The sequence below is a fragment of the Ascaphus truei genome, chromosome 23 (assembly GCF_040206685.1).
Source record: "Ascaphus truei isolate aAscTru1 chromosome 23, aAscTru1.hap1, whole genome shotgun sequence".
NCBI classification, from domain to species: domain Eukaryota; kingdom Metazoa; phylum Chordata; class Amphibia; order Anura; family Ascaphidae; genus Ascaphus; species Ascaphus truei.
In genome coordinates this window covers 6,729,989-6,791,770 of record NC_134505.1, presented here as the reverse complement: position 1 = coordinate 6,791,770, position 61,782 = coordinate 6,729,989, and the positions used below count along the sequence as shown (strand labels likewise).

The 61,782-nt window shown below is 51.6% G+C and overlaps 4 protein-coding genes across 20 annotated transcripts in view; 3 read left to right on the top strand and 1 right to left on the bottom strand.

Annotated features, from left to right (window-relative positions):
- Window positions 1-3,265: 3,265 nt before the first annotated feature.
- Window positions 3,266-19,889, top strand: HDAC5 (histone deacetylase 5). Its single transcript, XM_075580383.1, has 6 exons — window positions 3,266-3,402; window positions 4,888-5,006; window positions 6,424-6,557; window positions 6,642-6,726; window positions 17,918-18,065; window positions 19,641-19,889. The coding sequence occupies exons 2-6, from the start codon at window positions 4,898-4,900 to the stop codon at window positions 19,678-19,680; spliced, it is 516 nt and encodes a 171-aa protein (XP_075436498.1). The 5' UTR covers window positions 3,266-3,402; window positions 4,888-4,897; the 3' UTR covers window positions 19,681-19,889.
- A 7-nt stretch (window positions 19,890-19,896) lies between these two features.
- On the top strand, window positions 19,897-24,182 carry LOC142473182 (uncharacterized). Of its 16 annotated transcripts, none has more exons than XM_075580374.1 (4): window positions 19,897-20,037; window positions 20,098-20,403; window positions 20,460-23,184; window positions 23,216-24,182. In XM_075580374.1, the coding sequence occupies exons 1-4, from the start codon at window positions 19,961-19,963 to the stop codon at window positions 23,441-23,443; spliced, it is 3,336 nt and encodes a 1,111-aa protein (XP_075436489.1). In that variant the 5' UTR covers window positions 19,897-19,960; the 3' UTR covers window positions 23,444-24,182. The 16 variants fall into 16 exon arrangements, 15 of the variants coding, with proteins under 15 accessions (XP_075436489.1, XP_075436497.1, XP_075436487.1 ...); XR_012790001.1 differs by having other exon boundaries at window positions 19,945-20,403; window positions 23,216-23,246; window positions 23,309-23,395; XM_075580372.1 differs by having other exon boundaries at window positions 19,903-20,037; window positions 20,098-23,184.
- A 4,876-nt stretch (window positions 24,183-29,058) lies between these two features.
- Window positions 29,059-41,273, bottom strand: G6PC3 (glucose-6-phosphatase catalytic subunit 3). Its single transcript, XM_075580367.1, is given in 8 exon segments — window positions 29,059-29,746; window positions 30,786-30,819; window positions 30,822-30,926; window positions 31,083-31,201; window positions 32,003-32,084; window positions 32,758-32,858; window positions 33,413-33,630; window positions 41,119-41,273. Coding segments are annotated over 8 exon segments (1,017 nt in total). The 5' UTR covers window positions 41,128-41,273; the 3' UTR covers window positions 29,059-29,397.
- A 12,747-nt stretch (window positions 41,274-54,020) lies between these two features.
- Window positions 54,021-61,782, top strand: part of LSM12 (LSM12 homolog) — an 11,969-nt gene continuing 4,207 nt past the window's right edge. Inside the window, exon 1 of one of the 2 annotated variants that reach the window (XM_075580365.1) lies at window positions 54,021-54,211. In XM_075580365.1, coding sequence (XP_075436480.1) covers window positions 54,091-54,211 — 121 coding nt within the window. In that variant the 5' untranslated portion in view covers window positions 54,021-54,090. The remainder of the gene's footprint in view (window positions 54,212-61,782) is intronic. The other variant, XM_075580366.1, reaches the window with a different exon arrangement.

Sequence of the window (61,782 nt, the reverse complement as noted above, 5' to 3'; positions counted from 1 at the left end):
GGAGTATTAGTGACCGTGCCCCGTGTCACAGGGAGTATTAGTGACCGTGCCCCCGTGTCACAGGGAGTATTAGTGACCGTGCCCCCGTGTCACAGGGAGTATTAGTGACCGTGCCCCCGTGTCACAGGGAGTATTAGTGACCGTGCCCCCGTGTCACAGGGAGTATTAGTGACCGTGCCCCGTGTCACAGGGAGTATTAGTGACCGTGCCCCGTGTCACAGGGAGTATTAGTGACCGTGCCCCCGTGTCACAGGGAGTATTAGTGACCGTGCCCCGTGTCACAGGGAGTATTAGTGACCGTGCCCCGTGTCACAGGGAGTATTAGTGACCGTGCCCCCGTGTCACAGGGAGTATTAGTGACCGTGCCCCCGTGTCACAGGGAGTATTAGTGACCGTGCCCCCGTGTCACAGGGAGTATTAGTGACCGTGCCCCCGTGTCACAGGGAGTATTAGTGACCGTGCCCCCGTGTCACAGGGAGTATTAGTGACCGTGCCCCCGTGTCACAGGGAGTATTAGTGACCGTGCCCCCGTGTCACAGGGAGTATTAGTGACCGTGCCCCCGTGTCACAGGGAGTATTAGTGACCGTGCCCCCGTGTCACAGGGAGTATTAGTGACCGTGCCCCGTGTCACAGGGAGTATTAGTGACCGTGCCCCCGTGTCACAGGGAGTATTAGTGACCGTGCCCCGTGTCACAGGGAGTATTAGTGACCGTGCCCCCGTGTCACAGGGAGTATTAGTGACCGTGCCCCGTGTCACAGGGAGTATTAGTGACCGTGCCCCCGTGTCACAGGGAGTATTAGTGACCGTGCCCCCGTGTCACAGGGAGTATTAGTGACCGTGCCCCCGTGTCACAGGGAGTATTAGTGACCGTGCCCCCGTGTCACAGGAGTATTAGTGACCGTGCCCCGTGTCACAGGGAGTATTAGTGACCGTGCCCCCGTGTCACAGGGAGTATTAGTGACCGTGCCCCCGTGTCACAGGGAGTATTAGTGACCGTGCCCCTGTGTCACAGGGAGTATTAGTGACCGTGCCCCGTGTCACAGGGAGTATTAGTGACCGTGCCCCCGTGTCACAGGGAGTATTAGTGACCGTGCCCCTGTGTCACAGGGAGTATTAGTGACCGTGCCCCCGTGTCACAGGGAGTATTAGTGACCGTGCCCCCGTGTCACAGGGAGTATTAGTGACCGTGCCCCTGTGTCACAGGGAGTATTAGTGACCGTGCCCCCGTGTCACAGGGAGTATTAGTGACCGTGCCCCGTGTCACAGGGAGTATTAGTGACCGTGCCCCGTGTCACAGGGAGTATTAGTGACCGTGCCCCGTGTCACAGGGAGTATTAGTGACCGTGCCCCGTGTCACAGGGAGTATTAGTGACCGTGCCCCTGTGTCACAGGGAGTATTAGTGACCGTGCCCCGTGTCACAGGGAGTATTAGTGACCGTGCCCCGTGTCACAGGGAGTATTAGTGACGTGCCCCGTGTCACAGGGAGTATTAGTGACCGTGCCCCCGTGTCACAGGGAGTATTAGTGACCGTGCCCCGTGTCACAGGGAGTATTAGTGACCGTGCCCCGTGTCACAGGGAGTATTAGTGACCGTGCCCCCATGTCACAGGGAGTATTAGTGACCGTGCCCCGTGTCACAGGGAGTATTAGTGACCGTGCCCCGTGTCACAGGGAGTATTAGTGACCGTGCCCCTGTGTCACAGGGAGTATTAGTGACCGTGCCCCCGTGTCACAGGGAGTATTAGTGACCGTGCCCCTGTGTCACAGGGAGTATTAGTGACCGTGCCCCGTGTCACAGGGAGTATTAGTGACCGTGCCCCGTGTCACAGGGAGTATTAGTGACCGTGCCCCGTGTCACAGGGAGTATTAGTGACCGTGCCCCCGTGTCACAGGGAGTATTAGTGACCGTGCCCCGTGTCACAGGGAGTATTAGTGACCGTGCCCCGTGTCACAGGGAGTATTAGTGACCGTGCCCCCGTGTCACAGGGAGTATTAGTGACCGTGCCCCGTGTCACAGGGAGTATTAGTGACCGTGCCCCTGTGTCACAGGGAGTATTAGTGACCGTGCCCCGTGTCACAGGGAGTATTAGTGACCGTGCCCCCGTGTCACAGGGAGTATTAGTGACCGTGCCCCGTGTCACAGGGAGTATTAGTGACCGTGCCCCGTGTCACAGGGAGTATTAGTGACCGTGCCCCGTGTCACAGGGAGTATTAGTGACCGTGCCCCCGTGTCACAGGGAGTATTAGTGACCGTGCCCCGTGTCACAGGGAGTATTAGTGACCGTGCCCCGTGTCACAGGGAGTATTAGTGACCGTGCCCCTGTGTCACAGGGAGTATTAGTGACCGTGCCCCCATGTCACAGGGAGTATTAGTGACCGTGCCCCTGTGTCACAGGGAGTATTAGTGACCGTGCCCCGTGTCACAGGGAGTATTAGTGACCATGCCCCGTGTCACAGGGAGTATTAGTGACCGTGCCCCGTGTCACAGGGAGTATTAGTGACCGTGCCCCGTGTCACAGGGAGTATTAGTGACCGTGCCCCGTGTCACAGGGAGTATTAGTGACCGTGCCCCGTGTCACAGGGAGTATTAGTGACCGTGCCCCCGTGTCACAGGGAGTATTAGTGACCGTGCCCCGTGTCACAGGGAGTATTAGTGACCGTGCCCCTGTGTCACAGGGAGTATTAGTGACCGTGCCCCGTGTCACAGGGAGTATTAGTGACCGTGCCCCGTGTCACAGGGAGTATTAGTGACGTGCCCCGTGTCACAGGGAGTATTAGTGACCGTGCCCCGTGTCACAGGGAGTATTAGTGACCGTGCCCCCGTGTCACAGGGAGTATTAGTGACCGTGCCCCGTGTCACAGGGAGTATTAGTGACCGTGCCCCTGTGTCACAGGGAGTATTAGTGACCGTGCCCCGTGTCACAGGGAGTATTAGTGACATGCCCCGTGTCACAGGGAGTATTAGTGACCGTGCCCCCGTGTCACAGGGAGTATTAGTGACCGTGCCCCGTGTCACAGGGAGTATTAGTGACCGTGCCCCCGTGTCACAGGGAGTATTAGTGACCGTGCCCCCGTGTCACAGGGAGTATTAGTGACCGTGCCCCTGTGTCACAGGGAGTATTAGTGACCGTGCCCCGTGTCACAGGGAGTATTAGTGACATGCCCCGTGTCACAGGGAGTATTAGTGACCGTGCCCCCGTGTCACAGGGAGTATTAGTGACCGTGCCCCGTGTCACAGGGAGTATTAGTGACCGTGCCCCCGTGTCACAGGGAGTATTAGTGACCGTGCCCCCGTGTCACAGGTGGGCACTGACTGTGGCGTGGGATTCAACGTCAACATCGCATGGACGGGCGGCGTGGATCCCCCCGTGGGGGACGCGGAATACCTGGCGGCCTTTAGGTGAGACCCCTCGCATGTAATCCCCTTACTCACCCGCTCTGCTCTTCTCTCCCAACGACCGCCCTCCCTCCCTGTCCCCCCCCACCCGCCCTCCCTCCCTCCCTGTCCCCCAACGACCGCCCTCCCTCTCCCCCCCACCCACCCTCCCTCCCCACACCCGCCCTCCCTCCATCTCCCCCACACCCGCCCTCCCTCTCCCCCCCACCCGCCCTCCCTCTCCCCCACACCTGCCCTCCCTCCCTCTCCCCCACACCCGCCCTCCCTCCCTCTCCCCCACACCCGCCCTCCCTCTCCCCCCACCCGCCCTCCCTCTCCCCCCACCCGCCCTCCCTCCCTCTCCCCCCCACCCGCCCTCCCTCCCTCTCCCCCACACCCGCCCTCCCTCCCTCTCCCCCACACTCGCCCTCCCTCCCTCTCCCCCACACTCGCCCTCCCTCCCTCTCCCCCACACCCGCCCTCCCTCCCTCTCCCCCACACCCGCCCTCCCTCTCCCCCACACCTGCCCTCCCTCCCTCTCCCCCACACCCGCCCTCCCTCCCTCTCCCCCACACCCGCCCTCCCTCCCTCTCCCCCCCACCCGCCCTCCCTCTCCCCCACACCCGCCCTCCCTCTCCTCCACACCCGCCCGCCCTCTCCTCCACACCCGCCCGCCCTCCCTCCCCCACACCCGCCCTCCCTCTCCCCCACACCCGCCCTCCCTCTCCCCCACACCCGCCCTCCCTCTCCCCCCCACCTTCCCTCTCCTCCCTGCCCTCCTTCCCTCTCCCCCCCGCCCGCCCTCCCTCCCTCTCCCCCCCGCCCGCCCTCCCTCTACCCCCCAGCCGCCCTCCTTCTCCCCCCCACCCGCCCTCCCTCTCCACCACACCCGCCCGCCCTCCCTCTCCCCCACACCCGCCCGCCCTCCCTCTCCCCCACACCCCGCCCTCACTCCCTCTCCCGTCCCATCTCCACCCACCCGCCCTCCCTCTCCCACCCGCCCTCCCTCTCCCAAACTCCCACCGTCCCTCTATCTCTCTCCCCCCACCCACCCTCCCTCGCCCACCCGCCCTCCCTCCCTCTCCCACCCACATTCCCTCCCTCTCCCCCCCACCCACCCGCCTTCCCTCCCTCTCACCCACCCGCCTTACCTCCATCTCCCCCCACCCACCCGCCGCCTTCCCTCCCTCTCCCCCCGCCTTCCCTCCCTCTCCCCCCACTCGCCCTCTCCCTTGACCTCCCTGCCCCTCTACCTCCCCCCTGTCCTCCCTCCCCTTTCCCCCTCCCTCACTCACTATCTCCCCCACCCTACCCCTTGCCCATCCCTAACTTTCTCCCCACACTCTCGCCTCTCTCTCCCCCTCTGTCCCTCCCTCTCACCCCTCCGTCCCTCCCTCTCAGCCCTCCGTCTATTCCCCCTCTCCTCCCTTCCTCCCTCTCCCCACACCCTCCCTCCCATGCCCACTCTCCTCCTCACCCTCTGCCTCTCTCTCCCCTCCCCCCCCCCAGGACAGTGGTTATGCCAATAGCACAGGAGTTCTCTCCAGAACTAGTCCTGGTTTCGGCGGGGTTTGATGCAGTGGAAGGGCACCAGTCCCCCCTGGGGGGGTACTCTGTGACGGCCAAGTGTGAGTGTCACCTCCCGCCATCCCCCCTCCCATTACCTCCTCCTTTTCTCTCTCCTTTCCCTCACCCCTCTCCGCCCCCCCATCTCCCTCTCCGCCCCCCCATCTCCCTCTCCGCCCCCCCATCTCCCTCTCCGCCCCCCCATCTCCCTCTCCGCCCCCCCATCTCCCTCTCCGCCCCCCCATCTCCCTCTCCGCCCCCCATATCCCTCCTTGCCCCTCATCTCCCTCCTCGCCCCCCCATCTCCCTCTCCGCCCCCCCATCTCCCTCTCCGCCCCCCATCTCCCTCTCCGCCCCCCCATCTCCCTCTCCGCCCCCCCATCTCCCTCTCCTCCCCCCTCATCTCCCTCTCCTCCCCCCTCATCTCCCTCTCCTCCCCGCCAGTCTCCCTCTCCTCCCCGCCAGTCTCCCTCTCCTCCCCCGCCAGTCTCCCTCTCCTCCCCCGCCAGTCTCCCTCTCCTCCCCCGCCAGTCTCCCTCTCCTCCCCGCCAGTCTCCCTCTCCTCCCCGCCAGTCTCCCTCTCCTTCCCCCTCCATCTCCCTCTCCTTCCGCCCCATCTCCTTCCCCCTCATCTCCCTCTCCTCCCCGCCAGTCTCCCTCTCCTCCCCCGCCAGTCTCCCTCTCCTCCCCACCAGTCTCCCTCTCCTCCCCCGCCTGTCTCCCTTCTCCCCCACCAGTCTCCCTCTCCTCCCCCGCCAGTCTCCCTCTCCTCCCCCGCCAGTCTCCCTCTCCTCCCCCGCCAGTCTCCCTCTCCTCCTCCGCCAGTCTCCCTCTCCTCCCCCGCCAGTCTCCCTCTCCTCCCCCGCCAGTCTCCCTCTCCTCCCCCGCCAGTCTCCCTCTCCTTCCCCCCCATCTCCTTCCCCCTCATCTCTTTCTCCTTCCCCCCCATCTCCCTCTAATACCCGACATCTCCCTCTCCTCCCCCATCTCCCTCTCTCTCCCCCTTCTATCTATCTTCTCTCTCCCTCTCTCTCCCCTCCCCTTCTCTCTCTCTTTCCCCCTTTCTCCCCCTCTTTCCCCCTTTCTCCTCTCTTCCCCTCCCTTTCCCCTCTCTCTTCCCACCCCTTTCCCCTCTCTTCCCCCCGTCCCTCTCTCTCCCCCTCTCTCCTCTCTCCCCCTCTCTCCTCTCTCTCCTCTCACCCCCCCTCTCTCCTCTCACCCCCCCTCTCTCCTCTCACCCCCCCCTCTCCTCTCACCCCCCCTCTCCTCTCTGTCTCCTCTGACCCCCACCCCCTCTCCTCTCTGTCTCATCTAACCCCCCCTCTCCTCTCTGTCTCCTCTCACCCCCCCTCTCCTCTCTCTCTCACTCTCCCCCGCCCCCCTTCTCCTTTATCTCTATCCCCGCTCTCTCTCCCCCTGTCCTCTCACCCCCTCCCTCCTCCTCTCTCTCTCTCCCCTGACTCCCCCTCTCGCCCCCAGGTTTCGGGCACCTCACTAAGCAGTTAATGACCCTAGCCGGTGGCCGGGTGGTGATGGCGTTAGAGGGGGGTCACGACCTCACGGCTATCTGTGACGCCTCCGAAGCCTGCGTCTCTGCCCTGCTCGGCATCGAGGTGAGAGGAGGAGGGGGGAGGGGGGTCACCGCTGCACCCCCCTCCCCACCACTCTGACCCCCCCCCCCCTATTTCTGTATGTAGCCTGCACCCCTCGATACCGGCGTCCTGCAACAGAGACCCAGCGATAACGCAGTGTCAACGCTGGAGAAAGTGATCGCCATACAGAGTGAGCGTGGGAGCGGGTATAGGGGGCGTGGGAGCGGGTATAGGGGGCGTGGGAGCGGGTATAGGGGGCGTGGGAGCGGGTATAGGGGGCGTGGGAGCGGGTATAGGGAGTGGTTATAGGAGCAGTTAGGGGAGGAATTATAGGAGCAGTTAAGGGAGGAGTTATAGGGAGCAGTTAGGGGAGGAGTTATAGGAGCAGTTAGGGGAGGAGTTAGGGGAGGAGTTATAGGAGCAGTTAGGGGAGGAGTTATAGGAGCAGTTACATAGTGGATGAGGTTGAAAAAAGACGTACGTCCATCAAGTTCAACCTATGCTAAATTTAGACGACAGATACTTTATCCTATATCTGTACTTACTTATTGATCCAGAGGAAGGCAAACAAAAACCCCCAGTGTCAGATCATCCAATGATATCTCATAAGGGGGAGAATAAACTCCTTCCTGACTCCCAAGAATTGGCAATCGGATTAATCCCTGGATCACCGTCCTTCCCATGTTTACTTATTTGGTATATCCCTGTATACCGTTCCTTTCTAACAAGATGCTGTGACGGCAGGGCTAGCTGGCGTCACAAAATTGGGATGAAGCCCAGCCAGCTCCCCCATAATCCATGTAACTTGGCCACCTAATGTAAGGCTTATTTCGGCAAAATGTACTTTAATTTCTGGGGAAGAACAGGGAATGTGTAAATGTATTTCCATGTCTGTAAGAATGTATTTCAAAGCCTGTATTCTTTATTCCCTGCGACAATGCTTCCCCCCCCGTTTAGAAATCCGGCATTGTCTTATGGTGTGATTTGTGGTGTCTGTGTGTAAATCGCTGTAATGTGCTTTGGGTGTCAGCCCTGCAAGAAAGTAAATGAGATATTCCACTGTTACTGTCATTTCTATGGAGAAAGACTCAGCCATCCACTTAGTTGAAGCTTCCCATAGAAATGATAGGATTAAATCCAGGGTTTGGGACAGTTGGGTGTCAGGACTCCTGGGGAGAGGTGAAAGGCTGCTGATCAGATCTGGGAGTAAGAGCATTGTACTGCCCAGACTCTGAGGCTCCTACCCAGGGGGAGGTCTTGAGTGCCTTAGCACGCCCCTCCTCTGGCATTCTTGGCACCAACTCAATCCGTGCTCTGATTGGCCAGCAGCCCCTGTCCCATGTAAAGGATAGCCACTAGGGCTATATAAGGGGTGCTGCTGATCAGAGCATTAAGGACTATCTGAGAGACATTCTGTGAAGGAGTTTGGATCTTGACTGTGACCAGCTCCTTGTATTGTCCCCGAATATATTTGTATATAGTTATCATATCCCCTCGAAGCCTCTTTTCTAATGTAAATAAATCTAATTTAGCTGGCCTCGAAAGTTAGGTCAGGGGTGCGCAAACTTTGATGCTGTGCCCCCCTGCCTCTGCAACCACCCGTACCCCCCCCCCTGAAAAATCCCGGGCCCCTGGGAACACATCAACTGCATTACCCTGGTCTAAATTCCTACTTACGTCCTCAAAGAAACAAATAAGGTTAGTTCGACATGACCTATCCTTCATAAATCCATGCTGACTATTACTAATCATTTTGTTTCCCATTAGGTATTCCTGAATATTATCCCGTATTAAACCTTCAAGTAGTTTCCCCACTATTGTCAGGCTTACAGGTCTGTAATTCCCCGGTTGTGATCTAGCTCCCTTTTTTAAATATAGGCATCACATCTGCTTTACGCCAATCTTGTGGTACAGAGCCTGTGGAAATGGAGTCCTTGAATATTAAATATAATGGTTTTGCTATTACTGAACTTAACTCCTTGAGAACTCTTGGATGTATGCCATCGGGGCCAGGTGCCTTATTTACTTTAATTTTATCAAGCCGCTTATGAACTTCTTCCTCAGTTAACCAATTGTTCATTAATATGGAGGTTGTGGCTTCCTCCTGCAGCACTACTATTGAACTTGATTCTTCCCTGGTAAACACAGAGGCAAAGAATTTGTTTAATACGTCAGCTTTTTCCTTATCTCCAATAATCTGCCTGCCCATCTCACACTGAAAGGGTCCTATATTTTCTTTTCTACTTTTTTTTGTTATTAAGGTACTTAAAGAACTTTTTAGGGTTGACCTTACTTTCTATTGCAATCCTTTTTTCATTATCCATTTTTGCTAATTTGATTGCCCTTTTGCAATTTTTGTTACATTGCTTATGATTCTGATGCGATGTCTCCGTCCCTTCTGACTTAAAGAATCTAAACGCCTTCCTCTTCTTGTCCATTTCCTCCCCTACCTGTTTATTTAGCCACATTTGGTTTTGACTTATTTCTTTCTTTTTTTTTTCTTTCAACTTAATTTTATTTGCAGATTTCAATGGGATACAGAAAATACAAAGGGTACATTCATGACCACAACTAGCCGTTTTCGCTTACATTTAAACGTGAACAAATAAATAGACTGGACAAATACATAGGAGCGGAGTGTGTGGGGAAGATTGGAGCACCTTTATCTGCTTTTTAGGTTTTTAACGTGTCTATTTTCTTGTATCTACAGTATTACCTATAAGAATTATTCCTTGTTCCAGGCCTTGCCCGAACGACCTCGGGGGGGTGGGGGGGGAACGATTTTTTTCATCCTATATAAAGGCCCGTTCTCTGCTGTCTCTCTGCCCACCTTCGCCGGCGAACCAAGAGATCCCAGATCTGGGGGCACTTTTGGCAGTTCTCTCTCAGGAACGCAGTGAGCTTTTCCCATAACCGAGATATGCCATATCCTACGTTTAACCACGGCTAGAGAGGGAGTTTCCTGGTTTTTTTATTCCAGGACGCCACGATACAGCGTCTTGTGGCTGACATGATCAGCGATCAGCTTGGCTGAGGCGCGCGGCATATCTTCAATAGGTCTTCCTAGGAGGGCCACCCATGGTGGGGTCTCAATTTAACATGAAACAACCTATTGATAAGTTGGAAGACGAGCTTCCATAGGGGGGGCCAGTTTGGGCCATCTCCACCAAATATGTGACATTGATCCGTTTTTTCCACAGCCTCTAAAACAGGACGGGAGTGGAGGAAGGGGACACCCCGACCCTATAATATTGTGTGACAAAATGTTTTACCTGCAGGTAGCGTGATATATCAGAGGGTGGCAGGTTTCTATTTTATTTTTGTGTCATTCTGGGAACGGGATAAACCTACAGAAAGAGAACAGACCCCCTACATGTATGTATGTATGTATGTCTTTATTTGTATAGCGCCATAAAATGTACATAGCGCTTCACAGTAGTAATACATATCATATAAATAACAAATATAAATAACAGATCATGGGAATAAGTGCTTCAGACATACTGTAAAAGTAACATTAAGGAAGGAGTCCCTGCTCCGAGGAGCTTACAGTCTAATTGGTAGGTAGGGAGAACGTACAGAGACAGTAGGAGGGAATACTAGTAAGTGCGTCTGCAGGGGGCCAAGCTTTGTGTCATGTGTCCATGATTATCCAGTGCTACTCATATGCTTCTTTAAGCAGATGTGTCTTAAGGTGGGTCTTAAAGGTGGATAGCGAGGGGGCTAGTCGGGTATTGAGGGGAAGGGCATTCCAGAGGTGTGGGGCAGAAAGTGAGAAAGGTTTAAGGCGGGAGAGAGCTTTAGATACAAAGGGGGTAGAAAGAAGACATCCTTGAGAAGAACGCAAGAGTCGTGATGGTGCATAGCGAGAAATTAGGGCTGAGATGTAATGAGGGGCAGAAGAATGTAAAGCTTTAAAAGTGAGGAGAAGAATGGAGTGTGAGATGCGGGATTTAATCGGAAGCCAGGAGAGGGATTTCAGCAGGGGAGACGCTGAGACAGATTTAGGAAAGAGTAGAGTGATTCTGGCAGCAGTGTTTAGGATAGATTGTAGGGGAGACAGGTGAGAGGTAGGAAGGCCGGACAGCAGGAGGTTACAGTAATCAAGACGGGAGAGAATGAGGGCCTGAGTCAGAGTTTTGGCAGATGAGTAACAGAGGAAAGGGCGTATCTTTGTGATATTGCGGAGGAAAAAGCGACAAGTTTTAGAAACGTTTTGAATATGAGAGGAGAATGAGAGAGAGGAATCAAGTGTGACCCCTAGGCAGCGTGCTTGGGCTACTGGGTGAATGATCGTATTTCCAATAGCAATGTGGAAGGATGTAGTAGGGCCAGGTTTGGGAGGTAGTATAAGGAGCTCTGTTTTTGCCATGTTAAGTTTCAGTCGGCGGATGGCCATCCAGGATGATATTCCAGAGAGGCATTCAGAAACTTTGGTCTGTATAGCAGGTGTAAGGTCAGGGGTTGAAAGGTAAATTTGTGTGTCGTCAGCATAGAGGTGATATTTAAACCCAAAAGATGTGATTAGGTCACCTAGAGAGAGTGTGTAGAGAGAAAAGAGAAGGGGTCCCAGGACATCAACGATGTCGGCCGCCCTCCAGCCTTGGAATGCACCCGTCGCTCCACCTGGGTTGTCGAAGAGCGGGATCATAGGGGAACACTCTGTTGTGAGTTTAAATTTCAGGCAGTCCCGGAGTGTCAGCAAGTGTCTAATCACTGGGTGGGATAGAGTATTTGGCGGTCTTTTGGATATGGATAGCCATAAAAGGATGTTGATGTCCGCTGGTTTGGACTCGGCATTCTCTACATCTACCCATCCTCGGATCCGAGTTCCATTAAATGGAAAAAATGTAGGGCTCACTGGGTGGCCCAAACAGTCGGGGCTCATGCTTTGCCAACTTATTGGCATCAGTCAAACAATAACGCGGGTCAAACACCCGCAACGTAACACCTGCGGCCGCCCAACCGTAGCGCTATTATAATGGCCAACAATGGCAACTTCTTGTAGGACTACCCCAATAAGTCCATGTCTTAGACCCAACGAGGCCCAAGGTGCTTTCCACCAAGTCCGTATACTAAGTCCATGTATAGTTCCACTTTTCTTACGGGTTGTCTTTTTCCTTTTATTTTCTCCGTAGGGGGGGGGGGAGACCCTCGCTTGATAATCAAGTCTTGCGGGCAGACTTTATGGTTGGCCCCTCCGCGCGGGTGCTATGTGCCTTGCTGGGATCCCCACCCTGAACCACTTCAGCTGGCCTCTTTTTTTAGGGGCTGGTCCCTCTCTCCCTGCGTTTCCGAGGGCTTCACCTGGAGCCCCAATCCCGCCAGAAAGTCGGGAGCCTCCCTTGGATCTTTGATTGAGACTTGGGTGCGCCCTTTGAGCACCATGAGGCGAAAGGGGAAACCCCACCGGCGTCTGACTCCAGCGTTGCGAAGGATTTCTGTGACTTTCGTTACATTTCGGCGTTTCTGCCGTGTAATTGGCGCCCGGTCTGGGAACAGCTGTAGTTTTATGGAGTCAAATTCAATTACCTCACGGTTTCTAGCCGCCGTCATGGTTGTTTCCTTTGCGCGGTAATAATGGAGGTGCAGGATCACATCCCTTGGTTTGTCCTGATTGGGGGCCTTGGACCTTGGGCTGTGTTCTCTGTCCATTAGCGTTTGGAATTATGTTAACTCTGGGCATAGCATGGTAAATACTCGTTTCACAAAGTCATTGAGGTCATCTACCTCCTCCGGTGTACCTCGGACTCATGTTATTCCTCCGAGAGCGGTTGCCCTGGTCCTCCTGTAACTCGCCAAGTTCTGCCATCTGGTTCTTCACGGTGGCCGCGTCTGGCACCAAAGAGTCTTGACCTTCCCCAATCTCCGTGACCCTGGCCCCCGAATCAGTGGCATGCTCCTCCACCAGGGCTAGTTCTCCACGGAGCTCCTTAACTACCTTCTGGATTTCTGACTGAAATGCTGATTTTTAGTTTCTCATAGAGCACGTCCATATCTTGTTGGGGCTGCTCGAGACGGTCCGCGTTGTCGACGGAAGAAGTCGGATGCGCCGTGGCGGAGCAGGGTTTTCTTAACCCTAGAAGGCAAAACATCTTGGGCGCGGGATTGCGCTGCATTATTGCAGGTGGAGACTGATTACCGTAGGCAGGGTGGAGAGTTGCCGGTATAACGCCGAACGGCGGTGAAATGTGGCGTCCTGGGGGCGGAGCTACGGGATTAGGCGGCCATCCCACTGCCCGCCACGCATGCGCCTCCCATTTGGATTTTTGTTCCCGCTTTGGCTGATCGGTGCAGGTGAGATTTTTGCTCAGGTTGTGGGTGCCGCCTGGCGGGAGACGCAGGTTTAGCCAAGTCAGCAGCTCACCAGGCAGGATCTGGAGATTTATGGCGGGTGCTGAGATGGGGACTTCTCTGGTTTTTTAGATTTCGATGCCGGGGGTTTTGGTGGTGCCACTGGGCCTCCTAATTGCTTTTTATCTAGAAACCCAAAGTCTTCACTCTGCCTCTTAACTGTATTATCTGGTGCAAATGTGGTGAGGATCTCGCCTCTGCAGGCTTTTTATGGGGTTAAAGGTTTCTTGGTCTAGTGTCCGACCCCTTAGGCCTGTGTTGTTTCCGCAGCCTGCTCCGTGCCTCGGTTTTCCCCAACTCATAGGTCTATGGCCGCCATCTTGGGTGACACGGACAGCCCGCGCCATTTTACACCGCCGCTTCCCCGTCGGTGAGGGCTTTTTTCCTCAGGTGATGCCACTGCAGGGTCTCCCCGGGCCCCAAGGAGGCTGCGGTCAGTGGCCTAAGGATCGGGGTAGCCCGCGCGCTCCGTCGGCACTGCAGCCGAGTGCTGAAACAAAATGGCCGCCCTCCCCTATCTCCGGCTCCTCGATGCTGCTCCACCAGCGGTTCACTCACAGCAGCGCCGGGGCCTCCGTTAGGCGGCCTCTCGCCCCGCTGCTTACTAGTCTGCCTAGTACGCAGGTGGTATGCAGGTCTCAGTCGCAGTCAGGCAGACGCCAAGGTAAGATAACTGTCACGCCTCGCCGCCCGGTCACTTCGTCGCCTCTGTAGGCAAGTCAGTGGGGTTTTTTTGTATGGGCTTTTGTGGAGTCGGGGTGATATCAGCATCCGGGCCCCCCCCCCCCCCCCCCCCGCCGATGTGTTAGGGGATATTTTCCTACGGTATTATAGGGGGGAAGAAAGGTTTATGGTGACTCTGGGGCCCAGAGCTGCACGACTTCTCGGCTCAGCAGCTGGCCATGCGCCCCCCCCCCCCCCCCTCCGGCTTCTTTCTTTCATACTTATTACCCGAGGGTATACACTGATAAGTGTGCTTTTCTAACAATGTTTTTGGGGTTTTTTTAACAATCTTTTTTCCTTTATTGGAGACAGATAAGAGTTGGTACCTTCAGGGGTTACAATCAGTACAGTGTTTAACAATCGTATAGGAATAACTTGACTTGATTGTGTTCTATGGAGACAGTCTCAATAAAGCCTTTTCTCAGTTTTGTGTCAAAAAAAGAGATGGGTAGGGGGAGACTCAGGTTGGGGGGGGATAGATGGGAACGACATAAGATGGGTTGGGGGGGGGGTAGGTTTCGGGGAGGATGGGAGGGGGGGGGGAGGTGTTGGGGAGTTCCTCTCTTATTGTCCGTGTCGGGGGTGGGTGAGGGGAGATGGGTTATTTTTTTTATATTTGAGTCTAGTCTGGTGTCGAGATTCCTAGACTTATCCTTGGTTCTCAGGTGTTGTGGGATTGTGGCATTTTTTGCCTGAGCATTGCTGTTAGCCTTTCCATGCTCATGACTAGGTTTATTCTGTTTACTTCTGTCCTTCGTGAGGGTGCCTTTCTAACAATGTTTTAAAGACTGCCCATTTATCTTCTACTTTTTTCCCTGCAAAAGCATCATCCCAGTGTATTACTTGTAGATTAGTCGTCAGTTTATTCAAATCATTTATAGGGAGCGTTATGGGAGGGGTTATAGGGAGCGTTATGGGAGGGGTTATAGGGAGCGGTGTCACGATGGACACAACTATTATCAACACATTTATATTTTGGGTTTAGATTGAGCATCCAAGTTGATCAAAATAAATTGTCATTTATTTCCTTACTAGACAGACAGACGACAACCTTAGAATACACTTAATAAAAACACTTACTGAAGGAAGAAACGGGGGATAATGTCCAGAAAGGGGCAAAGCTCCAGAAGATTGTCCTTTAAAATGTCCTTTTGCAAGGGCACAAATTGCCAGCCCAATCCTTCTGTGAGAGTGTAAAGTCCTTTCTGGTCCGTTGGGGTCTGATAGATACCCCCCAGCAATAACGGAGTCCTGACGCAGAGTTCTGTTCTTGGTTCCGATGTGATAAGACTCTTTGCGTTCCAGGATTGTGCTGCTGCTCTTATCCGCTGTTAGAAGCGTGATGGAAATCCGCTCACATTGTAGAATGGAAAACGAAAGACAACGGCGATAGCCTGGGTGGCATGTGTATATATACCAACATACCCACTGTGACGGGAGCTTTGTGACAGGCTATAATAATACACCAAATAACTGGGTTGAACTGAACGAGGCTTAGATATAATAAAGTATATTTATTCCTTAAATAGGTGAACACACAATATAGTACAGTAACAGGCAAGAAGTAACACTTACTTGGGGGTGGGGAATGAGAAGTATCAGATAGCAATTCTCCAGCAATCAGGTCACAATCAAGATGGTATCAGAAGACAAAGGATATAGGGTTGACCACAGTTTATACAGTATATCTTTTGTAACCCTATCCTTAACATTAAGTACAGGCTATTAAGTAACAATTAACTGTATCCAATCTTTAACGTGGGAACACATTTTAATCCATGCCCCCCTGCTAGTTGGCTCATGCGCACTAGGACCCTGGGGTCTCATTTCTGTAGCCCCACATTTACATCGGGAATGCCAGCCAGTCTACCAAATGGAGTTTCTGGCAGGATACCCTTTGTTGGAAGGTGTAAAATATGGCACTCACAGACTGCTCTGGTTTGAGTCGTCTCCGCCCTCAGGTAAACAGTGAAGGTGGCAAAACCCTTTGAACAGTACGTCGGTCCTAGACATTGGGTCGCCTCTCTGACCATATGCTTCCTTGTATGCAAAGGATTTTCCTCTGGGTTTTATCCCTGCCTTGGGATATAGTATTACAGGTAAAATACAAACATATTAAAATATCTGGTTCCGTTAGGTCCAGCGGGTCCAAACTACCCAGATCTCAATGCTGGAACTGGGACACCATATGGTCCGAGTTTCAGCCCGCTACGACTGTCGGAACTGGAGTTACACAACTACCACTTAAACCGTTTCCTATCTTAATACAAAAAAACTCCGCTGTAAATTAAATCACGGTTTTTCACTAAATCCCCATTGAAAATAACGGGCTCCGCCGCCATAGACTTTCAATGCCAAACCGCCGCCGTTGGCGGCTATGGGAATCCACCGCCATAGACTTTCAATGGGGCATCGCCGCCGTTGAAGTCCATGGGGTTTCTCCGCCATAGCCGGTCAATGGAAATTGGCCGCCGTTGAAGTCTATGGGAGAATTCCCGAACTTTCAAGGGGGTCCATACTCCGTCGGGTTGGTCCAAGAGGGTCAAGGATGGTTCTGCAGCCATGCCGGAGCAGTGCCTACAGGTACCCCAAACCCTAGCCCTCGGGACCCTCCGGAACCGGAGGTATGGATTCATGGTTTGTAGCTTTTCGGACTTAGTCAAATTCCTGAGCTGTTTCTGCCGCCGCCATTGGAACCTATGGCGCGACCCGCTCTCTCGGCACGACCCTTCTCGGGGGTCCAGAATTCGGGGACCCGGTGATGGTCGAGTGGGGGGAGGTCTAGGAACTAGGGGCAAAAAGAATTTTATTTCTGGGTGCCCTAGAACGGTAGATTCCCACGCCACTTAACGTTGAACTTGACTAATGAGTGCTCAAAGCTCTTTTTCAGAAAAAGTATCCGCTTTGCAGTTTTGCGGTTTGGACGGCAGCTAACTCGTTCCTGGAAAGCGCCGTCGAGGAATCTCCATTGAAGTCAATGAGCCCATTGACTTACATTGGGAAACCGCCGCTCCTCCTCTCGGACGCCACCTACTGGTCTTCGAGGGAAACAGGTCCAAAACAGCAAGATCCGCCATTGAATGCATTGAGCTCTAATGGCGGCCTATGGGACTCTGCAAATGGTGCCTGAAAAGGCGGGAAAATTACACAAAGGGCTATAATCACTAAAGAACTTTTAACCCTTGCCCTCCCGGATGGATCTCAGTATGTGTGTGATGCAGACACTGATATAACAAGATATAACAATAAAGCATGGGGACAGGGGAATATACATTTTCATGCTATAACAAGGTTTAAACCACATTTCTGGACCGCAGCCCAGTTAACCCATTGTCTCCCTGGTGAGGTCAGGGGATGGCCAAATGGGGTGCAACCCCTTTAATACCGGGCCACCCCTTTCTCCCTCTACACCCACCCAATCCCCCTCGTGGGAATTTTCTCATTCCCCAGTCCCCTACTTGCCCACAGTTGGAGAGTGGGCACTCTAGGGATTTCCTGTTCACACAGAGTCTGTGCGAGAACGCCACCTTGACTACTTAGCATAGGTGCACTCCCCTCTTTACCTGGCCTCTCTCAGGCTGGAAGGGAAACTCGGGGTGTGAGCTAGCCCAGATGGTCAACAGGATTTCCTATTTAGCAACCATCCTGGCCAATTCACATATACTGACTCTGGGGCTTTCATATGCAACACTTCCCGAGACTCACCGGCGTTGGCCCAGCATGTGATCTTTGAAGCTTGCATAGGAAAGTGACCCAGTTCATAGGTGTCAAAACATTTGGTTCTTGTGTGCATTTTAATGACAGGAGGAAAAAAACTTCCTCCTGCTTGTCCCTGTTTAAAACCTGCAGCAAAAATACACTTTATTGAAAATACATGTTCCCCTTATCTCACAATTATATTTTTCATATGTGTGTGCTTGGGATGTACTCTACTGCAAGCTCATACAATCCTGCAAAATGGGGACAACAAGGGACAGAGGGAAAAATAAGACATGTACAGTGCATGAAAAATTAACCCCTTCATCCCCAATACGAAATAGGGGTAACCAGCCGAGCACACTGCCTTTATTAATGCGCTGATTTCCCCCTATTTTCGCCACAAGCGGTTATAGGGAGGGGTTATAGGGAAGAGTTACAGGGATGGGGTTATAGGAGGAGGTTATAGGGAGGGGGAGTTATAGGAGGAGGTTATAGGGAGAGGTTATAGGGAGGAGTTGTTATAGGGAGGAGGTGTAAGTTAGGGGAGGAGCTAGGCTGGATCTTCGACACGTTCGTCTCTGATCACCATCCTGTGTTTCTCGCAGGTAAACATTGGAGCTCGTTGAAAAGCCGCGGTCTGAGCCGCTCGCTGCAAGAAGCCCAGGCGGGAGAGACGGAGGAAGCGGAGGCGGTCACTGCGCTGGCACTACTGTCCGTGCACACGGAGCAAAGCCACACGGACTCCAACTGCAGGTAACATGGAGCACGCATCGTCTGTCATGCATTAAAGGGACAGTCCCACGTAGGGGCAAAGTGACCTAATGACAGGGACGTGTTTAATGGGTTAAAGGGTCAGTCCCACGTAGGGGCAAAGTGACCTAATGACAGGGACGTGTTTAATGGGTTAAAGGGTCAGTCCCACGTAGGGGCAAAGTGACCTAATGACAGGGACGTGTGTAATGGGTTAAAGGGTCAGTCCCACGTAGGGGCAAAGTGACCTAATGACAGGGACGTGTTTAATGGGTTCAAGGGACGGTCCCACGTAGGAGCAAAGTGACCTAATGACAGGGACGTGTTTAATGGGTTAAAGGGTCAGTCCCACGTAGGGGCAAAGTGACCTAATGACCGGGACGTGTTTAATGGGTTAAAGGGACAGTCCCACATAGGGGCAAAGTGATCTAATGACAGGGGCGTGTTTAATGGGTTAAAGGGTCAGTCCCACGTAGGGACAAAGTGACCTAATGACAGGGACGTGTTTAATGGGTTAAAGGGTCAGTCCCACGTAGGGGTAAGTGACCTAATGACAGGGACGTGTTTAATGGGTTAAAGGGTCAGTCCCACGTAGGGGCAAAGTGACCTAATGACAGGGACATGTTTAATGGGTTAAAGGATGAGTCCCACGTAGGGACAAAGTGACCTAATGACAGGGACGTGTTTAATGGGTTAAAGGGACAGTCCCACGTAGGGGCAAAGTGACCTTATGACAGGGACGTGTTTAATGGGTTAAAGGGACAGTCCCACATAGAGGCAAAGTGACCTAATGACAGGGACGTGTTTAATGGGTTAAAGGGACAGTCCCACGTAGGGGCAAAGTGACCTAATGACAGGGACGTGTTTAATGGGTTAAAGGGACAGTCCCACGTAGGGGCAAAGTGACCTAATGACAGGGACGTGTTTAATGGGTTAAAGGGACAGTCCCACATAGGGGCAAAGTGACCTAATGACAGGGACGTGTTTAATGGGTTAAAGGGACAGTCCCACGTAGGGGCAAAGTGACCTAATGACAGGGACGTGTTTAATGGGTTCAAGGGATGGTCCCACGTAGGAGCAAAGTGACCTAATGACAGGGACGTGTTTAGTGGGTTAAAGGGTCAGTCCCACGTAGGGGCAAAGTGACCTAATGACCGTTACGTGTTTAATGGGTTAAAGGGACAGTCCCACGTAGGGGCAAAGTGACCTAATGACAGGGACGTTTTTAATGGGTTAAAGGGTCAGTCCCACGTAGGGGCAAAGTGACCTAATGACCGTTACGTGTTTAATGGGTTAAAGGGACAGTCCCACGTAGGGGCAAAGTGACCTAATGACAGGGACGTGTTTAATGGGATAAAGGGTCAGTCCCACGTAAGAGCAAAGTGACCTAATGACAGGAACGTGTTTAATGGGTTAAAGGGTCAGTCCCACGTAGGGGCAAAGTGATCTAATGTCAGGGACGTGTGTAATGGGTTAAAGGGTCAGTCCCACATTAGCTCAGATGAGGTTTGTGTGCAGAGATGCTCTGTGCCACCATACATTGCTGCACACACTGACCCCGTGTGTGTCTCCTTGCAGACCCCCGGAGGAGCCCATGGAATCGGAGCCCGTGCAGTGAGGACCCCGTGCAGTGAGGACCCCGTGCAGTGAGGACCCTGTGCAGTGAGGACCCCGTGCAGCGAGGACCCCGTTATGTAATTTTTGTTATGGTGATTGGTTTATTTTTTCTATTAAAACCAAGAAACAGACAAAAAAAAAAAATATCAGCTGAAGACTAAATGTCTCTTTCCCACCGGAGCCCCCCAAACCCCCCAACTTCAGTGTGTACCTCCTCTCTGCTGCTCTCCCGGGAGCACCGACCGCCTCCCCCGATAGGAAGAGTATGAGTAACAGTACTAATGTCACTGTGTCATCGTGTCATCTGTCACCCGGTCCTACCTGCACCTCTGTATCTGTCGCCCAGCCCTACCTACACCTCTATCTGTCACCCGGTCGTACCTACACCTCTATATCTGTCGCCCGGCCCTACCTACACCACTGTCACCCGTTCCTACCTACCACCTCTATATCTGTCACCCGGTCCCACCTACACCTCTATATCTGTCACCCGTTCCTACCTACCACCTCTATATCTGTCACCCGTTCCTACCTACCACCTCTATATCTGTCACCCGTTCCTACCTACCACCTCTCTATCTGTCACCCGGTCCTACCTACACCTCTATCTGTCACCCGGCCCTACCTACCACCTCTATATCTGTCACCCGTTCCTACCTACCACCTCTCTATCTGTCACCCGGTCCTACCTACACCTCTATCTGTCACCCGGCCCTACCTACACCTCTGTCACCCGGCCCTACCTACACCTCTGTATCTGTCACCCGGCCCTACCTACACCTCTATCTGTCACCCGGCCCTACCTACACCTCTGTCACCCGGCCCTACCTACACCTCTATATCTGTCACCCGGTCCTACCTACACCTCTGTCACCCGGTCCTACCTACACCTCTGTATCTGTCACCCGGCCCTACCTACACCTCTATCTATCACCCGTTCCTACCTACCACCTCTATCTGTCACCCGGCCCTACCTACACCTCTGTATCTGTCACCCGGCCCTACCAACACCTCTATATCTGTCACCCGGCCCTACCAACACCTCTATATCTGTCACCCGGTCCTACCTACACCTCTATCTATCACCCGTTCCTACCTACCACCTCTATCTGTCACCCGGCCCTACCTACACCTCTGTATCTGTCACCCGGCCCTACCTACACCACTGTCACCGGGCCCTACCTACACCTCTGTCACCCGGCCCTACCTACACCTCTGTCACCCGGCCCAACCTACACCTCTATATCTGTCGCCCGGCCCTACCTACACCTCTGTCACCCGGTCCTACCTACACCTCTATATCTGTCACCCGGTCCCACCTACACCTCTATATCTGTCACCCGGTCCCACCTACACCTCTATATCTGTCACCCGTTCCTACCTACACCTCTGTATCTGTCACCCGTCCCTACCTACACCTCTGTCACCCGGCCCTACCTACACCTCTGTCACCCGGTCCTACCTACACCTCTGTATCTGTTACCCGGCCCTACCTACACCTCTATCTATCACCCGTTCCTACCTACCACCTCTATCTGTCACCCGGCCCTACCTACACCTCTGTATCTGTCACCCGGCCCTACCAACACCTCTATATCTGTCACCCGGCCCTACCAACACCTCTATAGCTGTCACCCGGCCCTACCTACCATCTCTATATCTGTCACCCGGCCCTACCTACCATCTCTATATCTGTCACCCGGCCCTACCTACACCTCTATATCTGTCACCCGGCCCTACCTACACCTCTATCTGTCACCCGGCCCTACCTACCATCTCTATATCTGTCACCCGGCCCTACCTACCATCTCTATATCTGTCACCCGGCCCTACCTACATCTCTATATCTATCACCCGGCCCAACCTACACCTCTATATCTGTCACCCGGCCCTACCTACACCTCTATCTGTCACCCGGCCCTACCTACACCTCTATCTGTCACCCGGCCCTACCTACACCTCTGTCACCCGACCCTACCTACATCTCTATATCTGTCACCCGGCCCTACCTACACCTCTGTATCTGTCACCCGGCCCTACCTACAACACTGTCACCCGGCCCTACCTACACCTCTGTCACCCGACCCTACCTACACCACTGTCACCCGGCCCTACCTACACCACTGTCACCCGGCCCTACCTACACCTCTATCTGTCACCCGGCCATACCTACACCTCTATCTGTCACCCGGCCCTACCTACACCTCTATCTGTCACCCGGCCCTACCTACACCTCTATCTGTCACCCGGCCCTACCTACACCTCTATCTGTCACCCGGCCCTACCTACACCTCTATCTGTCACCCGGCCCTACCTACACCTCTATCTGTCACCCGGCCCTACCTACACCACTGTCACCCGACCCTACCTACACCACTGTCACCCGGCCCTACCTACACCACTGTCACCCGGCCCTACCTACACCACTGTCACCCGGCCCTACCTACACCTCTATCTGTCACCCGGCCCTACCTACACCTCTATCTGTCACCCAGCCCTACCTACACCTCTATCTGTCACCCGGCCATACCTACACCTCTATCTGTCACCCGGCCCTACCTACACCTCTATCTGTCACGCAGCCCTACCTACACCTCTATCTGTCACCCGGCCCTACCTACACCTCTATCTGTCACCCGGCCCTACCTACACCTCTATCTGTCACCCGGTCCTACTTACACCTCTATCTGTCACCCGGTCCTACCTACACCTCTATCTGTCACCCGGCCCTACCTACACCTCTATATCTGTCACCCGGTCCTACCTACACCTTTATCCGTCACCCGGCCCTACCTACCACCTCTATATCTGTCACCCGGCCCTACCTACCACCTCTATATCTGTCACCCGGCCCTACCTACACCTCTATCTGTCACCCGGTCCTACCTACACCTCTATCTGTCACCCGGCCCTACCTACACCTCTATATCTGTCACCCGGTCCTACCTACACCTTTATCCGTCACCCGGCCCTACCTACCACCTCTATATCTGTCACCCGGCCCTACCTACCACCTCTATATCCGTCACCCGGCCCTACCTACCACCTCTATATCTGTCACCCGGTCCTACCTACACCTCTATCCGTCACCCGGCCCTACCTACCACCTCTATATCTGTCACCCGGCCCTACCTACACCTCTATATCTGTCACCCGGCCCAACCTACCATCTCTATATCTGTCACCCGGCCCTACCTACACCTCTATATATGTCACCCAGCCCTACCTACACCTCTATATCTGTCACCCGGCCCAACCTACACCTCTATCCGTCACCCGGCCCTACCTACCACCTCTATATCTGTCACCCGGCCCTACCTACATCTCTATATCTGTCACCCGGCCCAACCTACATCTCTATATCTGTCACCCAGCCCTACCTACCACCTCTATATCTGTCACCCGGCCCAACCTACATCTCTATATCTGTCACCCGACCAAACCTACCATCTCTATATCTGTCACCGGCCCTAACTACACCTCTATATCTGTCACCCGGCCCTACCTACATCTCTATATCTGTCACCCAGCCCTACCTACACCTCTATATCTGTCACCCGACCCAACCTACATCTCTATATCTGTCACCCGGCCCTACCTACATCTCTGTATCTGTCACCCAGCCCTACCTACCACCTCTATATCTGTCACCCCCTGCCCCCCAAACCTTTGTGCATTTATTCACATTCTGGCCTAGTGGATGTCCCAGAGATACAGCGCAGACGGCGACTCTCTCCAGCCTCAGAGGGGCATTAAATCTATGACTTGTAATTAATAATAATATCATTCATATGTAACATAGCACTATATATACACACGCCTGTATGTGCGTGTATATACCTATACACACACACACACCACACACAGATACATGTGTATGTGTGTTTCTTCTAGAAGTCTAGAAGAGTCCCACCAAAGACCAAATTGACCTAATAACGACCCCAAAATCCCTTAACTGGGGGCGCGTCAGAATTGCGGCGTTCCCGTTGCAAAGCGACGCCCCATTTTCTGCAGGCGAAGGAATTTTCGCAGCAAGCCTTCCCGTCTTGGCATTACCGGCTTCCACCTATCACGAGGGTCGCCGGTGCCGTTCCTTACCGAGGCTGGGAAGTTTCCAACCGGGTGCGGAGGGGGGGGGGGGAGGGCGGCGCGGGATGCGTTTACCCGTTTAAACTGACGTCTTAAGGCTTCTCCGTCACACCATCACGTGCTGTGGCATTGTACAACCGTCTTGTGATTTTTGTCGTGTAAATAAATATATATATTTTTTTCTAAAATGAATTTAACAAAGAACACAACACGCATGTGGTTTGGCAGTATTATGGGGCGTAAGCTGGGCAGGGCCTCCACCCACCCGGGCAGGGCTCCCACCCACCCACACACCCAGCAAATTGCCTTTGTGTCTCATGTGTCCCTCATGCCGTGGATATGACCTTTTCATCCGAGTATTTTGTAACATGTCTCCCGTTTGTCCTTGTATAAAATAAAACGTGCTCAAACTTGTGAGGAGGTGTGCGGGTTTCTGGGGACGGGGGCTGGATGTTTGGGGGGGGGGGTACGCCTGTAACTTGGGAGCTGGGGTCCTCTGGGTGTGTGTTTTGTAATACAACTATTGTAATCTCACCACTCGCCTAATGTAGAGCCAATAATAATAGACTGGTGCATACAGGAGACATATATGTATACAGCTCAACCCCCGTTATAGCGCGATCCGTTACAACGCAAATCTGCTTATAGCGCGATGCGAGGGGAGATGTACTAACAGGGGGGGGGGGGGCGGCGAGATGTGCCGGCAGCGAGGGGGGAGGGGACATGTTCCGGCAGCGGTAGTAGTGCTACATAATTGCAGCTCAATATATGTATAGCTCAAGCATGTAACAGCACACCATGGCGTAATATGCCTTTGATCCTAGTGGTACCTTAGCAGATGCACCTATGGGTGCCTGTATATAGTATAGTGTATGATCTATCACTTGATCCTTTATGCTGGACAAATTATATACTCATGTCACCACACCATGTAGTGCTAGAATATTACAGCACAATTCAGGTATGTAACATCACAAGTACAGCTCAACCCCGTTATAACGCGAATCCGCTTATATCGCGATGCACGTGTGGCTCCCAATTTATCGTATGTATGAACACTTTACAACACGGTTATTGGCGTCTTAAATACTTTATTGTACAACGCACACAATGGTACATTATTTCTAACGCGATCCGCTTATAGCGCGATGTGATTCTTTGGACCCCAAGCACCGCGTTATAAGGGGGTTGTGCTGTATATACATTGATTCTAGTATATGTCTGTCACGGTAACTTATGACAAGATATAATATACACCAAATAACTGGGTTGAACTGAACGAGGCTTAGATATAATAAAGTATATTTATTCCTTAGATAGGTGAACACAGCAAGATAGTACAATTAACAGACAAGAAGGTAACACTTACTTAGGGTGTTGGAATGAAGAAGTATCAAACAGCAATTCTCCAGCAATCAGGTATCAATCAAGATGTAATCAGAAGACAAAGGCTGTAGGGTTGACAACAGTTTATATATCTTTGTAACCCTATTCTTAACATTGAGTACAGGCTATTGGAGAACAATTACCTGTACCCAATCTCTACCATGGGAACACAGTTTAACCCATGCCCCCCAGCTAGTTGGCCCATGCGTACTGGGACTCTGAGGGTCTCATTTCTGTAGCCCCACATCTAAATCAGGGGCGCCGGGCAGACTACCAGATGGGATATCTTTGTTTGTAAGTGTGAGTTATAACACCCACAAACCACTTCAGCTTCACGCTTCTCCGCCCTCATGTAAATAGTTAGAGTGGCTGAGTCTTTTGATCAGGGCTGGGTTCCTAGACTTTGGGTCGCCCCCCTGACCATTTGCATTCCTTAGTGTGCAGGAATCTTCGCTGGCTTTTGTCCCCGCTTTGAAATATACTAGGGTTCTGAATATACACACATATTAAAATAACCGGTTCTGTTAGGTCCAGCGGGTCCAAACTCTCCAGACCTTAATGCCAGAAGTGGGACACTATAGTGTCCAAGTTTCAGCCCGCTGCGACCTTCAGAACCGGAGATATGCAAATACAACATAAACCGTTTCATAGTTTATTATATAATTCTCAGCTGAAAAAGAAATCTCAGTTTTTTCACTAAATCCCCATTGAAAACAACGGGCTCCGCCGCCATAGGCTTTCAACTGGGAATCTCCGCCATTGGCGTCTATGGGAGTCGGCCGCCATAGCCGGTCAATGGGGAGACGGCCACCATTGAAGTCTATGGGAAAAACCCACGAACCTTTATGGTGCTCCATACTCCGTCGGGTTGGTCGGAGAGGGTCGGGAATGAATCTGCGGTCATGCCGGAACCGTGACTGCAGGCACCCCAAATCCCGGCCCTCTGAACCCTCCAGAACCGGAGATATGGGCTTACCTTATTTCGGACTAAGCCGTTTTCTCGTGCTGCTTCTGCCGCCGCCATTGAAACCTATGGCGCGACCCGCTCAGCCAGCACGACCCTTTCTGGGGGTCCTGGATTCTTGGACCTGGTGGTGGTCAAGTGAGGGGAGGCCTAGGAGCTAGGGGCAAAAATAATTTTATTTCTGGGTGCCCTAGAACCTAAGATTCCCCGCTACTTGTCGTTGAACTTGAACTAACAGTGATGAAAGCTCTTTTTCAGATAATGTATCCGCTTTGCGGTTTGGACGGCTGCCAACTCGTTCCTGGAGAACGCCGTCGAGGAATCTCCATTGAAGTCAATGGGCCCATTGACTTACAATGGGAAACCGCCGCTCCTCCTCTCGGACGCCACCTGCTGGTCTTCGAGGGAAACAGGTCCAAAACAGCTAGATCCGCCATTGAAATGAATGGAGCTCCAATGGCGGCCTATGGGACTCTGCAAAATGGTGCCTGAAAAGGCGGGAAAATTAAACAAAGGGCTATAATCACCATTCAACTATTAACCCTTGCCCTCCCGGCTGGATCCCAATGTTTGTGTGGTGCAGACACTTACATGATGTTAATACATTGGAACGGGAACACACATTTTCATGTAATAGCAAGGTTAAAACCACATTCCTGGACTGCAGTCCAGTTAACCCCTTGCCTCCCTGGTGAGGTCAGGAGGTGGCCATATGGGATGCAACCCTTTTAATACCGGGCCAATCCCCCTCTCCCTCTACAATGTCCAAGTATAGTCAAGCTCAATCTTGTGTTGTATAGGCTGATACTAATAATGAGTACATCGATTAACGCAGAAGTAGTTAGGACCCAGTGGCATATAGCTCACGTATATAGCCTAAATGATAGTAATATAGCTTCAACCGAGTACTGGGATAAATTCTATACAGCTAGCCGTTAGAGAACCACGTGTATCCATAAATCTCACGTGGCTAACACAGCCACGAACACTGTATCTGGAAAGCGTAATAGGAAGAAAATGTGTTGGATCAAGGCTATCCTCATCCGCCCGTTGTTCATGCTTGTAAAGAGGACAAGCCGATCAGTCCTACTTCATCCCCGACGTCAACGCAGTGATGTCAAAACCCGACATACGTTTCGCGTGGCGGGTGAGTGCTTTCTCAAGGGTAGGAGGGTGTGTGTTTTGTAGCAAGATCACTGACTTGTAGGATATTTCTCGGGATCACCGTTTGTACGCGCACACACACACGAATTTAAATGGGACCAACTACTTCTAATATACCATCTTACACACACATTTGTTATCATATTAAACCCATTACACACCAGTGTTGGGTCACTTTGCCCCTACGTGGGACTGTCCCTTTAACCCATTAAACATGTGTGACGATAGGCTGTGTCGGCCTTCCTTAATAAAGGGGGAGCCCATATGGTATGGGCTGAGAGTGTCAGCTCTTGTGTCCAAATGTTGGTTCTCTGTGTTTTAAAACTCCAATGCATTGTGTTTGTCCTGTGATTTAAACCCAGGTTGGTGACAAAAGGCAGTGTGAATTAGCATGTGAATTACATGTGGATTAGCATTTCCATGCCCCAGTTCAGATAGGGATTCAAAGCCCAAATCTCCCCAATTTATTTCCCTTATAAGTATAAGGTTCCCCAGAGTATATTCTGTAAGGAAGTGTACTTTATATTGTGTTTTAATGTTTACTATAAGGTTCTATACAGAAAGCACAGGCATATGGTTAATATGCTGGCTAGTTTGCATAGATTCCATAGTTCAAAGAGGAGAGGAATGGCAGAGGGGGGAAACCATTTGGCGAGCAGGATATTCAGATTGGGATGTCTTTGTTTTACTAGACACCACGGAGCCAGGGAAAGAGAAAACGGCTCTGGATGTCAGAACTGATAAGCAAGGTTTCTATTGGCAAGTTTTGAATTTATCCCTCCTATCAGGGAATGCGTAATTTCAATCCCTGTGTTAATTGGCTATTACTCTCCTCAATGATTTAGATAGGATTTCAGCCTATATAAGAGCGTGCTGTAAAAGCATCTCTCTCTCTTTTTCCTGTTGGAGATCTGAAGACAAGCAGCCTCTGGCAGGCCTCTCTCCATGTGCTTCTGTGAAAGAGCTATTCACACCTGGAAGCATGGGGAGGCCTAGCCAGCAGGCTGGATTTCGGTCCAGGAGCCCAAGGTCCTATCAAGGTAAGCCTTTGCTGAACAGGCGCCTTGCAACTAGGAAAGGGTAGATCTCTTCCCCAGACCCCCGTAAGTGTGTATATTCTCTGTTTCTTGTATTTCTGTGTGTTTCCGAGGTCTTGTCCGAATAAACCGCAATTTATTTTACTGCCTGTTTTGCCTGGTGACTGATCCCTTAAATATAAATGTGTATTGGGCCTGGTCTCCCGTGACAACATGCCCCTGTCATTAGGTCACTTTGCCCCTACGTGGGACTGTCCCTTTAACCCATTAAACACGTCCCTGTCATTAGGTCACTTTGCCCCTATGTGGGACTGTCCCTTTAACCCATTAAACACGTCCCTGTCATTAGGTCACTTTGTCCCTATGTGGGACTGACCCTTTAACCCATTAAACACGTCCCTGTCATTAGGTCACTTTGTCCCTATGTGGGACTGACCCTTTAACCCATTAAACACGTCCCTGTCATTAGGTCACTTTGCCCCTACGTGGGACTTACCCTTTAACCCATTAACACGCCCCTGTCATTAGGTCACTTTGCCCTTATGTGGGACTGACCTTTAACTAATTAAACACGTCCCTGTCATTAGGTCACTTTGCCCTACGTGGGACTGACCCTTTAACCCATTAAACACGTCCTTGTCATTAGGTCACTTTGCCCCTACGTGGGACTGACCCTTTAACCCATTAAACACGTCCCTGTCATTAGGTCACAACAAACAAAAAAACACTCCAGTCAGTCTTCACTACATCCTGATACTTAAGACGGTATATATTTTTATTTTTTAGGTATTTTAACTAAAAAACTAAAATAAAATAAAACATTTGAGGGCGCCTTTGACTTGTGAGGTCATTGGTAACTTGGGAAGGCCGTTCGGTGCAGAGCTTCACCACTGAAATCGGTCTTGCTTCTGGAACAACGCTGAAACTGGTATAAGAAGCGGGACGTACGGTACAAGGCAGTGACATCCATGGCACCCCCCATCGAAGAGTGACGTCCTCCAACTCTTACTAACTAATGGATATCTCTTGGGGGGGGGGGCTTTCATGTCATGACGCGACACAAGGTCGGGTCGGGACGTCAGTCTCGCTTGGGTGTGGTCTCCTTGCTGAGGACCTGCGTGATGCAGGGGACCAGGACGATGACCGCCAGGGGACACAGGGAGTGGCGGAGGAAGTTCAAGGCGTAGGACAGCAGAGGAGAAGAGGCGGGCAGCGGGACGAGGACGAGGAGTCGAAGGAGGAGGAGAGAGAGGAGGACGCGGGCGCCCCTCTCCTTCCAGCCCGGGGTGTGGTCTCGACGCCTGCAGTGAAGGGCGATGCCCAATCCCAGGGCGCTCCCGGTGCTTCGGGTCACAGAAGAGAAGGGTCTCGTCTCCGGCCGTAGCCACTCTGGTCTGGAGCACCATTTGTTGGCAAGATGGATGGACCTTTGGGAAGGGAGGCGGGTGTCTGACATTAGCCAATCGGTGAGCTCTGTTCTGCAATCCCCACAACCCCCTTCACTCGTGAAACTTCCAGACGGAACACTGATTGGGTCAGGGTTACCATGACTACGGCGTAAGCCAATCTACCCCCCTCAGCTCCTGGAATGTTCCACATATTACCTCCCCAATTCACGGGGGGGGGGAGCACAGATTACAATTTAACGTAAAAAGTGTCATGTATAAAAAGGGTTAAAAATGGGCGAATGAAACCTAGAAGCAATATTCAATCCCTTCATGGGAGACGGAGACTTGGGAGGGTTTTGATTTCCTCTGGCTTCTTCCTTTTGTATATGAAACCTTCCCTCTTCTCTCTCTCTCTCCCCCCCCCACATCTCCTCTCTCTCCCCCCTTCACCTTCTCCCTCACCCCTGCAGAATCGGCGGCGCCTGAGCCGGTGTCAGAGGGGGTCAACCCAGGTAGCAAATTGCAGAAGTTGGGCCTAATTTCCATGTTAGAACCGCTGGAGCTAATCCCCAAATCCACCCTCCCCTCCCCCCCCCCCAACCCCTCATCCGGCAGGGCACAAACCTTACGCTACGGGTGGGGGAAGGGGAGGCAGAGTGGGCCCTGTTGGACTGGTGGAACATTGTTCCGGCGCCCAGGAGGCTGGGCCTCCAAGGTCCCCGATGGAGCCGAATCGGCTGAGCAGGTAGTCCTTCTGCCACGGTGCTGAAGAAGTGGCACCGGCCAAGCTCTCCTCTCCCTCCTTATATTTATTGGCTCTAGCAGGGACTACTCCAGGGGGCAGCCAACTCCGGTCCCCAAGGGCCACCAACAGGTCTTTGGGATATCCTGCTTGAGATGGCTCAATCAGTGGCATAGTCGTTGACTGCATCACCTGTGCTGAAGCAGGGATACCCTTAAAAACAACCTGTTGGTGGCCCTTGAAGGCTGGAAGTTGGCCACCCCCTAGACTAGAGATGGAGTCGACCACGAAGAGAGAAGGTGGAAAAGACGACGTTTCACTACACGTGTTACTCACCACGAGAGGTCCACCCCAACTGCGCTCATCCCCAGTATAGGATGGTCGCCCCGAAGAGGAGGAGGAACGAGGCCGTGGCGAAAAACCTAAAGCCGTGGTCTTGTGGGACTCTCTTCTGTAACACGTGACCCAAGCACACGCCTGGAGCGGAGAGAGAGAGAGCGTGGACAGGGTATACGTGGCTGACCTGGATTACTGGGGACAGGCTCACAGTCGTGGGTTTCTCTCTAGTGGAGGGCGCGGGCCACAGGCCCCGTTTCATAGGACTGTCTGTGGCACCCGCCCCGGCCCACTTACCGCAAAGGATGCCGGTCAGCACCTGGTGAGGAAAGTGTGCCAGGATAAAGACGCGGGACACGGCCACGCCCGCCATCAGCAGAGCGTAGAGAACCAGGGGGGCCGAGCGCAGGACACGTCTGGGGTAACACAAAAGAGGGGAGGGGGGAGAGAGACGGGAGATGGGGGGGTGAGAGAGGAGGAGGAGGGGGGAGAGAGAGAGAGGAGGAGGAGGGGGAGAGATAGAGAGGAGGAAGGGAGAGAGAGAGGAGGAGGAAGGGAGAGAGAGAGGAGGAGGAAGGGGGAGAGAGAGAAAGGGGGAGAGGAAGACGGGGAGATGGGGGGGTGAGAGAGGAGGAGGAGGGGGGAGAGAGAGAGAGGAGGGGGGAGAAAGGAGGAGGGGGGAGAAAGGAGGAGGGGGGAGAGATAGACAGGAGGAAGAGGGGGGGAGAGAGAGGTGGAGGAATGGAGAGAGAGAGAGGAGGAGGAAGGGAGAGAGAGGAGGAGGAAGGGAGAGAGAGAGAGAGAGGAGGAGGAAGGAAGAGAGAGCGAGGAGGAGGAAGGGAGAGAGAGAGGAGGAGGAAGGGGGAGAGAGAGAGAGAAAGAGGGGGGAGGAGAGAGAGAGGAGGAAGAGGGGGGGGAGAGAGAGGAGGAAGAGAGAGAGAGGTGGAGGAGGGGAGAGTGAGAGGTAGAGAGAGAGAGGTAGAGAAGAAGGGGGGAGAGAGAGAGAGAGAGGGAGAGAGGGGAGGGGGAGAGAGAGGGGAGGGGGAGAGAGAGGGGAGGGGGAGAGAGAGGGGAGGGGGAGAGAGAGGGGAGGGAGAGAGAGAGGGGAGGGGGGAGGTTGGGTCCTTTTAGCTGGTCTCTAATAAGATGGTTGGGAGACTCCTGCCTGTGGTACGGCCCCCTCTCTGCGGGAGGGAGGGGGGATGGGGGTCTCTTACCTCTGGGACAGCAGGGTGGTGAGTGTGGTCACAACAGGCCAAAGGGCGGCTCCTGTGATCATGCAGTGACCCGAGGGGCTTCCTGGGGAAACACAGCAGGAGGGAGAGGTTACCCCGCCCCAGCTTCTACATTGTCCCCCAGAGCGCAGTGTCATGTGAGACACAGGAAGAGGATTCCTTAGCCTCACAATTGGAGCTGACCCAGGAAGGACAAACGGAGAGTTGCCTAGCCCTGACCTGGGGAACAAACAGATGTCTTGAGCTGCAAAGAGACTGCAGGCTGACAGCAAGACAAAGGAGACCCGACCTGTATACCTGGACAGACATTGCCTTAGCACACAAGGGTGCGGACCCAAGATAGCAGAGCGGTCTTCCCCTACAGCTACAAGAAACAGATAAGACTTTCTTATGGGACTGTTATATATATATATATATTTGGGCTGGTAAATAGCTTAGCCAACCACCCAGTTAAAGAGGGCTGGACTACATGTGTAGATATTGTCCAAAGTGGAGTAGGTTTTTCTTTGGCTTATTTTGACTGTTTTGCTGTGTTAAAGGCACAGGCGCAATAAAGCCTAATTTTAGTTTCACTTTAAACGGTCTCCATTGCGTACCTCTGCACACGTCTCTTACATTGCCCCATTAAGAATTACTACAAGGGGATGAGAGTCGGAATACCCCTGCGGGGTTCTAGATTCCTCGCTGTAAAGGAGAACATCCTGATGTTTGGTGAGTGGTCGCTCTCTCACACTCACCCGGCCCTGACTCGCACGTAGAAGGGAACTGTCGGAGTTTGAGGTCGGTGATCCCTCCGGATTCATGAACCCACCAAAACGGACGCTCCCCAAACAGGAACCTGTGGGAAGAGAGGGGGTATACTAAGTAAGTCCTCAATCTCCCTGTAACGATCCCATTAAAAGCTCCCAAGTGAGGGACGTCACGGTTCCCCTCTGCGTGCCGCCATGTTCAGTGTCCTGCGTCTCTGCAGGCCGGCTGTCACCTCCTGTGATGTCACTTCTGTCTCTGCCGGTGACAGGGACCGTTTGGTGACAGGAGGGTGGGTGTATGGGAAGAGCGGGGTTTTAATAGGAAGTTCCCATATCAGAGGGAGTTTCTTGAGCAGGGACGGGTCCCCAGTGTTAGAAGTATCTGCTGGGTCACTTAGTGACATCGTATCTTCCTGTCCCCAGGGAAGAGCGAGACCCTCTGTGACATCACATCGACACCTGGAACTTCCGGTACCACAAGTGACATCATCAACGTGACATCACGGAGACTTCCTATACCATAAGTGACATCATCAACGTGACATCATGGAGACTTCCTGCTCTACTTTATTACACTGCGAGGTTAAGGCGAGAAGTGAATCCGAGGGTGGACTGGACCATGGAAGACCTTCTGGACTCTTACCATTTGAAGACGAGGTTCAACCACTCGGAAATGAGGGCGATCCACAGCACGGCCACCCCCAGCCGGCGCTGGAAGCAGTAAGCGAGGGGGAAGTACACAAGGAAGACACAGGAGGGGTCTCCGAGATATGTCACCCATAGCCAGAAGTTGTCGGACCCCGGGAGATGCTCCTGGATGAAAGAGGCCCACACAAGGCCCGCCCTGTGTACCTCATCCATCTGCAAGAGAGGGGGACCAAGTGACAGGGACGTGTTTAATGGGTTAAAGGGTCAGTCCCTCGTAGGGGCAAAGTGATCTAATGATAGGGACGTGTTTAATGGGTTAAAGGGACAGTCCCACGTAGAGGCAAAGTGACCTAATGACAGGGATGTGTTTAATGGTTTAAAGGTCAGTCCCACGTAGGGGCAAAGTGACCTAATGTCAGGGACTTGTTTCATGGTTTAAAGGTCAGTCCCACGTAGGGGCAAAGGGACCTAATGTCAGGGACTTGTTTCATGGGTTAAATGATCCTTTCATTAGGTCACTTTGTTCCTGTGTTGGGTTGTCTAAGCAAAGAGGGTGCCCTGCGGGTAACAGTTGAGTGGCCATAGACAAATGGTGATACGCTAAAGTAATCAAAACTGATGGAGGGTGGGTAGTTCCTCATCAGATATGAAATCAGTTTTAAACTGCGGGTCACATGTCGATACCATATCTGGTCATAGAATTAGGAGGAGAAAGCGCTGACTGGGTAATTTTGTCTGGAAAAATATCCGGCAATGTTTAGTTAGTTGGAAGAGAAAGATTACACCGAGGAGGAGAGACGGGATAACAACAGGAGAAGGGTTACACCGAGGAGGAGAGACGGGATAACACCGAGGAGGAGAGACAGGATAAGAACAGGAAAAGGGTTACACCGAGGAGGAGAGACAGGATAACAACAGGAGAAGGGTTAAACCGAGGAGGAGAGACGGGATACAACCAGGAGAAGGGTTACACCGAGGAGAGACGGGATAACACCAGGAGAAGGGTTACACCGAGGAGGAGAGACGGGATACCACCAGAAGGGTTACACTGAGGAGGAGAGACGGGATAACACCAGGAGAAGGTTTAAACCGAGGAGGAGAGACGGGATAACACCAGGAGAAGGATTACACCAAGGAGAGACGGGATAACACCAGGAGAAGGGTTACACCGAGGAGAGACGGGATAACACCAGGAGAAGGGTTACACTGAGGAGGAGAGACGGGATAACACCAGGAGAAGGATTACACCGAGAAGGAGAGACGGGATAACACCAGGAGAAGGATTACACCGAGGAGACACGGGATAACACCAGGAGAAGGATTACACCGAGGAGAGACGGGATAACACCAGGAGAAGGATTACACCGAGGAGGAGAGACAGGATAACAACAGGAGAAGGGTTACACTGAGGAGAGACGGGATAACACCAGGAGAAGGATTACACCGAGGAGGAGAGACGGGATAACACCAGGAGAAGGATTACACCGAGGAGGAGAGACGGGATACCACCAGAAGGGTTACACTGAGGAGGAGAGACGGGATAACACCAGGAGAAGGATTACACCGAGGAGGAGAGACGGGATAACACCAGGAGAAGGATTACACCGAGGAGAGACGGGATAACACCAGGAGAAGGATTACACCGAGGAGGAGAGACAGGATAACAACAGGAGAAGGGTTACACTGAGGAGAGACGGGATAACACCAGGAGAAGGATTACACCGAGGAGGAGAGACGGGATAACACCAGGAGAAGGATTACACCGAGGAGGAGAGACGGGATAACACCAGGAGAAGGATTACACCGAGGAGGAGAGACGGGATAACACCAGGAGAAGGGACGGGATAACACCGAGGAGGAGAGACGGGATAACACCGAGGAGGAGAGACGGGATAACACCAGGAGACGGATTACACCGAGGAGGAGAGACGGGATAACACCGAGGAGGAGAGACGGGATAACACTGAGGAGGAGAGACGGGATAACACCGAGGAGGAGAGACGGGATAACACAGAGGAGGAGAGACGGGATTACACCAGGAGAAGGATTACACCCGGAGAAGGATTACACCCAGAAGGAGAGACGGGATAACACCAGGAGAAGAATTACACCGAGGAGGAGAGACGGGATAACACCAGGAGAAGGATTACACCGAGGAGGAGAGACAGGATACCACCAGGAGAAGGGTTTCACCGGAGGAGAGATGTGATAACACCAGGAGGATTACACCGAGGAGGAGAGATGGGATAACACCAGGAGAAGGATTACACCGAGGAGGAGAGACAGGATAACACCGAGGAGGAGAGACGGGATTACACCAGGAGAAGGATTACACCGAGGAGGAGAGACGGGATAACACCAGGAGAAGGATTACACCGAGGAGAGACGGGATAACACAGAGGAGAGACGGGATTACACCAGGAGAAGGATTACACCGAGGAGGAGAGACGGGATAACACCAGGAGAAGGATTACACCGAGGAGGAGAGACGGGATAACACCAGGAGAAGGGTTACACCGGAGGGGAGACGGGATACAACCAGGAGAAGGATTACACCGAGGAGGAGAGACGGGATACCACCAGGAGAAGGATTACACCGAGGAGGAGAGACGGGATACCACCAGGAGAAGGATTACACCGAGGAGGAGAGACGGGATACCACCAGGAGAAGGATTACACCGAGGAGGAGAGACGGGATAACACCAGGAGAAGGATTACACCGAGGAGGAGAGACGGGATAACACCAGGAGAAGGATTACACCGAGGAGGAGAGACGGGATAACACCAGGAGAAGGATTACACCGAGGAGAGACGGGATAACACCAGGAGAAGGATTACACCGAGGAGGAGAGACGGGATAACACCAGGAGAAGGATTACACCGAGGAGAGACGGGATAACACCAGGAGAAGGGTTACACCGAGGAGGAGAGACGGATAACACCAGGAGAAGGGTTACACCGAGGAGAGACGGGATAACACCAGGAGAAGGATTACACCGAGAAGGAGAGACGGGATAACACCAGGAGAAGGATTACACCGAGGAGAGACGGGATAACACCAGGAGAAGGATTACACCGAGGAGGAGAGACGGGATAACACCAGGAGAAGGATTACACAGAGGAGGAGAGACGGGATACCACCAGGAGAAGGATTACACCGAGGAGGAGAGACGGGATACCACCAGGAGAAGGATTACACCGAGGAGGAGAGACGGGATACCACCAGGAGAAGGATTACACCGAGGAGGAGAGACGGGATACCACCAGGAGGATTACACCGAGGAGGAGAGACGGGATAACACCAGGAGAAGGATTACACCGAGGAGGAGAGATGGGATAACACCAGGAGAAGGATTACACCGAGGAGGAGAGACGGGATAACACCAGGAGAAGGATTACACCGAGGAGGAGAGACGGGATACCACCAGGAGAAGGATTACACCGAGGAGGAGAGACGGGATAACACCAGGAGAAGGATTACACTGGAAGAGAGACGGGATACCACCAGGAGAAGGATTACACCGAGGAGGAGAGACAGGATAACACCAGGAGAAGGATTACACCGAGGAGGAGAGACGGGATACCACCAGGAGAAGAATTACACCGAGGAGGAGAGACGGGATACCACCAGAGAAGGGTTACACCGAGGAGAGACGGGATAACACCAGGAGAAGGATTACACCGAGGAGAGACGGGATACCACCAGAAGAAGGATTACACCGAGGAGGAGAGACGGGATAACACCAGAAGAAGGATTACACAGAGGAGAGACGGATAACACCAGGAGAAGGATTACACCGAGGAGGAGAGACGGGATAACACCAGGAGAAGGATTACACCGAGGAGGAGAGACGGGATAACACCAGGAGAAGGATTACACCGAGGAGGAGAGACGGGATAACACCAGGAGAAGGATTACACCGAGGAAGAGAGACGGGATAACACCAGGAGAAGGATTACACCGAGGAGGAGAGACGGGATAACACCAGGAGAAGGATTACACCGAGGAGGAGAGACGGGATAACACCAGGAGAAGGATTACACCGAGGAGAGACGGGATAACACCAGGAGAAGGGTTACACCGAGGAGGAGAGACGGATAACACCAGGAGAAGGGTTACACCGAGGAGAGACTGGATAACACCAGGAGAAGGATTACACCGAGAAGGAGAGACGGGATAACACCAGGAGAAGGATTACACCGAGGAGAGACGGGATAACACCAGGAGAAGGATTACACCGAGGAGGAGAGACGGGATAACACCAGGAGAAGGATTACACAGAGGAGGAGAGACGGGATACCACCAGGAGAAGGATTACACCGAGGAGGAGAGACGGGATACCACCAGGAGAAGGATTACACCGAGGAGGAGAGACGGGATACCACCAGGAGAAGGATTACACCGAGGAGAGACGGGATACCACCAGGAGAAGGATTACACCGAGGAGGAGAGACGGGATACCACCAGGAGAAGGATTACACCGAGGAGGAGAGATGGGATAACACCAGGAGAAGGATTACACCGAGGAGGAGAGACGGGATAACACCAGGAGAAGGATTACACAGAGGAGGAGAGACGGGATACCACCAGGAGAAGGATTAAACCGAGGAGGAGAGACGGGATAACACCAGGAGAAGGATTACACTGGAAGAGAGACGGGATACCACCAGGAGAAGGATTACACCGAGGAGGAGAGACAGGATAACACCAGGAGAAGGATTACACCGAGGAGGAGAGACGGGATACCACCAGGAGAAGAATTACACCGAGGAGGAGAGACGGGATACCACCAGAGAAGGGTTACACCGAGGAGAGACGGGATAACACCAGGAGAAGGATTACACCGAGGAGAGACGGGATACCACCAGAAGAAGGATTACACCGAGGAGGAGAGACGGGATAACACCAGAAGAAGGATTACACAGAGGAGAGACGGATAACACCAGGAGAAGGATTACACCGAGGAGGAGAGACGGGATAACACCAGGAGAAGGATTACACCGAGGAGGAGAGACGGGATAACACCAGGAGAAGGATTACACCGAGGAGGAGAGACGGGATAACACCAGGAGAAGGATTACACCGAGGAAGAGAGACGGGATAACACCAGGAGAAGGATTACACCGAGGAGGAGAGACGGGATAACACCAGGAGAAGGATTACACCGAGGAGGAGAGACGGGATAACACCAGGAGAAGGATTACACCGAGGAGAGACGGGATAACACCAGGAGAAGGGTTACACCGAGGAGGAGAGACGGATAACACCAGGAGAAGGGTTACACCGAGGAGAGACGGGATAACACCAGGAGAAGGATTACACCGAGAAGGAGAGACGGGATAACACCAGGAGAAGGATTACACCGAGGAGAGACGGGATAACACCAGGAGAAGGATTACACCGAGGAGGAGAGACGGGATAACACCAGGAGAAGGATTACACAGAGGAGGAGAGACGGGATACCACCAGGAGAAGGATTACACCGAGGAGGAGAGACGGGATACCACCAGGAGAAGGATTACACCGAGGAGGAGAGACGGGATACCACCAGGAGAAGGATTACACCGAGGAGAGACGGGATACCACCAGGAGAAGGATTACACCGAGGAGGAGAGACGGGATACCACCAGGAGAAGGATTACACCGAGGAGGAGAGATGGGATAACACCAGGAGAAGGATTACACCGAGGAGGAGAGACGGGATAACACCAGGAGAAGGATTACACAGAGGAGGAGAGACGGGATACCACCAGGAGAAGGATTAAACCGAGGAGGAGAGACGGGATAACACCAGGAGAAGGATTACACTGGAAGAGAGACGGGATACCACCAGGAGAAGGATTACACCGAGGAGGAGAGACAGGATAACACCAGGAGAAGGATTACACCGAGGAGGAGAGACGGGATACCACCAGGAGAAGAATTACACCGAGGAGGAGAGACGGGATACCACCAGAGAAGGGTTACACCGAGGAGAGACGGGATAACACCAGGAGAAGGATTACACCGAGGAGAGACGGGATACCACCAGAAGAAGGATTACACCGAGGAGAGACGGGATAACACAGAGGAGAAGGATTACACAGAGGAGAGACGGATAACACCAGGAGAAGGATTACACCGAGGAGGAGAGACGGGATAACACCAGGAGAAGGATTACACCGAGGAGGAGAGACGGGATAACACCAGGAGAAGGATTACACCGAGGAGGAGAGACGGGATACCACCAGGAGAAGGATTACACCGAGGAGGAGAGACGGGATAACACCAGGAGAAGGATTACACCGAGGAGGAGAGACGGGATAACACCAGGAGAAGGATTACACCGAGGAGGAGAGACGGGATAACACCAGGAGAAGGATTACACCGAGGAAGAGAGACGGGATAACACCAGGAGAAGGATTACACCGAGGAGGAGAGACGGGATACCACCAGGAGAAGGATTACACCGAGGAGGAGAGACGGGATAACACCAGGAGAAGGATTACACCGAGGAGGAGAGACGGGATACCACCAGGAGAAGGATTACACCAAGGAGGGATAACACCAGAAGGAACCAGGTTTAACATCACGATACCAAGTTCAGACAGGATTCCACCCCAGAAAAGAACGATTACACAACCAAGAGATTGTAACTTGTTTGACGTCACCGCCATTTTGTACCAATTCTGTACGCGAGTGTTTATCTTCAGCATAAACGTTTCTTTTTATATGATAAAAGCAGAAAGCCGAGTACCGATATGCGTAATATGAGTAATTATGAAAGAGACATAAAGCCCATACTCTTCCCCGCTCCGCACCTGGTATTATATATGGATTTATTAAAACCATTAATTTCTGCCACATATTACGCCACACGTCCCCTCTCTGAGTGTTTATTACATGTGCTATCTTGATATAACACCCACTCATCACCACAAAGTCACTCATTGCTACACATCACCATGCCGCCGCCCATCAATCAATCACCACATATCCCCACACCGCCACCCATCACCACATATCACACCATCACCACATGCCACCACACCGCCACTCCACCACATATCGTCACACCATCACACCGCCACTATATCATCACACCATCACTCACCACCACGCCGCCACTCACCACCACGCCGCCACTCATCACCACATACCACACCGCCACCAGGGTTGCCACCACTCCGGTTTGACCCGGAGACTACGGGTTTTGGCCACACATCTCCGGGCTATGGGTTTACCTTATAAATCTCCGGGTGACGGTGTTCGGCGTCATCCCGGCATCTCCCCCCCCCTCCAACTCCCGCCAGAATGGCTGCGCGGGGCGTCAAATGGCGCCGCGTTTGCCACGACAACGGGAACGCCGTGCGATGTCACGGCATCACACGACAACGGGATGCCTCGATGCCATAATGGCGCCCCGTTGTCGTGGCAGCTTGATGCCACATAACGTCACGTAGCACTCCCGTCGTCATGGCAAACGTGGCGCCATTTGTCTCCACGCAGCCATATTGACGGGAGTCGCGCGGGGAAGATGTCGGAAGCATGCCGGGAGACGCCGGAGACGCCGCCACAGGTAAGCGAAATGTTATCTCCGGGTGAGCCTTCAGTAGAAGGTGGCAACCCTAACCACCACTCCACCACCACTCACACTCACGTCACTCACACCACTCCACCGTCACTCACGTCACTCACGTCACTCACACCACATCACCCACCAGTGACATTTATCTGACGCAGAAACTGCCCTTCCCACGGTCTCTTAGCAACAGCAGCGGCCGTCACGTGACCCCCCTGTGCCGGTGTCCCCGCCCCTTTACCTCCCTTTGCTCCCGGCTCCGTTGGTTGGTGCTGGGGGGGGGGGGGGCGGGAGGGGGTTAATGGGGGAAGGTAATGATGGGGAGCCGGGGACACGTCACTGGGCCCCGCCCCCACTGCCTAACCTGAACGTGTCACACCCGTCCTCGCGACTACGTGGCCCCGCCCCTTTTCATCCCTGTGGGCGCGTCGATTGGCCCCACCCACCACCCCCTCAACGTTGTCTTGCGCGTCGGGTGGCCCCGCCCCCTCACCAATCGCTGTCAGGCGCGTCAAGTGGCCCCGCCCACTCTCTCGCAACGCGAGACTTCGCGTGGCCCCGCCCCCTCTTCCTTTCACCCGCGAGGCCGCCTCACTAGAGGTGGCTCTCTCCGGTCACGTGGGTGTGCGCGGGGAGAGGGCGGGGCCTGGGGGTTTAACTCCTGAGAGACCAGAGCGCTGCAGAGCATCGCGCAGTATTATTATTATTACTCCCGCAGAGCATCGCGCAGTATTATTATTATTACTCTCGCAGAGCATCGCGCAGGATTATTATTATTACTCCCGCAGAGCATCGCGCAGTATTATTATTACTCCCGCAGAGCATCGCGCAGGATTATTATTACTCCCGCAGAGCATCGCGCAGGATTATTATTATTACTGCCGCAGAGCATCCCGCAGTATTATTATTACTCCCGCAGATCATCGCGCAGTATTATTATTATTACTCCCGCAGAGCATCGCGCAGTATTATTTTTATTACTCCCGCAGAGCATCGCGCAGTATTATTATTATTACTCCCACAGAGCATCGCGCAGTATTATTATTACTCCCGCAGAGCATCGCACAGTATTATTGTTATTATTCCCGCAGAGCATCGCACAGTATTATTATTACTTCCGCAGAGCATCGCACAGTATTATTATTACTTCCGCAGAGCATCGCGCAGTATTATTATTATTACTCCCGCAGAGCATCGCGCAGTATTATTATTATTACTCCCGCAGAGCATCGCGCAGTATTATTATTATTATTACTCCCGCAGAGCATCGCGCAGTATTATTATTATTACTCCCGCAGAGCATCGCGCAGTATTATTATTATTACTCCCGCAGAGCATCGCGCAGTATTATTATTACTCCCGCAGAGCATCGCACAGTATTATTGTTATTATTCCCGCAGAGCATCGCGCAGTATTATTATTACTCCCGCAGAGCATCGCGCAGTATTATTATTATTACTCCCGCAGAGCATCGCGCAGAATTATTATTGTTACTCCCGCAGAGCATCGCGCAGTATTATTATTATTACTCCCGCAGAGCATCGCGCAGTATTATTATTATTACTCCCGCAGAGCATCGCGCAGTATTATTATTATTACTCCCGCAGAGCATCGCGCAGTATTATTATTATTACTCCCGCAGAGCATCGCGCAGTATTATTATTATTATTACTCCCGCAGAGCATCGCGCAGTATTATTATTATTACTCCCGCAGAGCATCGCGCAGTATTATTATTATTACTCCCGCAGAGCATCGCGCAGTATTATTATTACTCCCGCAGAGCATCGCACAGTATTATTGTTATTATTCCCGCAGAGCATCGCGCAGTATTATTATTATTACTCCCGCAGAGCATCGCGCAGTATTATTATTATTACTCCCGCAGAGCATCGCGCAGAATTATTATTGTTACTCCCGCAGAGCATCGCGCAGTATTATTATTATTACTCCCGCAGAGCATCGCGCAGTATTATTATTATTACTCCCGCAGAGCATCGCGCAGTATTATTATTATTACTCCCGCAGAGCATCGCGCAGTATTATTATTATTACTCCCGCAGAGCATCGCGCAGTATTATTATTATTATTACCAGTGGTCGACAAACCTATACATTTGCTCGCCCCGGGCGAGTGGATTTAACCCCCGGGCGAGTAAATATTGGCCCAAGCAGCACACGTTTGGTACTAGGTGGCGAGTAGATTTTTTTGTGTGGCGAGTAGATTTTTTGGTGATTTGTCAACCACTGATTATTACTCCCGCAGAGCATCGCGCAGTATTATTACTCCCGCAGAGCATCGCACAGTATTATTATTATTATTACTCCCGCAGAGCATCGCGCAGTATTATTATTATTACTCCAGCAGAGCATCGCGCAGTATTATTATTATTATTACCAGTGGTCGACAAACCTATACATTTGCTTGCCCCGGGCGAGTGGATTTAACCCCCGGGCGAGTAAATATTGGCCCAAGCAGCACACGTTTGGTACTAGGTGGCGAGTAGATTTTTTTGTGTGGCGAGTAGATTTTTTGGTGATTTGTCAACCACTGATTATTACTCCCGCAGAGCATCGCGCAGTATTATTACTCCCGCAGAGCATCGCACAGTATTATTATTATTATTACTCCCGCAGAGCATCGCGCAGTATTATTATTATTATTACTCCCGCAGAGCATCGCGCAGTACTATTATTATTACTCCCGCAGAGCATCGCACAGTATTATTATTATTACTCCCGCAGAGCATCGCGCAGTATTATTATTATTACTCCCGCAGAGCATCGCACAGTATTATTATTATTACTCCCGCAGAGCATCGCGCAGTATTATTATTATTATTACTCCCGCAGAGCATCGCGCAGTATTATCATTATTATTACTCCCGCAGAGCATCGCGCAGTATTATTATTATTACTCCCGCAGAGCATCGCGCAGTATTATTATTACTCCCGCAGAGCATCGCACAGTATTATTGTTATTATTCCCGCAGAGCATCGCGCAGTATTATTATTATTACTCCCGCAGAGCATCGCGCAGTATTATTATTATTACTCCCGCAGAGCATCGCGCAGAATTATTATTGTTACTCCCGCAGAGCATCGCGCAGTATTATTATTATTACTCCCGCAGAGCATCGCGCAGTATTATTATTATTACTCCCGCAGAGCATCGCGCAGTATTATTATTATTACTCCCGCAGAGCATCGCGCAGTATTATTATTATTACTCCCGCAGAGCATCGCGCAGTATTATTATTATTATTACCAGTGGTCGACAAACCTATACATTTGCTTGCCCCGGGCGAGTGGATTTAACCCCCGGGCGAGTAAATATTGGCCCAAGCAGCACACGTTTGGTACTAGGTGGCGAGTAGATTTTTTGGTGATTTGTCAACCACTGATTATTACTCCCGCAGAGCATCGCGCAGTATTATTACTCCCGCAGAGCATCGCACAGTATTATTATTATTATTACTCCCGCAGAGCATCGCGCAGTATTATTATTATTACTCCCGCAGAGCATCGCGCAGTATTATTATTATTATTACCAGTGGTCGACAAACCTATACATTTGCTTGCCCCGGGCGAGTGGATTTAACCCCCGGGCGAGTAAATATTGGCCAAAGCAGCACACGTTTGGTACTAGGTGGCGAGTAGATTTTTTTGTGTGGCGAGTAGATTTTTTGGTGATTTGTCAACCACTGATTATTACTCCCGCAGAGCATCGCACAGTATTATTACTCCCGCAGAGCATCGCACAGTATTATTATTATTATTAATCCCGCAGAGCATCGCGCAGTATTATTATTATTATTACTCCCGCAGAGCATCGCGCAGTATTATTATTATTACTCCCGCAGAGCATCGCACAGTATTATTATTATTACTCCCGCAGAGCATCGTGCAGTATTATTATTATTACTCCCGCAGAGCATCGCACAGTATTATTATTATTACTCCCGCAGAGCATCGCGCAGTATTATTATTATTATTACTCCCGCAGAGCATCGCGCAGTATTATCATTATTATTACTCCCGCAGAGCATCGCGCAGTATTATTATTATTACTCCCGCAGAGCATCACGCAGTATTATTATTATTATTATTACTCCCGTAGAGCATCGCGCAGTATTATTCTTATTATTACTCCCGCAGAGCATCGCGCAGTATTATTATTTTTACTCCCGCAGAGCATCGCGCAGTATTATTATTATTACTCTCGCAGAGCATCGCGCAGTATTATTATTATTACTTCTGCAGAGCATTACGCAGTATTATTATTATTACTCCCGCAGAGCATCAAGCAGTATTATTATTATTATTACTCCCGCAGAGCATTACACAGTATTATTATTATCATTACTCCCGCAGAGCATCGCGCAGTATTATTATTATTATTACTCCCGCAGAGCATCACGCAGTATTATTATTATTATTACTCCCGCAGAGCATCGCGCAGTATTATTATTATTATTACTCCCGCAGAGCATCGCGCAGTATTATTATTACTCCCGCAGAGCATCGCACAGTATTATTGTTATTATTCCCGCAGAGCATCGCGCAGTATTATTATTATTACTCCCGCAGAGCATCGCGCAGTATTATTATTACTCCCGCAGAGCATCGCGCAGAATTATTATTGTTACTCCCGCAGAGCATCGCGCAGTATTATTATTATTACTCCCGCAGAGCATCGCGCAGTATTATTATTATTACTCCCGCAGAGCATCGCGCAGTATTATTATTATTACTCCCGCAGAGCATCGCGCAGTATTATTATTATTACTCCCGCAGAGCATCGCGCAGTATTATTATTATTATTACCAGTGGTCGACAAACCTATACATTTGCTTGCCCCGGGCGAGTGGATATAACCCCCGGGCGAGTAAATATTGGCCCAAGCAGCACACGTTTGGTACTAGGTGGCGAGTAGATTTTTTTGTGTGGCGAGTAGATTTTTTGGTGATTTGTCAACCACTGATTATTACTCCCGCAGAGCATCGCGCAGTATTATTACTCCCGCAGAGCATCGCACAGTATTATTATTATTATTACTCCCGCAGAGCATCGCGCAGTATTATTATTATTACTCCCGCAGAGCATCGCGCAGTATTATTATTATTATTACCAGTGGTCGACAAACCTATACATTTGCTTGCCCCGGGCGAGTGGATTTAACCCCCGGGCGAGTAAATATTGGCCCAAGCAGCACACGTTTGGTACTAGGTGGCGAGTAGATTTTTTTGTGTGGCGAGTAGATTTTTTGGTGATTTGTCAACCACTGATTATTACTCCCGCAGAGCATCGCGCAGTATTATTACTCCCGCAGAGCATCGCACAGTATTATTATTATTATTAATCCCGCAGAGCATCGCGCAGTATTATTATTATTATTACTCCCGCAGAGCATCGCGCAGTATTATTATTATTACTCCCGCAGAGCATCGCACAGTATTATTATTATTACTCCCGCAGAGCATCGCGCAGTATTATTATTATTACTCCCGCAGAGCATCGCACAGTATTATTATTATTACTCCCGCAGAGCATCGCGCAGTATTATTATTATTATTATTATTATTACTCCCGCAGAGCATCGCGCAGTATTATCATTATTATTACTCCCGCAGAGCATCGCGCAGTATTATTATTATTACTCCCGCAGAGCATCACGCAGTATTATTATTATTATTATTACTCCCGTAGAGCATCGCGCAGTATTATTCTTATTATTACTCCCGCAGAGCATCGCGCAGTATTATTATTATTACTCCCGCAGAGCATCGCGCAGTATTATTATTACTCTCGCAGAGCATCGCGCAGTATTATTATTATTACTTCCGCAGAGCATTACGCAGTATTATTATTATTACTCCCGCAGAGCATCAAGCAGTATTATTATTATTATTACTCCCGCAGAGCATTACACAGTATTATTATTATCATTACTCCCGCAGAGCATCGCGCAGTATTATTATTATTATTACTCCCGCAGAGCATCACGCAGTATTATTATTATTATTACTCCCGCAGAGCATCGCGCAGTATTATTATTATTACTCCCGCAGACCATCGCGCAGTATTATTATTATTACTCCCGCAGAGCATCGCGCAGAATTATTATTATTACTCCCGCAGAGCATCGCACAGTATTATTATTATTACTCCCGCAGAGCATCGCGCAGTATTATTATTATTACTCCCGCAGAGCATCGCGCAGTATTATTATTATTATTACTTCCGCAGAGCATCGCGCAGTATTATTATTTTTATTATTCATCTCACTGAACATCGCATAGTATTATTATTATTACCACCGCAGAGCATCGCACATTATTATTATTATTACTCAGGCAGAGCATCGCACATTATTATTCTGCAGAGCATCACACAGTATTATTACTCCTGCATAGCATTGCACAGTATTATTGTTATACTCCTGCAGAGCATCACGCAGTATTATTATTATTGTTATCACTCCCGCAGAGCATCACACAGTATTATTACTACTGCATAGCATTGCACAGTATTATTATTATTACTCCTGCAGAGCATCGCGCAGTATTATTATTACTCCCGCAGAGCATCACACAGTATTATTATTACATTCGCAGAGCATCGCACAGTATTATTATTGTTATTACTCCCGCAGAGCACCACACAATATTATTATTACTACTCCCGCATAGCCTTGCGCAGTATTATTATAACTCCCGCAGAGCATCACACAGTATTATTATTATTATTACTCCCACTGAACATCACACAGTATTATTATTATTACTCCCGCAGAGCATCACACAGTATTATTACTCCTGCATAGCATTGCACAGTATTATTATTATTACTCCTGCAGAGCATCACGCAGTATTATTATTATTACTCTCGCAGAGCATTGCGCAATATTATTATTATTACTCCCATAGAGCATCACACCGTATTATAATTATTTCTCCTGCAGTGCATCACGCAGTATTATTATAACTCCCGCAGAGAATGGCACAGTATTATCACTCCCGCAGAGCATCACACAGCACTATTATTATTACTCCCGCAGAGCATCGCACAGTACTATTATTACTCCCGCAGAGCATCGCATAGTATTACTATTACTACTCCCGCAGAGCATCGCGCAGCACTATTATTATTACTCTCGCAGAGCATCGCACAGTACTATTATTACTCCCGCAGAGCATCGCGTAATATTATTATTACTACTCCCGCAGAGCATCTCACAGTATTATTATTACTCCCAGAGCATTGCACATTATTATCATTATTATTACTCCCGCAGAGCGTGGCACGGTATTATTATTATTACTCCCTGTAAGAGACGTGTGCAGGGGGTACATTTAATGGAGACCGATTTGGGTGATTATATCTTGGCTTTATTGAGCCTGTTCCTTTATCCGGGCAAAACTTACAAAAACAACAAAATAACAAACCCCTGTCCCTGTGTAAGGGCTAACTTACTTCCCCAGCCCCTATCTGCAGGGCTGGAGCGATAGTCCCATTACCAGCCTATCACCCTGTGACGATAGCCTGTCACAGGTATTAAGGTTACACAAATCACTGGGTTGAACTGAACGAGGCTTAGATATAATAAAGTATATTTGTCCCCTCCCCCTGTCCACTGTCCCCTGTCCACTGTCTCCCCCCCTCCTCCTGTCCACTGTCCCCCCTCCTCCTGTCCACTGCCCCCCCCTCCTCCTGTCCACTGTCCCCCCCCCTCCTCCTGTCCACTGTCCCTCCCCCTCCTCCTGTCCACTGTCCCCCCCTCCTCCTGTCCACTGTCCCCCCCCTCCTCCTGTCCACTGTCCCCCCCCTGTCCACTGTCCCCCCCTCCTGTCCACTGTCCCCCCCTCCTGTCCACTGTCCCCCCTCCTGTCCACCCCCTCCCCTCCTGTCCACCCCCCTCCCCTCCTCCTGTCCACTGTCCCCTTTCCTCCCCCCTCCCCCCCTTCTCCCCCTCCCCTCCCTCCCCCCCTCCCCTCCGTCCCCCTCCCCCCCTCCCTCCCTCTGTCGCCCTCCCCCCTCTCCCCCCCTGCCTCCCCCCCTCTCCCTCCCACCCCCTTTCTCCCTCCCCCCTCCCCCACCCTCCCCCCCGCCCCCCCTCCCCTCCGTCCCCCTCCCCCCCTCTCCCCCCTCCCTCCCCCCGTCCCCCTCTCCCCCCCTCCCTCCCCCCCTCTCCCTCCCCCCCCTCTCTCCCTCCCCCCCCCCTCTCCCACCCCCTCCCTCTCCTCTCCCACCCCCTCTCCCACCCTCTCTCCCCCCCTCTCCCACCCCCTCCCCCCCCTCTCCCCCCCTCCCCCCCCCCCTTTTCCTAGCGGGAAATTTAACTCACGGGCAACGCCGGGTCTCTCAGCTAGTAAAGTATATTTATTCCTTTGGATAGGTGAACACACAAATAATACAGTAACAGACAAGAAGTACACTTACTTTGGGGATGGGGAATGAGAAGTATGTTGCATAGCAATTCGCAATCAGGTAACAATCAGATGATATCAGAAGACAAAGGATAAAGGGTGGACAACAGTTTATAAACCTTTTGTGCCCTATCCTTAACATTGAGTACATGTGATTGGTCTTCAATTACCTCTAGCCACTCATTGACGTGGGAACACAATTTGACACATGCCCCCCTGCTTGTTGGTACATGCGCAGTAGAGCTCTGGGGTCTCATTTCTGTAACCCCTCCTCTGCATCAGGAATGCCAGCTAGTCTACCAGATTGGATTCCTGGCAGGATATGCTTTGTTGTGAGGTGTGAAATGGAACACTTGAAGACTGCTCTGGTTTGAGTAATCTCTGCCCTCATGCAAACAGTGGAGGTGACAAAATCCTTAGAACCATACTTAAGTCCTAGACATTGGGTCGCCTTTCTGGCCATATGCTACCCTGGTATGCAAAGGAATTTCCTCTGGGTTTTACCCATACCTTGGAACACAGTATGAAAGATTAAACATAAACATATTAAAATATCCGGTTCCGTTGGGTCCAGCAGGTCCAAACTCCCCAGTTCTCAATGCCGGAACTGGGACACCCTATGGTCCAATTTGCGACTTGCTACGACCTTCGGAACCGGAGATACACAAATACACTTAAAACCGTTTCACATTTTAATACAAAAATCTCTGCTGTAAATTAAATCACGGTTTTTCACTAAATCCCCATTGAAAACAACGGGCTCCGCCGCCATAGATTTTCAATGGCAAACCGCCGCCGTTGGCGGCTATGGGAATCCGCCGCCATAGACTTTCAACGGGGCGACGCCGCCGTTGAAGTCAATGGGGGTTTTCCGCCGTAGCCGGTCAACGGAGATTGGCCGCCATTGGAGTCTATGGGAAAAGTCCCGAACTTTCAAGGGGGTCCATACTCCGTCGGGTTGGTCCAAGAGGGTCAAGGATGGTTCTGCAGCGATGCCGGAGCAGTGGCTACAGATACCCCAAACCCTGATCCTCTGGGCCCTCCGGAACCGGAGCTATGGATTTCAGCTTTTGACACTTAGCCGTTTTCCTGAGCCGTTTCTGCCGCCGCCATTGGAACCTATGGCGCGACCCGCTCTTCTCGGTTCGACCCTTATCGGGGGTCCAGGATACGGGGACCCGGTTGTGGTCGAGTGGGGGGAGGTCTAGGAACTAGGGGCAGAAAGAATTTTATTTCTTGGTGCTCTAGAACTGTTTATTCCCACGCCACTTGTCGTTGAACTTGACTTGTTAAGTGATCAAAGCTCTCCTATTGAAAATGTATCCGCTTTGCGGTTAAGCGGTTTGGACAGCAGCCAACTCGTTCCTGGAAAGCTCTTTCGAGGATTCTCCATTGAAGTCAATGGGCCCATTGACTTACAATGGGAAACCGCCGCTCTTCCTCTCGGACGCCATCTGCTGGTCTTCTCAGGAAACAGGACTCAACAGCAAGATTCGCCATTGAAACACATGGAGCCTCATTGGCGGCCTATGGGAGCCTGCAAAATGGTGCCTGAAAAGGCGGGAAAATTACACAAAGGGCTATAATCACTAAACAACTATTAACCCTTGTGCTCCCGGATGGATCCTAGTGTGTGTGTGATGCAGACACTGATTAAACCAGATGTTACAATAAAATCGGGGAACAGGGGAATACACATTTACATGTCATAACGGGTTAAATCACATTTCTGGACCTCAGCCCACTTAACCCCTTGTCTCCCTGGTGAGGTCAGGGGATGGCCAGATGGGGTGTAACCCCTTTAATACCGGGCCACCCCCTCTCTCCCTCTACACACCCCAAAGTCTCAGGGGGTAACTTAAGCAGGTGGCCCTCCATGTCAGTCTCTGGCAGGTTCCTGGGTCCTCCGTGTCCAGGAAATATAGGTGTTTGGGTGTCTGCATCTCAGCACAGCCTTTGTGCTCAAGACAGTGTCTGTGTGCAGGCTTCTCTGCTCTCCTTCTGTCAGCACAAATGTGAGCTAAGGAAAAATCTCTCTCCTGTGTCTCACATCAGGCTTTTCTCAGAGTCCTAATCAGCCAGGTGGAGTCTGGTTCATTGCCTGTGTGCAATTAACCAGCTCGCTGCTGGATTTAGAGGCAGTTTCTCTCAAACAGCGATATGTCCCTGTTACACTCCCGCAGAGCATCGCACAGTATTATTATTACTTCCGCAGAGCATCGCACAGTATTATTATTACTCCCGCATAACATTGTGCAGTATTATTAGAATTACTTCAGAGCATGGCACAGTATTATTATTGCTGCCGACCATGGCACAGTATTATTATTACTACAGACCATGGCACAGTATTATTATTACTACAGACCATGGCACAGTATTATTATTACTACAGACCATGGTACAGTATTATTATTACTACAGACCATGGCACAGTATTATTATTACTGCCGACCATGGCACAGTATTATTATTACTACAGACCATGGCACAGTATTATTATTACTGCCGAACATGGCACAGTATTATTATTACTGCAGAGCAGTGCACAGTATTATTATTACTGCAGAGCAGTGCACAGTATTATTATTACTACCGACCATGGCACAATATTATTATTACTGCCGACCATGGCACAGTATTATTATTACTGCAGAGCAGTGCACAGTATTATTATTACTGCCGACCATGGCACAGTATTATTATTACTGCAGAGCAGTGCACAGTATTATTATTACTGCCGACCATGACACAGTATTATTATTACTGCCGACCATGGCACAGTATTATTATTACTGCAGAGCAGTGCACAGTATTATTATTAATCCCGACCATGACACAGTATTATTATTACTGCCGACCATGGCACAGTATTATTATTACTGCAGAGCAGTGCACAGTATTATTCTTACTGCCGACCATGGCACAGTATTATTATTACTGCCGACCATGGCACAGTATTATTACTCCCACAGAGCATGGCGTATTATTATTATTGCATTTGCAGATCATGGCACAGTATTAGTAGTATTACTCCCACAGAGCATGGCACAGTATTATTATTATTGCATTTGCAGATCATGGCACAGTATTAGTAGTATTACTCCCACAGAGCATGGCACAGTATTATTATTATTATTATTATTGCAGATCATGGCACAGTATTAGTAGTATTACTCCCACAGAGCATGGCACAGTATTATTATTATTATTATTATTATTGCATTTGCAGAGCATTTCACAGTAGTATAATTACTTCAGAGCATTGCACAGTAGTATTATTATTACTGCAGAGCATCGCACAGTAGTATTATTATTACTGCAGAGCACCGCACAGTAGTATTATTATTACTGCAGAGCATTGCACAGTATTATTATTACTGCAGAGCATTGCACAGTATTATTATTACTGCAGAGAATTGCACAGTAGCATTATTATTACTGCAGAGCATTGCACAGTATTATTATTACTACAGAGCATTGCACAGTATTATTATTATTACCGCAGAGCATTGCACAGTAGTATTATTATTACTGCAGAGCATTGCACAGTAGTATTATTATTACTGCAGAGCATTGCACAGTATTATTATTACTACAGAGCATTGCACAGTATTATTATTACTACAGAGCATTGCACAGTATTATTATTACTGCAGAGCATTGCACAGTAGTAGTATTATTACTGCAGAGCATTGCACAGTAGTATTATTATTACTGCAGAGCATTGCACAGTAGTATTATTATTACTGCAGAGCATTGCACAGTAGTATTATTACTGCAGAGCATTGCACAGTATTATTATTACTGCAGAGCATTGCACAGTATTATTATTACTGCAGAGCATTGCACAGTATTATTATTATTACCGCAGAGCATTGCACAGTAGTAGTATTATTACTGCAGAGCATTGCACAGTAGTATTATTATTACTGCAGAGCATTGCACAGTATTATTATTACTACAGAGCATTGCACAGTATTATTATTACTACAGAGCATTGCACAGTATTATTATTACTGCAGAGCATTGCACAGTATTATTATTACTGCAGAGCATTGCACAGTATTATTATTATTACCGCAGAGCATTGCACAGTAGTAGTATTATTACTGCAGAGCATTGCACAGTAGTAATATTACTGCAGAGTCAGGGCTTCTTGTCACTAAAGCTGCTACATGGCTATTTGTGTAGGAAGGGGTTAAATTCCAGCGAATCCCCAAGGGCCTGGCGACCCCTTTAAGGACATGGAGCGCCAACCACAAGATGGCGGACCCCCCCCCTCTCTCCAAACACTATAATATAATGCTCTCCACAACATGTCGGATCCAACCACAAGATGGCGGACACCTTCATCAATCCCCTCTCTTCCTAAACACTGAGGCGATATCCCCATCAGACCTCGGAGGATCCAGCCACAAGATGGCCGCCCTAACGTCTATCCTGCTGCCCTCCACAACATGGCGGCGGCCCAGCATCCACCATGGTGGCTACACCTCGTCCAACGAAAGGAATGCCCTCTACAAGATGGCGGATCCAGATGCCGGGCCGTGCCCCTCCCAAGATGGCGTCGCAGAGCGGACACGTCGCGCCGTGGGACGGCGCGCGGCGGCGGACGTCATCGCGCGCCGGAACGGGCACGTTACGCACGCTAGTGGCCGGCTGCTGGCGCGGTGCGGGGAAGATGGCGGCTCCGGGGGAATACTTTAGTGTCGGGAGCCAGGTGTCCTGCAGGACCTGCCAGGAGCAGCGGCTGCACGGGGAGGTGCTGGCCTTCGACTACCAGAGCAAGATGCTGGCGCTCAGTATCCTGACAGAGGGGAGGTGTGGGGCGAGGGGTGGGATGGGGACAGGTGAGGCGAGGGGGACAGGTATGGGGAGAGGCGAGGGGACAGATGAGGCGAGGGGGACAGGTATGGCGAGAGGCGAGGGGACAGGTATGGCGAGAGGCGAGGGGACAGGTATGGGGAGAGGCGAGGGGGACAGGTATGGGGAGAGGCGAGGGGGACAGGTATGGCGAGAGGCGAGGGGACAGGTATGGGGAGAGGCGAGGGGGACAGGTATGGGGAGAGGCGAGGGGGACAGGTATGGCGAGAGGCGAGGGGACAGATGAGGCGAGGGGGACAGGTATGGGGAGAGGCGAGGGGGACAGGTATGGGGAGAGGCGAGGGGGACAGGTATGGGGAGAGGCGACGGGGGAGGTGGGGGGGGACAGGTATGCGGAGATGGGGAGAGGGAGGTACGGAAGTGGGGGTGAGGAGAGAGGGATGGGGACTGGGGAGGGACAGGCAAAGGGGGAGAGGACGGGAGAGGCGAGGTGTGGGTTTGGATGGGGATAGGTGTTTGGGGGACAGGTTTGGGGAAAGGCGAGGGGTTGTATGGGGAGAGGGGAGGAGGGGAGGGGAGAGGTATGGGGAAAGGCAAGGAGTGGTATGGGGGAGGGGAGAGGTATGGGGAAAGGCGAGGGATTGTATGGGGAGAGGAGGTGTGAGGAGGGGAGAGGTATGGGGAAAGGCAAGGAGTGGTATGGGAGAGGGGAGGTGTGGGGGGACAGGTATGGGTCGAAGGGTGGTACAGAAGTGGGGGTTGAGGGGTGGGATGGGGACAGGGGAGGGAGAGAGGAGAGGTGTGTGGGCAGACGAGAGGTATGGTGAGAGAGGTGGGATGGGGAGAGGAGGTGTAAGGGGAAAGGTATGGGGAGGTGCGAGGGGGAGAGGTATGGGGAAAGGCGATGGGTTGTATGGGAAGGGGGGAGGTAGGTGGGATGGGGACAGGTATGCGGAGTGGGGGGGGGGTAGGGGTGGTACGGAAGTGGGGGGAGAGGCGATGGGTGGTTTGGGGATAGGGGAGGGAAAGGGAGTGGCGATGTATGGGGAAAGGTGAGGGGTTGGATGGGGACAGTTATGGGGTGGACAGGTATGGTTTGACAGGGGGGACAGGTGAAGGGAGAGGGATGGAATGTGGGCAGGTATGGGGAGAGTGCTGGTGTGGGGGGACAGGTATGGGTTGAGGGGAGTGGGGGGACAGGGCAGGTGTGGGGTGAAAGAAATGGGGAGAGGGGAGGTGTGTGGGGAGAGTAGAGGTATGGTGAGAGGGGTAGGATGGGGAAAGGGGAGGTGTGGGGGGACAGGCAAATGGTGGGTGTGAGAGGAGAGGGGTGGGATGGAGAGAAGGGAGGCGTGGGGGGGACAGGCAAAGGGAGTGGGTGGGATGGGGACAGATAGGGGAGGTGTGGGGGGGACAGGTATTGGTATAGGGGTGGTACGGAAGTGGGGGGACAGGTTAGAGGGGAGGTGTGTGGGGAGAGGGGTGGGATGGGGACCGGGGAGGTGGGGATGGACAGGCAAAGGGGAAGAGGTGAGGTATGGGGAAAGGTGAAGGGTTGGATGGGGACAGGTATGTGTCATGGGGAGGACAGGTGAGGGGAGAGGAAGTGGAGGGTCAACAGGTGAGAGGAGTGGGAGTTGTAGTGGAGGGGGGAGTTGGGGAGGAGGAAGTGGAGAAGGGGGAGTTGTGGGGGGACGGGAGAGGAAGTGGCGCTGTGGGGGGGACATTACATGGGAGGTTTGCGAGTGGGGAGAGGTGTAGGACGGGGGAATTGGCAAGGAGGTGGTATAGGAGGGATTGAGTGGGGGTAACATGGGAGAAATGGGGAGAGATTGTGAGCAAGGGGTGGAGGATATTAGAGGTGTGAGACCCTATGGACTTGGGGCATAAGGGTTTTAGGTGTGGGGGGGGGGGGCAGATGATGGATATTTAGGGCTGGGGGCTGTTGGGGTGAGGAGGGGGTACAGTGCGCGAGTGAGGGCATTAGGATCGGGGTAAGAGGTGGGCACGCGGGGGCAGGACACGCGGGAGAGGCCACGCGGCTTTGTGGCACCAGGAGGCTGGGGAGCCATTGTTCTTTAGGTGGGATGTGGGGTTAGGGGGCAGCGGGCCCTTTTTTTGAGGTGGTTTAAGGCAGGGTGGCCAACTCCAGTCAAGGTCCACCAGCAAGTCCAGGTTTTCAGGACATCCCTGCTTCAGCACAGTCGTTGTGACCTGTTGGTTGCCCTTGAGGACTGGAGTTGGCCACCCCTAGTTTAAGGGGACCCTGAGCGTAGGCTAGATGCATTGGGGAGGGGTGCACTGTATTTAGGGTTTGTGATGGGGGCGAGAGAGGCGGGGCAGTAACAGGAGAATGGGGACAGGGTGGGGGTTTATAAGGCAGGTGTCACCTGTTACCCAGCGAAATGAAACATGGACAGTAATATTTCCCAGTGACGGCAGGAGCAGCAGGCGGGGTATTTATCCGAGTTACCAGCTCCATGCGCAGATACTTCTCCCTGTGTGTTAGAGGGTAACTGTGATATCCAGGGGTTTCATTTCAAAAACACAAGGTAGACTTTACGGGGTCAGTCTCTCCTAGGGGCAAAGTGTACTAATGGCAGTGACATGGTTAAGGGGTCAGTCCCTCCTAGGGGCAAAGTGTACTAATGGCAGTGTCATGGTTAAGGGGTCAGTCTCTCCTAGGGGCAAAGTGTACTAGTGACATGGTTAAGGGGTCAGTCCCTCCTAGGGGCAAAGTGTACTAATGGCAGTGACAGGGTTAAGGGGTCAGTCCCTCCTAGGGGCAAAGTGTACTAATGGCAGTGACATGGTTAAGGGGTCAGTCCCTCCTAGGGGCAAAGTGTGCTAATGGCAGTGACATGGTTAAGGGGTCAGTCCCTCCTAGGGGCAAAGTGTACTAATGGCAGTGACATGGTTAAGGGGTCAGTCCCTCCTAGGGGCAAAGTGTACTAATGGCAGTGACATGTTTAAAGGGTCAGTCCCTCCTAGGGGAAAGTGTACTAATGGCAGTGACATGTTTAAAGGGTCAGTCCCTCCTAGGGGCAAAGTGTACTAATGGCTGTGACAGGGTTAAGGGGTCAGTCTCTCCTAGGGGCAAAGTGTACTAATGGCAGTGACATGGTTAAGGGGTCAGTCTCTCCTACGGGGCAAAGTGTACTAACGTCAGTGACATGGTTAAGGGGTCAGTCCCTCCTAGGGGCAAAGTGTACTAATGGCAGTGACATGGTTAAGGGGTCAGTCTCTCCTACGGGGCAAAGTGTACTAATGGCAGTGACATGGTTAAGGGGTCAGTCCCTCCTAGGGGCAAAGTGTACTAATGGCAGTGACATGGTTAAGGGGTCAGTCCCTCCTAGGGGCAAAGTGTACTAATGGCAGTGACATGGTTAAGGGGTCAGTCTCTCCTACGGGGCAAAGTGTACTAACGTCAGTGACATGGTTAAGGGGTCAGTCCCTCCTAGGGGCGAAGTGTACTAATGGCAGTGACATGGTTAAGGGGTCAGTCTCTCCTACGGGGCAAAGTGTACTAATGGCAGTGACATGGTTAAGGGGTCAGTCCCTCCTAGGGGCAAAGTGTACTAATGGCAGTGACATGGTTAAGGGGTCAGTCCCTCCTAGGGGCAAAGTGTACTAATGGCAGTGACATGGTTAAGGGGTCAGTCTCTCCTAGGGGCAAAGTGTACTAATGGCAGTGACAGGGTTAAGGGGTCAGTCCCTCCTAGGGGCAAAGTGTACTAATGGCAGTGACATGGTTAAGGGGTCAGTCCCTCCTAGGGGCAAAGTGTACTAATGGCAGTGACATGTTTAAAGGGTCAGTCCCTCCTAGGGGCAAAGTGTACTAATGGCAGTGACATGGTTAAGGGGTCAGTCCCTCCTAGGGGCAAAGTGTACTAATGGCAGTGACATGGTTAAGGGGTCAGTCCCTCCTAGGGGCACAGTGTACTAATGGCAGTGACATGGTTAAGGGGTCAGTCTCTCCTAGGGGCAAAGTGTACTAATGGCAGTGACAGGGTTAAGGGGTCAGTCTCTCCTAGGGGCAAAGTGTACTAATGGCAGTGACAGGGTTAAGGGGTCAGTCTCTCCTAGGGGCAAAGTGTACTAATGGCAGTGACAGGGTTAAGGGGTCAGTCCCTCCTAGGGGCAAAGTGTACTAATGGCAGTGACATGGTTAAGGGGTCAGTCCCTCCTAGGGGCAAAGTGTACTAATGGCAGTGACATGTTTAAAGGGTCAGTCCCTCCTAGGGGCAAAGTGTACTAATGGCAGTGACAGGGTTAAGGGGTCAGTCTCTCCTAGGGGCAAAGTGTACTAATGGCAGTGACATGGTTAAGGGGTCAGTCTCTCCTAGGGGCAAAGTGTACTAATGGCAGTGACATGGTTAAGGGGTCAGTCTCTCCTAGGGGCAAAGTGTACTAATGGCAGTGACATGGTTAAGGGGTCAGTCCCTCCTAGGGGCAAAGTGTACTAATGGCAGTGACATGTTTAAAGGGTCAGTCCCTCCTAGAGGCAAAGTGTACTAATGGCTGTGACAGGGTTAAGGGGTCAGTCTCTCCTAGGGGCAAAGTGTACTAATGGCAGTAACATGGTTAAGGGGTCAGTCTCTCCTACGGGGCAAAGTGTACTAATGGCAGTGACATGGTTAAGGGGTCAGTCCCTCCTAGGGGCAAAGTGTACTAATGGCAGTGACATGGTTAAGGGGTCAGTCCCTCCTAGGGGCAAAGTGTACTAATGGCAGTGACATGGTTAAGGGGTCAGTCCCTCCTAGGGGCAAAGTGTACTAATGGCAGTGACATGGTTAAGGGGTCAGTCCCTCCTAGGGGCAAAGTGTACTAATGGCAGTGACATGGTTAAGGGGTCAGTCCCTCCTAGGGGCAAAGTGTACTAATGGCAGTGACATGTTTAAAGGGTCAGTCAAGCCTAGGGGCAAAGTGTACTAATGGCAGTGACATGGTTAAGGGGTCAGTCTCTCCTAGAGGCAAAGTGTACTAATGGCTGTGACAGGGTTAAGGGGTCAGTCTCTCCTAGGGGCAAAGTGTACTAATGGCAGTGACATGGTTAAGGGGTCAGTCTCTCCTACGGGGCAAAGTGTACTAATGGCAGTGACATGGTTAAGGGGTCAGTCCCTCCTAGGGGCAAAGTGTACTAATGGCAGTGACATGGTTAAGGGGTCAGTCTCTCCTACGGGGCAAAGTGTACTAATGGCAGTGACATGGTTAAGGGGTCAGTCCCTCCTAGGGGCAAAGTGTACTAATGGCAGTGACATGGTTAAGGGGTCAGTCCCTCCTAGGGGCAAAGTGTACTAATGGCAGTGACATGTTTAAAGGGTCAGTCCCTCCTAGGGGAAAGTGTACTAATGGCAGTGACATGTTTAAAGGGTCAGTCCCTCCTAGGGGCAAAGTGTACTAATGGCTGTGACAGGGTTAAGGGGTCAGTCTCTCCTAGGGGCAAAGTGTACTAATGGCAGTGACATGGTTAAGGGGTCAGTCTCTCCTACGGGGCAAAGTGTACTAACGTCAGTGACATGGTTAAGGGGTCAGTCCCTCCTAGGGGCAAAGTGTACTAATGGCAGTGACATGGTTAAGGGGTCAGTCTCTCCTACGGGGCAAAGTGTACTAATGGCAGTGACATGGTTAAGGGGTCAGTCCCTCCTAGGGGCAAAGTGTACTAATGGCAGTGACATGGTTAAGGGGTCAGTCCCTCCTAGGGGCAAAGTGTACTAATGGCAGTGACATGGTTAAGGGGTCAGTCTCTCCTACGGGGCAAAGTGTACTAACGTCAGTGACATGGTTAAGGGGTCAGTCCCTCCTAGGGGCGAAGTGTACTAATGGCAGTGACATGGTTAAGGGGTCAGTCTCTCCTACGGGGCAAAGTGTACTAATGGCAGTGACATGGTTAAGGGGTCAGTCCCTCCTAGGGGCAAAGTGTACTAATGGCAGTGACATGGTTAAGGGGTCAGTCCCTCCTAGGGGCAAAGTGTACTAATGGCAGTGACATGGTTAAGGGGTCAGTCTCTCCTAGGGGCAAAGTGTACTAATGGCAGTGACAGGGTTAAGGGGTCAGTCCCTCCTAGGGGCAAAGTGTACTAATGGCAGTGACATGGTTAAGGGGTCAGTCCCTCCTAGGGGCAAAGTGTACTAATGGCAGTGACATGTTTAAAGGGTCAGTCCCTCCTAGGGGCAAAGTGTACTAATGGCAGTGACATGGTTAAGGGGTCAGTCCCTCCTAGGGGCAAAGTGTACTAATGGCAGTGACATGGTTAAGGGGTCAGTCCCTCCTAGGGGCACAGTGTACTAATGGCAGTGACATGGTTAAGGGGTCAGTCTCTCCTAGGGGCAAAGTGTACTAATGGCAGTGACAGGGTTAAGGGGTCAGTCTCTCCTAGGGGCAAAGTGTACTAATGGCAGTGACAGGGTTAAGGGGTCAGTCTCTCCTAGGGGCAAAGTGTACTAATGGCAGTGACAGGGTTAAGGGGTCAGTCCCTCCTAGGGGCAAAGTGTACTAATGGCAGTGACATGGTTAAGGGGTCAGTCCCTCCTAGGGGCAAAGTGTACTAATGGCAGTGACATGTTTAAAGGGTCAGTCCCTCCTAGGGGCAAAGTGTACTAATGGCAGTGACAGGGTTAAGGGGTCAGTCTCTCCTAGGGGCAAAGTGTACTAATGGCAGTGACATGGTTAAGGGGTCAGTCTCTCCTAGGGGCAAAGTGTACTAATGGCAGTGACATGGTTAAGGGGTCAGTCTCTCCTAGGGGCAAAGTGTACTAATGGCAGTGACATGGTTAAGGGGTCAGTCCCTCCTAGGGGCAAAGTGTACTAATGGCAGTGACATGTTTAAAGGGTCAGTCCCTCCTAGAGGCAAAGTGTACTAATGGCTGTGACAGGGTTAAGGGGTCAGTCTCTCCTAGGGGCAAAGTGTACTAATGGCAGTAACATGGTTAAGGGGTCAGTCTCTCCTACGGGGCAAAGTGTACTAATGGCAGTGACATGGTTAAGGGGTCAGTCCCTCCTAGGGGCAAAGTGTACTAATGGCAGTGACATGGTTAAGGGGTCAGTCCCTCCTAGGGGCAAAGTGTACTAATGGCAGTGACATGGTTAAGGGGTCAGTCCCTCCTAGGGGCAAAGTGTACTAATGGCAGTGACATGGTTAAGGGGTCAGTCCCTCCTAGGGGCAAAGTGTACTAATGGCAGTGACATGGTTAAGGGGTCAGTCCCTCCTAGGGGCAAAGTGTACTAATGGCAGTGACATGTTTAAAGGGTCAGTCAAGCCTAGGGGCAAAGTGTACTAATGGCAGTGACATGGTTAAGGGGTCAGTCTCTCCTAGAGGCAAAGTGTACTAATGGCTGTGACAGGGTTAAGGGGTCAGTCTCTCCTAGGGGCAAAGTGTACTAATGGCAGTGACATGGTTAAGGGGTCAGTCTCTCCTACGGGGCAAAGTGTACTAATGGCAGTGACATGGTTAAGGGGTCAGTCCCTCCTAGGGGCAAAGTGTACTAATGGCAGTGACATGGTTAAGGGGTCAGTCCCTCCTAGGGGCAGAGTGTACTAATGGCAGT

Excerpts from the sequence above, each read along its gene's own strand:
- LOC142473182 (XM_075580368.1), top strand. The coding sequence starts at position 19,945 with ATGAGTAACAGTACTAATGTCACTGTGTCATCGTGTCATCTGTCACCC. Across the intron at positions 23,185-23,215 it reads TATCTGTCACCCGGCCCTAC|CTACACCTCTATATCTGTCA; the intron begins CTACATCTCTAT and ends ACCCAGCCCTAC.
- HDAC5 (XM_075580383.1), top strand. The coding sequence starts at position 4,898 with ATGCCAATAGCACAGGAGTTCTCTCCAGAACTAGTCCTGGTTTCGGCG. Across the intron at positions 6,558-6,641 it reads CTGCCCTGCTCGGCATCGAG|CCTGCACCCCTCGATACCGG; the intron begins GTGAGAGGAGGA and ends TTCTGTATGTAG. Across the intron at positions 6,727-17,917 it reads GAAAGTGATCGCCATACAGA|GTAAACATTGGAGCTCGTTG; the intron begins GTGAGCGTGGGA and ends TGTTTCTCGCAG.